The 70,283-nt window shown below is 52.3% G+C and overlaps 1 protein-coding gene and 2 long non-coding RNA genes across 3 annotated transcripts; 2 read left to right on the forward strand and 1 right to left on the reverse strand.

Annotated features, from left to right (window-relative positions):
• Positions 1-5,183: 5,183 nt before the first annotated feature.
• LOC116573724 lies at positions 5,184-16,610 on the reverse strand. Its single transcript, XM_032314014.1, has 3 exons — positions 15,695-16,610; positions 14,391-14,563; positions 5,184-5,386 (listed from the first exon to the last, which is right to left on the reverse strand). Exons 1-3 carry the CDS (start codon positions 16,608-16,610, stop codon positions 5,297-5,299), a joined length of 1,179 nt encoding a protein of 392 aa, XP_032169905.1. The 3' UTR covers positions 5,184-5,296.
• Positions 16,611-16,775: 165 nt separating this feature from the next.
• On the forward strand, positions 16,776-26,426 carry LOC116573725. The gene is made up of 4 exons (XR_004278957.1): positions 16,776-17,108; positions 19,318-19,594; positions 25,569-25,700; positions 26,173-26,426. It is a non-coding gene; the product is annotated as an uncharacterized LOC116573725 (long non-coding RNA).
• A 31,095-nt stretch (positions 26,427-57,521) lies between these two features.
• On the forward strand, positions 57,522-59,858 carry LOC116573584. The gene is made up of 3 exons (XR_004278885.1): positions 57,522-57,666; positions 58,408-58,687; positions 59,516-59,858. It is a non-coding gene; the product is annotated as an uncharacterized LOC116573584 (long non-coding RNA).
• Positions 59,859-70,283: the final 10,425 nt, after the last annotated feature.

Consider the following 70,283-nt stretch of genomic DNA (forward strand, 5'->3'; position numbering starts at 1 on the left):
ATTTTCTCTCCGCCCAGCCTGCAGATTCGTGAGCCGTCCCCACACCCCCACGGGTGAGGTTCGTAAGTGTGCTTACCAGCAACTCAGGGAAACTTGCACAAATAAGACCTTGACCTTGACGCTCAGAACTTGACATTTCTCAGCCCTGTTCTGTCTTTCAGAATCTGAGCCCCAAAATGATGGCTTTCTTTGGGGGATACCAACACGCCTGAATTCACCAATCCCAAAGCCTTGACATGCATCTTCCTTGTGGCCAGAGAGAAGTTCCAAGAGTCGCACGTTGGAATGGGGAGGGCAGGGATTTCAGAATTCTCTTAGGAGCCATCCCAGGAAACTCAAGGGGAGTTGTACTGCAGAGTTGATGTTTGCATTAGAATTCAGATTTCTATTTCTCTTGAAACCATAGTCTCAAGAGATTTTTGTTCCATAGAAAAGGGGGATGCGGACAGCTGGAGGGAAGAAGTAAGTGCTTCTGTTGAGAAGACGAACGAGCCGGCTCCAGGTGAAAGCCTTTCCCGGGTTGCCGCCCCGTGTCAGCGTGTCTATCTCGGGAACTATTTTTCTGACCCATTTTCGTGCCTAAGAATAGACGCTTTCCCACGATCCTATGCATTGCCAGGTCTGGAGAACTCGAACTGTTGAGGCACGTAGCTTTAGACAGATGGAAGGGTGCGTTCTAAATGCTTGTCCTCTTAGCAGAGATGCATGCTGAGTGGCTGCGTAACGTTCATCTTTTTAGTGACATCAAAGCCAAGTGCAGAGAAAATGCACTATTAAAGCAGAAAAGGTCAAAGGGTGCAGGTGTACAATTTTAATATTAGGAGAACCAGCAATTTTCTTTTCTTTTCTTTTTCTTTCTGATGCGAGGAAATGGAGGACTATTCTAGGCAGGAGTCCTGAACTCTCTGCGTAAGACAGTCACTTTCGAACCAAGGATGTGTAGTTGACTCAGGTCTATGTGTTGGGGCCTGACACCCTCTGGTCTGCTGGGCAGTGTGTCTGCAGAGGAGGGTCTGACGGCAGCAGCTCTAGAAATGGACCCGGGACCCAGGTCTGAATGCCTGGTCATCCGCTTTTCACATGGCCTTGGGTGAGCTGCTGATATTCTTAGCCTCAGTGTCCACATCTCTGTAATGGGTAGAGTAATAGGAGCTTTACGGCAACATCACACAGTGTGTGCGAAAGCACAGGATAGAAGCTGAGGAAATGTCAGGCTCCTTCTCATCTTTTTCCTTTTTTCCCCATACCTCCTCCCTCCTTCCCTCCCTCTTTTGAAGTGCTTTTTTGAGTATGGGGGCATGGAGGCAGAAGTGGAGATTTCCGGAAAGTCTGGGGTCAGGGCGCTCGGGTACCCTCTCAGACTCCGCACACTGTTGCTCAGGTGAGGTCTGAGAACACCCTCATCCGAGGCACCTGACGGGCTATGTCAAATGCAGGGCTCTGAACCACGGCAGACCTGCCCGATCAGGAACTCCGAGGTGGGCCCTAGGATTCTGGGTGTTCGGCCCTGGGTGTACCTAGTGCCGCTGAGGCCCTGCGCGTGGTCACTGCCCTCCCATTTCCTGACGGAGCCCAATTTTGTTCAGGTATCCTTCCTGCCTTCACAAAATGGAGGGGCAGATCCTGACTGGTCTGGACAGACCCAGAAGCCCTCGGCCCCCTGCCAGTGATGGGCTTAGTGGAGGGCAGGGGCCTCTGTGCTGACCACGGAGATGACAAGGGTTGATGCGGGGGTCAGACTGCCTTGTTCTTTGTAAAACTCTTGTCTCCTTCCACCAGATGCTGGAAGCAGGGGGGCCATCTTGCAACCCAGGCACCAGCCAAGGACGAAGCCAGACGGTCCTCACTGATGGGTCAGGCAGGTGGGACATCTGTGTCCATTTAAAAGATTGAGACATAATTAATAGAACATTAAATTTACTGTATTAAAGTTACATTCCACCGATCATATATATATATATATATATACACACACACACACACACACACACACACACACACACACATATATATGGTTGTTTGTGCATATCTATCTATCTATCTATCTATTTTTTGCTTCAGTATGTTCACAATGTTGGGCAACCATCACCATTAATTCCAGAACATTTCCATCATCCTGGAGAGACACCAGTACCCACCACCAGTCACTCCCAGTTCTCCCCTTTTCCCAGTTCCTGGCAGCTACTAACTTACCTCCGTCTCTGGGGGGTTGCCTATTCTGGACATTTCACGGAAATGGAATTTCTCAATACGTGGTCTGCTGGGCCCATCTTCTTTCCTTTGGTGTAATGTTTTCAAGGTTCGTCTACGCCATAGTGTGTGTTAACCCTCTGTCCTTTGCCATGGGCCAACAATGCTCTGCCGTATGGACGTCCACTGTTTTGTTCACCCGTTTGTAAGTCGATGGACATTTGGGCCGTTCCCACTCTTTGGCTGCTGTGAGTAACGCTGCTATGAACATTTGTGTACGAGTTCCACGAGGAAGTGTGTTTCCCAGTCGTCTGGGGCTGTGCATCAGCCGGTTCTTGTCCTTCCTAAAATCCAGATAATATGGCAGAAGGCTCAGAGGTAGACTCCAGAGTTTGGCCACCTGGGCACAATTCCTGGCGCTAGCGCTGACTAGTGAGGGGACATTGGGCAGGTGACAGGATGTCCTGTGCATCAATCCTTCTTCTGTCAGGTGGTGGTGGTGACTATGTTGTCTCCACAGGACTGCAGCAAGGACTCAACGAATTAATCCAGTAATATGCCTTAGAACGCTATGTGACACATAATTCATGCCCAGACAATGTTGTCATGTTTTTAATAAAGATTTTGATTTATTTATTTGAGAGAGACACAGAGAGAGAACATGATCTGGGTGGGGGGGGGGTGTTGGGAAAGCAGACCCCTTACCGAGCAGGGAGCCTGATGTGGGGCTCGATCCCGGGCCTCCAGGCTCATGACCTGAGCCAAAGGCAGACGCCCAACCGACTGAGCCACCCAGGCACCCCAGCTGTTGTCATTAATGTCATACCCACACACCAGAAAGAATTCACTGGAGAGCTTTCTGCTGAATTTATTCTTACCTGTCTCCAGGGAGCTAGGTGAGGTAAACAGCAACCATCGTCACGTCCACCGGCCGTCCTGATGACCCAGACAGAGTGCACGCTGGCTGCATGAGTGAAAACAACTCAAAGACTGGCCAGAGTGGTCGGGGGTACCACCTTCTATTTCCTCTGCTTGTCTGTCGCTAATTATTGAAAATACGGGCTCTGTTTTTCTGTGCGAGACACAAGCCCACTCCACTTCCCTGTTCTGTGTCTACAATTCTTGCAAGGTTTTGATTCTTCTTTGGTCGTTACCTTTTATCAGGATGCTCATTTCCCTGGGCTCTTTGTTCCCTACCTCTATACATCTTGTTAGCGTCTCATGTTCAAAGGTCAGCATGTTAGTCAGACTGGTAATGGCCTGCTTCTCCCACCCCACCCCAGTTCCAGCCAGCAGGAGGGCTGATCTGCCCTTAATACCGTACCTTCGCCACGGCTTCGAGTGAGAAATATGAGACAAGATGTGGCCTTGGGAGAGGTCCACGGTCCTCCATTTCGAGCATTCCCCCGAATGTTATAATTAATGTGTTATAATTAATAACTAGCCCTGCCCCAGCCTGAGCTGAAATTCATATCCCGGTCCCAGGGGGCACATGCATCTTGGCAGAGCTGCGGGTCTGGGCCTGTGGTTCAGACTTCTCTAGCATTACGGGGCGCCTCCTTGCCAGGCCTGGAACCCTGAGGCAGGCTGAGGATTTGATTCAGTTGCACTGGGGCTGTGGACCTGAGAGGCCTCCTATCCGGAACTGACCATTGCAAAGGTCCTGCTCGGGGAGGCCTGATCACACCCCAACCGAAGGACCCCACAGCTCAGCGGCCAGCTCTAGGTCTGCATCTGTGAGTTTTTATCGGCTGTGTGGGCCAGTAGCTGAGCAGCCGGGCTCTGGAATCAGACGGTACAGATGCAATTCCTGCCCACATTCTCCTAGCTGTGTGATCTCAGGCAAATTCCTTCCCTCTCTGAGCCCTATGATGTCATCTGCCAAAGAGCAGAGAAGATGACATCCACCTTACCCTGTCATTCTTTGGGTCAAACAGGATGACATGAGTGCTTCACAGAGTATCAGGTTGAATTCTCACCAGAGATTAGCTGCTGTCACCATTACCTTGGTCACACTCACTGTGTCCCCATCCCTCCTTGTTGCTCACCACACATGGAGAAACCCTGCACTACTACAAGTACCCGTGGGCCTCCGGCCCTCAGTGCCCCTCCTGCCCCAAAGACCTGGCCTCAGGGCGGCTCTGGACCTTTCCCTGCAGACCTCCTGCCAGGCAAGTGCTTCCCAGCCCATGGGCCCCCCCGCTCCCCAGCTGTCTCTGCTGTCTGGAGGTCTCTAACGGAGGTCGGGCCTACAGCCCCCACGCCGAGGGCTGAGGCCTCGACTGCCATGCCAAGTCCCAACCCCTACCCAATGCTCCAGGCCGAGCCACTTGGCCCTATCTGTTTGGTGTATGAGGGTCCCACCTATGATTCATGAAAAGGAAGAAGACAGAAGCCGTGTTCTCTGTGCACAAAGCCATTCTAGGAACCACAGCGAGGAGCCACCCGTCACTGGAGAGCCAGGACGGAGCCAGGCCGCTAGGAGGTATTCCACTAGTAGGAACAGAAGTGCCCGCGGCTTTCTCCGTGGAAACCCCACACACGTGTGTTTTCTACCACTAGGAGGAGGGCAGAGGGGTCAGGGGGAGAAGGCGGCCTGGCTCCGGCGGACGGACAAGGTGGACCAGAGCAGGAGGAGGCAGAGGGCACTGAAGGGCGCGGCAGGTGAGGGTCCGACCTCCGTCAGGGTCCGGGCTTCAGCCTCGCCAGGGCCTCGCGTTTGGGAGGCTGATTAGCCGGAGCCTGTAGCTGGGACGGAAGAACAAAGCTGGGTCGGCTCGGCGTGCCCGGGCTGCGGGATCCCGAGCTCATTACACACCTGTTTGCACGTCCAGGCCTGGAATGAAATGTCGAGCTGCCGACGGCTTCCTACAAATTCCTCGGTGTTTTGTTTAAGGGGAAGAAATGCACCCAGATCTTACTCCGGGCCCTCCTTGCTCCGTCAGCCACAAAATAAATTAGACAGGTCAAACGTTGTAGATTTAATCTCACTGTGAACTGAAAACATAGTAGCTCTCCTTGCCATCGGAGAATCTGCGAGCGCGCGGTGACCCCCGGGTGAACCGGGGCGGCCGGCAGGTGCAGCTGTGGGGACTCAATGTGACATTCACGGCAGTTCTTTGTGCCCTTCTGAGAACTGCTGGGGAGCGCTTGGAACCGAATACTCCAGGGCTTTCCCTCCCCGGCTCACAAAGACCTGTGCAAGGCAGAGAAAAGGAGAAATTGAGAGAGGCAGGAGGAGGAGGAGAGAGAGCCGCGGGGGGAGAAGGAGCAGATTCTCCGGGGGTGGGGGAGGCCAGGGCGGTTCCAGTTAGGGGCAGACATCGGCCCAGGAGCCAACGGGGTAGAAAGAAGCGGCTGAAACAGGGCTTGGTAAACAGATTGCTCTCAGCTTCCCGGCAACACAGAGGCGGCACCTGGTCCCCGCTGGCCTTAGAGGCGGAGGGGAGACAGAGCGCAGCTCTGGGCAGTGGCGCTGGCGCCAGCTCGGTGCACAGAGGCCTGGAGAGTCTGGTGGCTTTGGGCCCGCGACCGGCAGGTGCTCCCAGGGTGGGTTCGCTGCAGCAAGTGGGAGCCAGTCCCCCAAGCCGCTCTTTCTGGGGAGAAGGCTCCCCTCCCCACCCTGCAAGCCACTCACTCCCCTGGAAACCCCCTCAGAAGGTGCCCCGTTCGGCAGGACCGTCATCAGGGCCTGGCCTCCGGAAAGGTCGTGGGAGAGTCAGAGCGCAGTTATGAACTGCTCTATGGGGGGATTTAGTTCTGCCCAGATGAGTCTCCCTCTCCGTGGGAAGGGGAGCCAGTGAGAGGTGAAGTCCAGTTTGAATCGCAGGGAAGGCTGGGCTCTGGGGTTCAAGATTGGGGGCTGTGTTGGCTCTCAGATGTGCGGTCCATTATCTGCTATTCTGGTCACTTAGCACCTACCCAACCAGGAGCCCTAGGACCATCACCTTATGCACAGAGCACTGGCCTGGGAGCCAGGGCCCCGCGTTTGAGCCTCGGGACCCTCACTAATACCTTCACTAACCATCTGACCAAACCCCTTCTCAAGTGTGAGCCCAGTTTCTATCTCTGGGCTGTGACACAGAGCCCTTATGGGCATCTGCCCCAGCACTTGAGCTGGTCTGAACTCTGTGGCCAATGGGCCACCCCCTCAGGCCTCCCGCAAGTCCCAAAGCAATAGGAAGAATCTGTTCTGAACCTTGGGGCCAGCCCCCTCCCCAATAGGGGTGGGAGGATCTTCTGATTTCTGATTTCTGAAGAGCATCTGAGGCTCCTATTTTTCTCTTCCGTGTCACAAGAGCACTGGGGCCACTTATTTCCCAATGACCTCCGCAGTTTCCGATTCAAAATGGTGCTCGCTGGAAACACCTTCCAACCCAGGAATAAAGATGCCACCAAAGTGGGGCAGGGGAGGGACATCCAGACGGGGTGCTGAGTTATCTTTCTGTCTCTCAGGCCCAGACAGCCCTTGGCAGGACTGGGCAGCACATCCCAGAGCCTCTGTGGGTGAAGAATGAAAGTTCTGTCGCCCTTGCTCACCTCCAGGATCTCCAAGATCACACGTTTTCCTGGGCAGGGGTGGGGCCGGAGTAGGTGCTCTGAAGGCAGCAACCTTGACTGTCTCACTCACGGCTTCCCCTGTGCCTGGCACAGACCTGGTGCTGTCAGTGTTTGTTGACTGACAAAATGACCTGACACTCCGCTGCCTCCATGAAGTGATGGAGGGATGGAGGAGGTGGTGCTGGTGGGGAATGGTATGCTCCTCCTGCCCACGAGGACAGTGAGGAAGGGGACTTTTCTCCCGTGGCTGGTCATTCGTGAGGCAGAGCTCTACCTTGGCCTGGAGAAGCCACAGAGACTCCAGCTCCTTTTTGGGGCTTTTCCTCTTGACTCTGGACACTCTAGGTCCATGCCCCTTTTTCTAGGCATGGCCTGAGCCACGGGGACAGAGTCCAAGTCTGCACACTCATCAACTTTCCCTGTGAGCAGCTGATTGGAAAGATTTGCCAGGGCCATGTGGGTCAGATTCCTCAACATCTTGTCCACATCTTTCCATGCTCACCCTGTGCACATCATATCACCAAGGGTAGTGATGACCACTAATTTGTGAATACCATGGGTTCTCTGGCCATGGGTAAGTGTCAGGGAGGAGTTGATCAGTCCAAGAGATGTTTGGAAGAATTTCTTTGGAGGCCCAGCCAGGGAGAAGAGGCACTGGCCAGGAAGCATCCAGAAGGGCTTCACGATAACTGGAGAAGAGCCTCGGAGCACAGCTGAGCCCCGCAGGTGCAGAGGGAAGGAGGATTTTCGTGGAGGTGCAGCATGAGAACAGGCCGTGTTCATGGAACATCTAGTTGGAACTTGGGTGTGAAGGTGTCGAGAGATGTTGACATGACTGTCTTGATGTTGCAGTTCTGCTCGGCGATGGGCATGAAGCAGGGACAGTAGGGTAACTTACAAAAACACTGCGGAATTATGGCAGGTGAGGACAGAAGGGGGTTTGGGTGCAAATAGCGGGCAGTTTCAGTGCCAGGGTCAGAAGTTCGCCTCTCCTGACTCCCATGGGCAGTGGAAAGCCCCTGAGATTTCTGAGCCTTCTGATTTCTGATCAGCCTTCCATTTTAGGAAAATTGTCAAAAGCGGGTATTGTATCTCTTTGGGTAGATTTGAAATTCATTGGGCAGAGAACTTAGTTGAGAGATGATTCCACCTGGAAGATTGGCCCTCAGTAGGGTTTCCTCTTCAACAACGACTCCTTCAACATCTTGGAATTTAGAATGTGTTAAGACATGCCCTCTGTCCCCTGTCCCCCCGGGGCAGACCTGAGGTTAGGCAGGACTGCGAGGTCTCCTCTAAGGAATGGTGTAGACCAGAGCTCAGCCATTTTTTTTTTTCTTGTAAAGGGCAGATAGTTAATATGTTAAGCTTTATGGGCCCTGCAATTTCTGTTGTAGCTACTTAAGCCTGCTGTCCCAGATGCAGAGGCACAGTGAGAAGGTGGCTGTGTTCCAGTAAAGCCCTACACATAGTGGGTAGCCTGGATTTGGCCCCCATGTCACAGTTTGTTGATTGCTGGGGTAGAAGGCCCAAGGGCTTCAGACAAACCCTCTTTTCAAATCATGATGCTTCGCTTGTCTGGCCTGCAGGGCTGTCCCTGGAGACAAAAACCTGCCCTTGGTCTGGCTGCTCAGATTCAGAGCCAGGGCTGATGCTGGCTTCTTCGGTCCCCAGCGATGGTGTCAGACCTGATGATGTCTGTCTTGACAGCCATGCTGACTAACTGAGGAGTGACTTGTAAAGCCAAAACATGCCCAAAGATGTTGGCTTTCAGGGTGCATTTATGTGGGCCCCCGAGCTTCCAACCACACCCAGCACCTCCCTGGTTCCCACTGCCTGTCATTTCACAAAGGGCACTTGCCAGAAATTCCTCCAGTGGCCACTGTTGACATTGCTGTCACTCTCTGGGGGGCGGGGGGTGAGTCCCCACCACCAATGTAACAGTTTAAAACAAGCTTAGAAATGCTGTCAACCTTCCTTTTGAGCCAAGCCTGCCAGGACCCGATTAAGCGGGGCTTGTAGCCGAAGCCGCTCTTTCCTTGATGACGTGTAGTAAGTGGCAGGTAATCCGCGTCCTAATCTCCTCGATGCCCCCAGAGGCTTACGGTAACTGATCCCCCTGTGAATGCCACGGAGTCTGATTGAGTTACCTTGAAAGGCCAAGGCTTCTTCCTGCTCCTTTCCTAAAGGAATGTAGTCAGATAAAGGCACCTTGAAGTTGGCCACGGTCTCCTGAGATGTTGCTCTGAAGGGAAAATTGGATTTCCCCTAAGCTGCAGCGAGAGGACTTTTTGATTTTCCCTGAAGTGTTTCACCATATGCAGCCAAGGCGGCCAGTGTGCACCTGTCTGCAGGTGGGGGGCAGGGGGTGGGGAGAATCCCGGTGGCTAGCCTGCTTCCTGTTGTGGGTTCTGCCTTTGACTCCAGGGTCAGAGCAACGCTGGCCCATGAGGAGGATTTCACGATCCAAATTCTGACTTTCCCCACCGCAATCAAGACCTGCCCCAGAGCCACGCTCCCGTGGACACAAAGCGTTCATGGCGCCCTGAGACTGGCACACGGGCTGAGCGGCTCGATGCAGTCCCTGGCAAGCTTTCCCTGCATCCTGGCCCCTCTAGCTGGGGACCCAGAAGCCAGCCTTGTCGAGCAGAAAGAGTTCTGGACTTGGTCCCTGGAACCTGGCCTTGGGCTTCTGACTGAGTGCGAACGTGCCTGGTGGGTAACCCGGATCCCGTGCCTGCTCTTGACCCATCTATAAACTGATGAATTTTAGTGAAAAGATCAGTCGGGTTTACAGTTGCCAGATTTAACAAATAAAAATACCAGACACCAAGTTAAACCTGAATTTCAGATTAACAAAGAATTGCCATTTAGTGTAACTGCCCCACGTAACATTGAGGACACACTTAGACTAAGAAGTTATGTTTATCTGAAGTTCAAATTTAACTGAGTATCCTGGACTTGATCCATCAACCCTCCTCCCGTGGCTTTCACCTCACCTGGTTTCTGAATCCACACTATGAAAAACATGGTTTGGATTTTGATAGCCTATGGCTTCAGGTAACCAACCATAAGCAAAGGGTAAGAGGGAAGTGTCTAGATAATTCTGGAAAGTACCAAAGAGATGCTCAGTGAGTACTGGTTGTGTGCAGGCGTGCATGGTCTCCAGATCTTCTCCAATTCGTCACCCACTGAGCCTTTGTAACCTTTATTTGCCCTTTGTTCTGTGCACTTTCCAGTGTAAGAGGACCCCCGAACACCCCAGACATACCCCATCCTTTCAAGACCTCTCTGTCTTTGCTCAAATGGTCCTCTTCCTGGCACCCACATTCCTCACACAGAAGCAGTATCACACAGGGAGCAAAACTGTGGGCTCTGAAGGCAGAATGCTTGGGGTTGGGTCTCACGTCTACCATCGTGGATCTTTGCAAAATTTTTTTTTTTTAACTTCCTGGGCCTCGATTTTAGCATCTATGAAATGGAGGTAACAATGAAACACAGCAAGGCTGTTTTGAGGCACAGGTGAGCCAATACATGTTTGGCATTTAGAACACAAAGAAAGTTCTTCTAATCAGGGTTCTTATTCTACTCCATCTACAAATCCCTAATCCCGGCCATCCTATTAGAGCCCCTCCTGATTGGCCTCCATGAAGCCCTCCTGATTGTCCTCTTCCTACAGGTAGAAGGCAGGCTCTCCCTTTAGCTACATTCCTTGAATGTATCCTCCTACCCAGAGCTTTGGGATAAAATAAAATGTGGTCATTCCTCTCCTAAAGATCATACATTCTGGGTGGGAAGGACGACTATCTACATGCTGCCTGATCCCCAGAGAAGATCCAAGACATCTCTGTTGACTGAATGAAGTAATGAATCAATTAGAACACACAGCAGCTACAGAAAAATTTCCAGGCAAGTTAGAGGAAGGATTGCTACCCTAGGGGGTGTTTTTATCTGGTGCTCCCACCATGTAGCTGGGAGGTCTAGGGAGGTGAACCTGAAGATCCCATCTAGCGCTGATCTGATCCATCGAGAAGGGGCACAGCTTGGTGTGGTAGAGAGAGCAGGGTATAGGAGTCCAGCAGAGGCATCCAAAAACCTAGCTCTGTTCTTCCATGGCTAAAGACCTATAGAACCTTCCAGTTCTGCATATATGAAAGGCAGGTAAGAATGCTTCCTCTTGGGGATGGGATGGGGAGGGTTTGGGTACTGAAGAGATATAAATACCGACAAAGGGCTGCACAGAGAAGGGGAGGCCATGCCAATGGGTACTGTCTGGTGTCTAGTTACTGGGTTTAGCTGATGCTGGGCCTGGGGTGCCCCCAAAAGGTCCTGTTTGAGTGCTTCCCTTGTCCACACAGATGCAGACACAGAGGTGGGGTGCTGAGAGTGAAGAATCTGGTAAATTCTCTCTCCCACTGAGCTTTTCCTGTGGCTCTAAGCCTGATATATGGTGTGCACGTTCCTTACTCCCCCAGCTACTCAACCCAAGGATAAAGGTCATTCTGAGCTTCAGTGGTTTGAGCTAGTAAAGATTTTTATAAAAACTCACTGTCTTGATTTGTGTTCAAGTACTTTAAAGTTCACATATTTCTTATTTGAACTTTGCTGGCTGTAGTCATTTCATCCACAATCAGCCTGGATTGGTTCTGCTTATTCAGAGCCCATCAATTACAGAGAACCGGACCAGAGCACACACCGCCCATTCATTGGCTTCGCCCCAGGCTAGCCGATTTATCTGACATTTAATAAGGAGTTTTAGATTTTGCAGCTTATCAGGAGAGCACTGTGCGAGTGCGGGCGAGCCAGTGAATCCCAAATAAGTGGGCTGCTCAGGAATCTCTTCTTTTTAACCCGTTCTTTGTCATGAATGGGTTACCTTCTTCAGTTTTTACTGGGCCTTCTTTCTTTTCTTCAAATTGTTTCTGGGTTGTTTTATTTATTTATTTTTTTAAGATTTTATTTATTTGACACAGAGAGACACAACGAGAGAGGGAACACAAGTAGGGGGAGTGAGAGAGGGAGCAGGCTTCACACTGATCAGGGAGCCCCATGTGGGGCTTGATCCCAGGACCCTGGGATCATGACCTGAGCTGAAGGCAGAGGCTTAACAACCGAGCCACCCAGGTGCCCCTGGGTCGGTATTTTAAAATCACTTCCATGTTGAGAGACTGTGGGGAGAATTCCAAATCCAGCTTCGACATAAGCAGGGAAACTCTGGAATTGCAAACAAGGATTGGGGAGCTCTGCTGCCCAGCAAAAACTCCAGTCAACAGATAATGCTGGATGCGGATGTTACGTATGGGTGTGGCAGAGATGCGGTCCCTGCTCTCCAGCGACGCAGAGCCGGGAAAGCAAGGCCTGGATGTAAATAACATAAATCCCAGGGGGACTGAGCTGCCGCTTTAATAGGGGTATAGACAGAGCATAATGGGTGTGGTGGGGGAGGGGGAGAGATTAATAATCTCCCTGATTTGTGCTGTTCATTGGAGGCTCAGACAATGATGCACATTTACACATTTGACTATATAAGGAACTCTGTTTTATTAGGCTAACTTCCTGTTTCTTTCTTTTTCTTTTTTTTTTTTTTTTAAGATTCTCTTTATTTATTTATTTGACAGAGAGAGATCGCATGTAGGCAGAGACAGGCGGAGAGAGAGGGGGAGGCAGGCTCCCTGCTGAGCAGAGAGGCCAACAGGGTGCTCAATCCCAGGACCCCAGGATCATGACCTGAGCTGAAGTCAGATGCTTCAACCCACTGAGCCACCCAGGCATCCCTACCTTCCTGTTTCTTTTGAACATCCAGACTAACATGTTAAAACTATTTCTTCCTTATGATGGTCAGTTTGGTTCTCTTGGGCACTTTGTGTATGTTTAAGCCGCCTAGCCTGCGTTTCTATCATAAATGCTCTTGGAGACGGAGGTTTCACTCAGTGCAAGAACAGCCGGCGCGCAGGGCATTTTGGCAGGAAGAAATGGCCTTTCACTGGCTTACTCTACCTGCTTTCTAGGTTTCTTCTTCTCTGGGATTTTCACTGTCATCTTAGGTCTTTCGAGTAATAAGTTCAGTATATGTCCTGACAGACACATACAAAAGTGTCTCTTCCCCTAACCCCGCACTAATGTTGGTTCCTGTTCCTCCTCTTCCTCCTCCTCCTCTTTCTTCTCCTTTTCCCCAAGAAAGCAGAATTGTGTAGGTTCCTCTGATGTCCCTCTCTAGCACCATCAGAGTTTCTACCAGTTTGGTCCCTGACCATCACTATCCATTAAAGACTCAGGTTCTCAGCAACTATCCCTGAGATCCTAACTGACGAGGGTGAGATGGAGCCCATGAACTTTCATGTTAATGGAGGCCCATGTGGCTCTCACACGTGTCAGAGCTGGGGGACAAAGTCCTGTGCATCATCTCTCAACAGCCCCATCCAATCCGAAGCTTGGTGCGGACTCCTGCACCTCCTGGCAGAGCACCAGCTCTGGGGATGCAGCTGCTGCCCGCACAAGCTCCCAGGGATGACCCACAGACCCTCAGAGCCAGCGTGCCCAACAGTGGCTGCGTCATCTCCTCCCTCAATCTTTTTTCCTCTGTGCTCCCCACGGGAGTGGGCATTGGCCAAGACAGATACCTCCTTCTCTCTTCTTTCTCACACCCATTAGCTACTAAATTGTGAGATTCCTTGTCAAAGAAGAGAGAAGTCTTCATCCCATCTGTTCATGTAGCTCGACTGCCGCTTCGCTGGAACGAGCCATCAGCACCGCTCACCTCCGCCGGCCTTCTCGCCCCAGTGTTGGCAGCACATAATCCGTTCTCTTCCCTGAAGGCAGAGTGGATTTTTCTCCTAACTGGCCAACCTGATCTTGCTGCTTGCCAGCTCAGGTCACTCAGATCCCAGAGTGGCTCCCCACTGCTTTCAGGGTGGAGAACATCCTCTCGGCCACAGCTTCCAGGGCCCTTTGCTCCCCACTCATTGCCTGCTTGCCCATCCCCCTCTCGCACTGTGCTTCTCCTGGTCCACACGCACTAGGCTTCTTCCAGGACCTCACACCACTGCACTCACTCCTCCAGCCCTGCTGTCCCTTCCGCCTCAAACACTGCCCCCTTTGTCACCTGCACAGACTTCCTGTCCTCACTTCCGGCTTGAGTTGGCTGTCCCTCCTTCTGAGAAGTCACTCCCCACCTCTCTAAGTTAGCAGACTTTTCTTGCTCTTAACAGCACCTACCACCTTGATTTAAATTGCCCAGGTGCCTCACTCTTACCCCAGTGGACCAGACCCCAGAGAGGCAGGGTCCCACCAGCTCCTGGCACCAACCCTGGCAGGTGGGGGGGAATCATATAAAATGGCTGATTTTTGACCTTCAAAAAAATAAGCATTAAAAAAAATAATAATAAGCATTTCATATGGGCTCAACCCAATCCTCGTCATTCATAAATTTTTGTCAAAAGAAGATATGAACACTGTTCTCTCTTTGTGTTAATTAGAATGTTTGTGAACGAGGGCAAAGTCTGTAATGGGTATACGCTTTTGAACATAAATTTTAACTGGTGGCACGATGCTCACAAAAGACCCAAACTGGATTATATGAAGAACGATGCACAGCCTCACAAAGGAAAAGACCCCATTCCTTCCCCAGGCATGAGGTCTCACACCGGAGTGACATCGAAGAGGACACTGGGGGTTGGGGGCTGGGATGGTGGGAAGATCTGCTTGAACAGGACCTCAGAGAACACTTCCCTGCTTTCCTGGAGTCTACACCACCAGACGAAACATTCAGGTGACGACATTCGACAAGTTACAGTCTTCTTTGCAGGCTCCATTTTCCCTGGTAAAAATGTGATTGGTGAATACTTTAGAAACACCCTTTTTATTTTCAAGATTAAATATTCCCAATGGCCATGTTAGTCTAGGAGAGACTTATTTGACTTCTGAAGATAAATGACTAATTGGCTGGCTTCTGTTTCCTTTCTGGCCCTATTGCATTTGCTGAGAAAGTATAGATCAACAGAAGCATCTTTTCCTCAGATTTTAGTTAGCAAGAGGCTGCCATCTATAGATCTTTGACCCAACTGCACTGTGTTTTAAGAGGGTGGAAAGGCAGGGCTGTGGCTCTGATGGGCTTTTATGAGTTTCCTACCTGTCAGCTCTGAGGATTATGGTGGCAGGTTTTTAATAGGCTTTCACTTTTAAATTAAAGTTGTTTTATTTTGCAGACAAGCTCAATGTGCTTACAGTAAGACTGAAGGATCATCTAGTTCCTGTTTTGCAAAAGAAGAAACGGGTTAGCCAAGATTGAAGGACTCTGGCTGCCCAAAGTCGCCCAGGATGTGAGGACGGAGCTGGGACTTGCACCCAGGCTGAATGCTCATCCTGTCCCCAGCATCTTTGCCTTCTCAGGGCAGGAAAAACAAAGTTCTGGGCAGGCAGGGGCGCTCGCCTGGCAAATTGAGTCTGGCCTGAGGTCAGTGCCACCAAGGCTGTGTCCTCCAACCGCCCTGTGGAAATGTTTCCCATTTCAGAGTTTGTTCTTTATAGCAGTGACTCAACCCCTTTGTCTTTTAGAGAAAGTAACAATAATGACCATGGTGATACTAAGAATTGCATAAGCAGAGTTGTGCCTGGGAAATAAAATTTATAATTAGATTATTTTCATAAAATGCATCTGAGTTTAGCCACAATATTATAGAAACAGGAGTAAAGCTAGCTGCGTCTAATGAAGGGAAAGTGGAGGGACAACACGACTTTAAAAGAGCACATTCTACAGAAACAAAGGGGCCCGCCCCATCCCCCCCACCCGGGCTGCCCTCAAGTTTAAGTCTACTGTGTTCCGGCCAAAAATGAAATGCCTGCTCCCAGCTCGCTCCCAGATGCCAGGCCCGCGGACAAAGGCCCACTTGTTCCTTGGGACACGTGCCTAGCTGCCTTTTCAGGGGGAGGTTTGGAGGGCACCCGTCACCTGCAGCTCGCCGGAAGAGGACGCACGTCACCGGGACGGGCCCTCCCCGCTGCCGGTGCGCTGTGCGGGGGTTACTCGGGTTTCCTGCCCCACCGCCAGCCTGGGACGAACCCCGCTGGGATAGGAAGGGCACCGGGCACAGGGGATTGGCAGTCCCGCGATGAGTGCGCGGACGGCCCGCGCCGCCTGCGCTCAGCCCCTCAGGGCAGCTCCTGCCCTTGGGATCGGGAGGGCCCAGGGTGGGCGCACTATGACGGGCACAGGGGAGGGATCCTCGTGGAGACTGTTGTGCCCTGGCGAAGGTAGGCACAACCCGTGGGGTCAGGCCCTGCTCTCTCCCCACGCAGCGAGTTCTACTTTCCAGGGCCCTTCGCGGTGGCCAAGCTACAGCTCTTGTCATCTGCCACCTCCGCCTTGCCCGCCGGAAGCTCCCGGGCCGAACTCCCCGCTCTTCCTCCTGCCCCCGCCGGCCCTGAGCTGCCGTCTGCGCGCGCAGCGAACGGAACTGCCTGTCGGGGTGGCCCCGCCCCTTCCGGTTCCGCCTTTGATGCCTGGTCCCCTTTGTGGACTCACGTGCGCCTGCGTGCTCGCCGTCCGCTGCTTGTCGTTGGGGGTCCCGGGCCACCGTCCGTCCTCCAGAAGCCTTGCCTGGCCACCGCTCCCGGGGAGGACTGCTTGCTCGTGTCCTTCCATTCCATAACCCTGTGATGGGGTGACGGCCCCTTGCACAACCCTGTGATCTCTTGGAGGACACGGACTGTGTCTGTCTGCTTCGCTGGAGCCGGGCTGGAACCGGGATCCTGCGGCAGATCCGGCGCTTGGAAGCTTCTCGTGACTGAATGAACGAATGGGGACGGGGGCGTTCGGAGCAGAGACTGCGCCAGGGCAAGGCAGCTCGTGTCCTGGGCTTCCACATTTGATAGCTTTAGGGCAAGGGTGGGGAGCCTTTTTCTGGGGGGCCAGGTAGTAAACAGTTTAGGCTCTGTGGGCCAACGACTCTGCTGTAGCTACTGAGCCCTGACGTTGTAGAGCGAAGCGAGCCGCAGACCGCATGCTAACAAAGGGGCGCAGTTGTGGCGCAATAAAACCGTATTTACAAACACAGGCGGGAAGCTGGATTTAGCCCACTGGCTATAGTTTCCTGATCTTTGGCTGAGGATTTGGAATGGAACCCTATGCTCCAGGACAGGGGTGATGAGTGGCTTACACTGGGCTTATACTCTCCTTTTCTTTCTTACTCTCTTCCTTAGAGGGAAGGTCTCAGAACTTCCTCCAGTCTTCTAGCTAGCTTTCTGGATATATTCTGCATTTTGTTGTCCAGACACCTGCCCTGGGTTATTCTAAGAGGACCCATCCCTACCAGAGCAGAAAGAAATAGGCTCCAATCATCTGGTCTCTCCCACACATCTGCTTGGTAAGGTTCCTCTCCCCCTCCCCCAAGCCCAGTCTTCAGGGCCTTCCTGCATCTTCCATGCAGAACAATGGCAGCCCCAGCAGAGCTCCCTTGCTGATACCTAAGCCTGCATCACAAACCGTCACAAGCTGAAAAACCACAACAGCACGGTTTTTTTCTCAAGGGCAGAGCTCAGCTCTCCTCCGCTTTCCTTGACAAAAGCTGGGTTGCTAGAAGCCTGGGGACTGGAGTCTTGTAGAGGCTCATGGACTCTCCATCTGGAGCCCAGGCCAGGAGGACTCAGTCCCCAGGAGGAAGAGCAATGGGAGCCCCATCGCTATCTCTGTCTCTTATGGTGCCGCCACGCCATCTCTCCAGCATGGTGACTTCTGTCACCATATTTCTTAATAGCAGCCCAGGGATCCCAAGTTGCCCGCCCCAGAAGAGCCTGAAGAAGCCACGTCACCTTTTATGACCTAGCCTTGGAAGTTGTGCAGGGTTACTTCTGGCACATTCTATTCCTTGAGGTAGTCTTAAAGTTCCACCCAGGCTGAAGGGAGGTGAATTGGGGAAGGATAATCTTCTGTAAGAGCATGCGGGACCATTTTTAGGAACTAGAACCCCCACCCCTCTGCTTCATGGATCCCACTGTGTGCCAGGCCCTGCACTTGTCACTTTGCTATCTACTTACCTGGACAGACGTGTTATCAATGCCGGTGTATCTGTAACATCTTACAAAGTCCTTTCCTCTCCTGAGTCCTTATTACCTGCATGCAAATTTTGTTTTGAGTGTTTCCAGTTCTTTAAGAGGCTCCACGTGGTTTGGCAGGAAAACCAGCATGTGCATCCCTGTGGGTGTGAAGGACATGAGTCTTGGGGGTCTGCGCTTCCTTCCAGGGTGGGCGTCCTTCCAGGGTGGGCTGGAAGGCAGCGACGGTGGCACTGGAACAGGACAATTCTCCTGTCAAGTCACTGTGCCAGTGCCGAGCTGGTAATCACTGGGGCGCACACAGTCTCCATCCCCCTCTGGTTCCAGGTGCCCAGGGTTGGTCTCAGGAGGTCGCTGTCCACAGGGACATCTAGAAGCCAGCTGAGTGGGCATCAGTGGAGGAGAAACTTCACCGCTCACTCCGCTCCTTTCTCCAAAGTGAATTGGTCAGAGCAGGAGGACACACCATCCTGTTGTGGCTCCACCCGCATGGGACCCTCCTTGTGGGGCGGGCTGGGGGCTGTAGAGCTGAGTTCACCTCAGCTCCTATTTAGGGCTCCTGAAGGGATGGAGGCCAACTTCAATTTCCATCTTATTTTTGTATTTCCTAGGAGTTTTTATTCCTGTCTTCCTTCTTAATTATTACAGCTTTGATGAGCAGAAACCCTTCAGGCCAGCAAGATTCAGGGGAATTATTAGTTCTTCAAAAGCAAGAACAACTTTATAGGCTTAAGAGACAACTCGAAGACCCCTTGCTAAGCCCGCTTGGTTTTACAAATGAAGAAACTGAAGGTCAGAGAAGGGAACCGACTTAACCCAAGGTCACACAGGGTGCCGGGTCAGGGTTTTGCCCCTGGTGCCTGCATCTCTCATGTGGCCTCTGTCTGGAGGGGGAGTTGCTCCCTACTTCTGAGTTTTCCTGTTGGCCCTACTGTGGGTTAGTTCTCTGCAGCTTCAGATGGTGTCCAGAGTATTCCAGCACTTTCTGGGCCACCAAGGATGATGGTGGCAACTCACACACTGGCCTGTGACTTCCCTTTGCTGTCTGTCAGATTACTCTCTTCTGTGGTACCACCTGGTGTTGGGGTGTGTGGCCAAAGCAGTGGTTTGATCCAGGAGCATGGGGGTCACAGTGTGGGCCCCCAGATGCTTTCACCGCCCTGCCTCACCACCTGCCCCCGGCAGCTGTGAAGCTGAGTGTTTGAGTGACCGACGGGCCTCAGGATGGAGGCTCTTCCTGGGCTGCCTAATCCCCTTCTTGTCTCTTCCTGGGCCTCCATGTAGCTCTGCTGTTAGACATTCCCCTGGATGGGCTGACTATGGCCGCGAGCCTGCACCTCTTCCTGCCACAAGCAGGGTCCAGGATTTCCCAAGTTTCGGTGGAAAGCACAGGCTCTGTTTTACCTGCCACTGGTCCTGGCTGCACAGTCTCCTCCCCAGTTCGTTTGGTTTGGGTGGTGGTGACGTGGAAACACAAGCTGTGTTCTACACTTTACGTACAGCAGCTTCTTAAATCCTCAGACCCTGACATCCCACCAGTCTGACGTCTCATGAAGATGGTCTTATTAACTTGGTCTGCATTAGAATCGCAGGGGCTACTTTTTTGAAATGCAGAGTTCTGGGCCCCCCAGGATCTACCACCCCAGACTCTCTGGGGACAAAGCCCAGAAGATCCGCACTTTAACAAACTCCTTGGACAATGTGTAAGTAGCAGGTGTTTGAGACGCTGCACTCAAGGAAGGCTGGGGAAGTCATTTGGTCTACAGCTGTGCACCTCGCAGAACCTGGCACTAACCAGGTACTAATAAACTGTTCATTGGACGAATGAATGATGCCCTATCCCTGAACTTGACCCTGGTCTGTTTGTTTGGGGACTTCCCTCCCAACCCATCCTTCAGACTGCTCGCCAGCTACTTGCACACCTAGTGCAGACGTGACAGGTAATGCTCTCTCCTGCTCTCAAATACTATCATGTTAATGCTGCTTCAGGTATAGTCAAGTTCAGGGAGATGTAACACATAATCTCAGGTTAGAGAGGTTAGTCATCTTTAAAATTATTGTGTGTGTGTGTGTGTTGCCTATGTTAAGTGTTTAAGGGGTTCAAAAGAAGGATGTCCTATTAAATTCGGAATTGTAAAATTATTGGAGGAATTAGCTGTCCCTAGCCAATATAAAATGCACAAATGCTTCATTGTCACCGTTTCACTGGCTGGACATAGAACACACATGATTTGACAGGAAAATGTTTTTAGGAGAGCTCACTGTGCTGAGGGAAGCACAGGCTGAGGAGGGGGCAGGCTGGCCCTGCCCCATCACCGGTGGTCTCCGGGTCGGCGTGGACGCCCAGTGGTGTGTTCTTGGAAGGCCTATAGTTGCAAAGATGTGGATAATTTATACGATGTTTAACTATCTTTTAAATAGCCAGTTTTTCTTGTACAGTGGCTGGGCTTCCATAAAACGGAGACAAGGCCTAGCCATTTGGCTCAGTTCTAGGGGGCCGGGGCTGTAAAGTTAATACCCTGAGAAATCTGTGGTGCTCCGGCATTAAACCCAACACGGGACATAAAGAACCAGGGCTGCTCTAAGCCATGGCGGTGGAAAGAGATGAAGCAATCTTTGCAGAGGAAAATCATCCTGAGTGGATGGGAAAGGGCCTCCGTGCACAGCAAGACGGAGAACTCGGAGAGAGATGGGTGGGCTCTGTACCCCGGCAGTGCGGCGGGGTCTCTGAGAAGCCAGCCACGGTATTTAACCATTGCAGGACCCCAACAGTCAGGGATGTATTGAGAGAGAGAGAGGGAAGTATTCGCGGGATAGTTTGATTCATGTGTTTATCCTTTGTGTGCTCGTTCTCGTGGCCGACTTGGCTTCGGGGAGAGCAGGTGCCGGTCCTCCCTGAAGACAGGCAAGGCCCAGGAGCGCAGAGAAGAGAAAGTGTCTCGGGCCACGGGGCGCTGCAGCTCTGGGTTCCCGACTGGGCTTCCAGGCCGGGAGGGCAGGGCAGCCTGGGTGCTGCGAGATTCGGACCCCGGCTCCTGACCATCACGCTCGATGCTTTTTTATGCTTTCCCAGACCACTTTTTCCCCGGGAGTGGGGGCAGGGGGAGCTTAGACAGATACAGAGATTTATCTGACCAAGGCACCTTCTGTCCCCAACCTGAGTGGCTAAGTCAGAGACCTCCAGGTCTGCAGGTATCACCTTCTCAGGGGGCCGTAACTGAGTGCCTCGGCTGTGACAGAAGTATCTGTGAGGACACAGAAGCTCTGTTTGGGGCAGGTCATGGCCGAGAGGCTACTGAGTGACCGGACACAGTCGAAGGACCAGTCCTGAGGGGGTGGTGAGGGACTGAGCTGCTGAGGAAGGCGGCTGGGGCCTCTGGAAGCCTCTGGAAAGTCTGCAGAGAAAGAGAGGCCCGGGTGTGCTCTCTCCAGAGCTTTCAAGGCCCCTGACCCTGGCCTCTGACAGAAGTACCTGATAGTTTCTTGTGCTCCTCCGGGACCATTGGTATTTCCTCCCGTGGTGCAAAGCCCAGAGGAAAGTGGAGACTGAGGGACGGGGCGCAGGGAGGGTTTGGGCTGGGGGAGGGGGAGCAGAGAGGGCAGGCGGGGGCAGAGTGGACAATGACAGCTGAGCGGCGAGCTGCAGGAGGGGCTGGGGTTTGGAGGCCAGCGGGGCACAGAGCAGGAAAAAGTCAAGGCCAGGATCCCAGATGTTGGAGTTCTTGACGCTCCCAAAGGCCAGCAGAAAAGGTGGGAATAAAAGGCCAGCAGGGCAAGTGTGGCCGTCCCCTGGAACTCGGCACCGCTTTCTGAAAGCAACCCCCCCCAGAAGGCCCAGTTGGGGTGGGGGTTTGTGTCAGAACCGGCTCCCTGACCCCAGGGCCCCCCAGCACCCGCAGACTGGAGATGAACAGCTGGGAACATGTGCTTGGGGCTGTGTTTCTCCACGTGCTTCCTCCTTCTGCTGACTTGCCCTCTTCCGGGAAGCCTGCTGGCCACCAGAGCACAGCTCGCAAGGTCTCTCTGGGGCTTCAGACCCTGGCCTCAGTTCTAAGGGGACAAATGCAGCTGCTTGAGCTGCCACCCCTTGCAGTCAAGGTGTGGGCTTCCCACGGCTCCTTGCCATTGGCCATCGCCTGGGGCCCCCAGTCTTGTCTCACCCGAGCAGGTGGGCTCCTAGAAGGGCAGGCAAGGTCTCCGGGAGCAGCTTTGCACTGTGAGCGCTACAGGCCGGGTGCCGGGGCTGCACGGTACTGCGCTGCCCCCAAAGATGGTGGTGGGGCATTTGGGTCACTGGGGGTCCTCGGGTCCCATAGGGACCAGGCTCCTGCTGCCAAAGGGCTGAACTCAGAACCCCTTCGAGGTCTGAATCTTTGCCCTGAAAAGGGAAGAAGCGTGTTCTGCAGGGAGATCCACCTGTCAGTGGGCTTGTCTCAGTATCTCACCGGGCACGGGGACCCTTTCTTCCTTACAAAACCCACTGGACGCCACTCTACTCTGTAAATCCCGAAATCTAACCCGTAACCCACAGATTCCGGCCAGGCTGGGGGTTAACTCCGGACTCCGAGAACCTGCTCCCCCAGGGAGCGTCCGCCGAAGGGATCAGTCAGGAATTCATAAAGTATTTATTGAGTGGCCCCCGGAGCCCCACCTCCCTTTCTTAAGGTAGAATTGAGGCAAAGTTTCCAAGACAAGCCCGCGATTGCGGCTGTCACCAAACAATGCCATATTTCTTTTTTTCTCTTAAATTCTAGGGATCATTCCCCGTAAGAGGGCAATTTGTCTGTCAGGCAGGCAAAACAGGGGCCGCTCCCTGCCCTCATTAAACTGACAGCACGGTTATTAGCCGAAAACGAAGCCCGCCCGCCATGAAGCTAGCCACTGTTTTATGGTGAGCGCCAGGGAGATATTTTCAGTAATTAATTTGATAAATATATTAATTATGAATTGAGTTGACAGTACAATCAGATTGTCAGCCTTCCAGACAGCCTCTTGTGATAAAGCTCTGTGATGAAGTGCTTGGATTTCAGACCTGTCATCCCGCGGGGCAGTCCCTTATCACCGTCTGCCCATTCACTATCATTTCCTGCGCGTTGTAATTAAATGGTAGCTTTCTGATTGGGAGTGACTCCTCAAACTTAATCTCTCTTTCTTTTCCAGCCCGCTGGGGGAGGGGCACAAAAAAGCCCTTTGTTTCAAGGGATTTTTAATGTTAAGAAGCAGTTTTCTTTCCCCCCTCCTTTCAGTGCACCTATCTGGTCCCACGGGGGCCCCTCTTGGGGTGGGGGAGGAGGAGCCTGGTGGGGGGGAGGGGCTCAGGCCACAGAGGGGCCATGAAGGGCAGGGGGGTGCTTACCTGTCCTCTGGGCAGGTCACTGCTCCTCTGTGGGCCTGTTTCTTCAGCTGGAGGAAGAAGGGGTGGGCCAGAAGGGTTCCGTGGGCTTCCCCGGGCCTGAAATTCTGGGCTCCTGGGGACTGAGCAACTTTGCAGGCTCCCCTGCCCTCCAGAGCCCTGGGAAGGAGAGAGGGGGAGGGAAGGAGAAGTGAGCCAAGTGTCAGCTGTATTTCTGCAGGACAGGTCATTCAGGGAGTCCCTTGCCAGCACTTTTTTCCCCCCTTTTGATGAAATTAATTATGAACACTGCCCGGGGTCATTTGACTCCGGAGATACATGTCAAGATAAAATATTTCAGAAACACTTATATTTAATAATTTAATATGGCGGTTCGCATTTGGGTGCAACAAAGGGAATTATTGGTAATTGCATATTTTAAAGAGACAGGAGGAAGCCCAGCAAAGTGGGGGGACCACAGGACAAAATGGGGAAGGTCGTCAGAGGTTTTGTTTTAGGGGGAGGATCTGTGTTATTTGGGTACCTTGTATGGAAATCAGCTCCTGACATCTTTTGAGGGGGTAACGTCCAGGGCCCCAGGTGGCCCGAGTGGGACAGAGAGAGAGAGAGAGAGAGAGAGGACAGTGGTCTGAGGGGTAGTTGTTCTCCGCCTGGAAGTCATAGAAAATCTGTTATCTGGGACTCAGAGGCTCTGAGGGGTCACACAGCTGAGGAACAAGAACCCCGAGAAGCTTGGTGCCCCCAGGTCGGGGTTTCTACAGAAGGAAGAGCAGTTCTGCGTCCAAATCCAGCTGCTGCTTGTCTGCTGTGCCTCAGTTTCTCTGTTTGCAGCCTGAGCCACTGAACTACCTACCTCAGACTAATGCTTTTCGGAGCCCCCGAATCCCGGTGGAAGCCGAGGGGTTGTGCGCAGGGGTCCAGCGGTGCTCGGTGGACATGCACGCGTGCGCGCACAAATGCCCAGACAATGAGCACCGGGGGCCTTGGCTGCTCGGCTCTCTCAGCCCTGCCTGCCTCCCTGGCTCCCTTGTGAGGCTCTTCTCCGTCCATGGCCGAGCGAGTGGCCAGTGCCCCCTCTGCAGCGTGGCACAACGGGTTAACACCCCACAAGGGCCCAAAAATCAGACTGGTCCCGCCCCTCCCCCGACTCGTCTTGTGGCTTTGGCCGCATCACCCTTCGAGGCCTGTGGTTTTGGCCTCTCTGAACTGTGGGCAAGCAACGTGCCCGAGGGAGCTACTCAGGTAGGTGCTTGTCCAGGCCGGGTGGGCTCTGATGCTCTGGAGCCTGCCCCCTCCGGTGAGGTGAGCAGGCCAGTCCCTTGCCTGCTCTGGGCCTTTGTCCTCTCATCTTTAATGTGAAGATGCGGCACTCCGCCGTTGGCAGTATCAGGGGAGAAGCCGCCATGGCCCGAGGTCCACAGCTGGACCATACTCAAAACTCAGCTTTCTCCAGAAACCACGCGTCCTACTAGAAAATTCAGTTTTTGTCTATCACCTAGAAAACTCGGGCCCCATTTTGAACAGAGCCTAGGGCTCATGGCCATGAGGAGCCGGGCTCAGATTCCCAAGTAGAGGAGCACACATCCCCCCCCCCCCCCCCCCAATTTACGGCTCCTACCCACTAGGTTGCACGCACGGAAGTCATCCTAGTGCAAGACGAACCGAAGTTATACCCTCCTGAGACCGCGGCTGGAGGCAAAGCCCCATAAGTAGGACAGAAAGTTGTAAGATGACGTAAGAAAATGATCACTCCCCCTAGAAGGATTTCTGTTCATGTTTCTTTCATGAACAAACGCACACTTACTTTTTTTCCAAAGTTCCAGATTGTGATCCTTTTCTTTACTTTTCCAAGAAAATAAAGGTACTAGGAGCACAACCAGAGCTGAGTATTTTCGTTTGTCCGGTCATACTCGAATCTGTATTTTAACATGTTCCCATTATATTTCAAAGAGGAGACATGATTGCTATTGGGGGAAAAAAAAAAAAAAAGGTAAGACCAAAGACAGGGTATTGTCTATTATCCTACCGTCTACCCCAGAAATGCTCTCGTCGGAGCCAGCCAGGTGTCATTTATTAAATCCCGAATGAAGAATCATAAGCTTCTTTATTTTATACCAGAAGCGACCGGTAAGTGGACGCAAATTGATTCTGGAGAGGATGCTAAGTGATAATCCTTCCCAGGTTCCCAGTAAAGAAAATATACCTATTTGAGGGAATTTTCAACTTGGGTTTGAACTTGCTGATGCCTTTTTAGAGTCCAAGTGGAAACTATGGAGCTTTTGTGTGTCCATCAGATAGCTTTGCTTAATGCCGAGGGAGGAATGGTAAATATGCAGAACGCTTTGATGTTAATACCGACCGGGCCTCCGGAGGGGCGGAGGAGAAGGCGGTTGACACTGTGGTTTTCATCCCTCGGCAGGGATCGAACGGATGCTTGAAAATAAATGGCACCTGTGGAGAAAGTGCTCTGTCCCTGACTCTGTCATCGGAGCCCGCATTCCCCACCGCCAGCTCGAGGACCCTGGGCTCCGAGCTCTGCCTGCAGGAGAAGGTGAAGGCACGCAGGGGATAAAAGGCAGTGACTCACTTCGTTTTGTTCTGTTTGCCAGGGAGTCTTTCTGATGAGCTCAGGCTAATCTTCTGCAGGCGGGGATATGAAAGGGAAAAGCACTCTCTAGAAATGAATAGACAACTCCACTTGGCTCAGCTGCCTGCCTCACCGGGCCTCAGTTTCCCCATCTGTAAAATGATGGGGTTGGGCTAGTTGAGGTCTGAGATGCTGTTCTTTGCCATTGTTTAGGAAGAGGAAGCTGTCAGAGTGACCCCTGGTTGGGGATGGGCAGTGGGCAGCTTGTGCAGGAGCAGGACGGACCCCTGCGGAGGGGTCTGTCTCAGCCTCCCTCCCCCAGCCCAAGAGCCAACCTCCCTTCCCGGTGTGATGCGGTTGGAGAGGGAAAAGTAGGACACAGAGGGGGCGCCTGGCACCACCCCTGCAGAGGCTGTACTGCTGTGGGGGGCCCTAGGGCTCTCTCTCTCTCTTAGCCAGGGGATTCCTCTTCTGCTCCGGGAAGAGAAAATGGGTCTGAGAAGGAACCATCATCCTACAAGGCAGAAGACCACTCCCAAACCAGCTGACCTTGGCTGTGTGCGGGTTGGACCTTTGCTACGTGACGCCCAAGGCAGGGCCTCTACCCAGCCCCACCTGCTGTCTGGGCCACAGCATGACTTTCCGGGGCCCTGAGCTCCTTCGTCCTCCTGGACCCTTTCCTCCCTAAAAAATACAGATTTTGTTTCACAATTGCCTCAGAATGAAAGTGACTAGGGTCCGGGCTGGATTCATTATTATATATCCCTTATTCTCAGATTCATTTCTCTTTTCTGATTTTAAGAAAAAATATTTGTGTGTGTGTGTGGGTGGGTGGGTGTGTGTAGACCCTTAAAAAATGTCACAGGCCCTGTGTGTAGCGAATACGTTGACCACACTCACGGTGCTCCCTAAGAAGACATCCCTTTTCAGAAGCAGAGAGCCCTTTGGATTTACATTTCCATTAACTAAAAACCTGTCCGGGACTGAAGGAGATGGCAGCTCTGTGCTCAGCTGACTTGTCTACAGGGGACAGTTGGGGCCACCCTGGCATCAGAGGCCACCCAGCCCTGAGCAGGAGGCCTGGTGCGGTGGGACAGTGTGTGCTGCGGGCTCAGAAAGGCTCTCATTTCTCCTACTGCTCTTCCTATCTGAATGACCCTTGCAACTTATTTTTTCTTGGCCTCAATTTCCTAATCCGGAAAATGGGACTAATGCCACCTTGACCATAGGTCTCCTGAGGCGTGTGGCACTGGGTAAGTGGCATTGTTGGAATGTTCCATGTCCTGTGACCTCAGGATCCCTGTCTTTCATGAAACCACAATGTGCATTTGTTCCTAGAATCCCAAAAGGGCATCACAGTCCAGTTCGTTGCCTTGGGGATTAGTAGGCTCCATAACTGCCCAGCAGGGGTTGACAAGGGGGATTTTTGTTTTTCTTTCTTCAACAAGAGATTTTCCAAGCAAATCAACAGAAATGTTTGTATGGGAACAGAAGCTCTGGGGACTCTTCTTGAATTCCTTCTATTAGTTCACTGGCAACAAACTTCTTATAAGTTAGCCAATCTCAACCCATAAGACACTGTGCACGGTTCAGCCCTGAATCAAATCAGTGAGGGGTTCTGAAGGCTCCTGTAATTTTGTGCAGAAACCATGTCTTAAATTAATATTTTCTTTGGTTCAAAAGTCTGCCTGTGCCTTTGGCTGAGTTCTCGGGCTGCGGAGGACCAGGGAGTAACTCTGGCCAGTGGACCATGCTACGTGGGGACAAAAGCCCCACATACACATCAATAATGAGAAAATATCTCACCCGGCGGCATTAGTCCACCAAAAATGTTTTACACCAGTTGAGCACAAAAATCAATTCTGAAGTGCAATATATCACGGTCATAAATTACACGTGTCCAATCAAGAAAGTGAGGGAACTGGGCAAAGGTGAGGACAAGAGAGTGCTCACTGGAAGAGGCGGCTACTGACTGGCCCCACTGTCATGCCTGGGACTCCATCAGCATGTTCCTCTGTGTGACAAACCCGCCTGCCCCTGACTCCGTTGGGTGGGAGGCCCAGGCAGGGTGGAGCGCGGGCCTCTGCCTGCACCACTGATTTGTTCTAGAAGAGCCTTGAACTCCCCAAGCGGCCCTCGTACCTGCTCTGCCCACTCTGCCTTTGGATCTGTCTCCACTCTAGGTTAACACAAGGGAAGGCATTGTCTTGGATTGCCTAGTCCCCCCTTCCCTCCGAGTTTCTGGCTGGGGTGTCCAGCTTTTAATGGGGCTACATTTTAGGATCCGTAGTTGTTGTTGAGTGGCAGCAAAAATGGCTTGCCAATGGGAGGATATGTGTTTCCTTTTTGGAGTGGGTGGGCTTAGGAAGTCCTTGAGATGAACCCCCAAAGTGAATTTGCTTTCCCAGTAACCAGTGGGGAGCCCACGTGATGCTTTCCACAGACCAGCTACCCCCCAGATCTGTCCTGCCCCAGGTCCTTTCCAAGGACCAGCCCCCCCTGCCCGGCTGCTGCCTATCTCCCCCAGCTCCAGTCACCCTGTAACTCCACGGGACTAGTTACAGTGGGTGGTCAGTGCTTCCCCAGCAGCCTGTGCAGCGCCCCGTCTGCTCTGGACAAATCAAGAAGCAGCCCAGGCTGGGAAGCAGGGCATTTGTCTCCAGGCACAAAGTACTCTCCCGTACCTCAGTGACGTCGCCCCACAGACCCATTCCATTTTATTCTATACCGTTTTATTTTCAGATTCATTCCATTTCAGTGCCAGAATGAACCTTAGAGTTTGTCCTGTCTGGACCATTCTTTGTAGAGATGGGGAAATTGAGGCCTGCAGTAGGCAGTGACTGCTCAGGTCATAGGTTGAGGAAGGTCTAGGATTAGGGCAGCTGGAGTCCTCCCCAGAGCTATCCTGTCCTGCCCAGGGCAAAGGTAGGGGTGCTGGGGAGAGCGCCCCCTGCGGGGAGGTGGGGAATAACACCCACAACCACCTATGCCCCATCCTTCTTCTTTTCAGCCCAAGGGGGTCTTCTTTTCCAAGGGAGTGGTGATGTCCCTCAGCTCTCACTTCCTCCTTCCTGAGTGAACACCCCTCTGTTCTGTATGAATCATGATGTTAACGGAGCCCACTGAGCAATAGGATGTCTCCAAGGCTTGGGAAAACATCCCTTAGACTAAGCTTCAACCCCAAAGAGTGACCAGATCCTGTCTGGGTGGTGTCTCTGCCTCATTTGGGAGGAAAGGAATCCAGGGAACAGGTGACCCACCACCCACCTCTGCCGACAGCGAAGCCACGGAGCCTCTCAGCCTGGCCGAGCTCAGAACCACCTGTGTGGCCTTGACACTGTGAGCTGGGTGTGACCCCCTCCCAAAGGGCTCTGCTGCCAAACCAAGGGCTCTGCTGACTGCCTCTCCTCTCTGAATAGGGTCGTCCTCTGAGTCGCCTGAAGTCCCCAGACCCACCCAGGGTGGCCTTGCATGGGCAGGTGCAGAGAGATTTCCCCACTCCCCGAGTCTTCTGTGAGGCCAGGTCTGCGCTGGACCCTGAGGCTCTGTAGAGAGCAATCCCCAACCGCCTTCTCGAGGGACCAGAGTTTCACAGAGGGGGTCTGATCTGCAATCAAGATGGGGTCTCCAAGCTCACAAGTCTTCCGTGTGGGCATTATTTTCTCTCCATTTTAATTCATTTACTTCTTCAACCAGTATTTATTAGGTACCAGTATATGTATAGGGATGTTAGGTGAGATCCCAGGGTTGGAACAGTGGCTGTTACCCTAACTCTACCGCCTTCCTGGAGCCCACAATCTAGCCCCCCGCCTCCATGCCTTTACTCAAACCACACTGAATGAGTACCTTGGGCCCTGGCAAACCTTCACAGGGGCTGACTCCCTGCCTGGGCCACCTTCCTCCTCTGTCACCAACTCCATACTATCCTTCTGAGGTCAGATCAAAAATTACTTCCTGCCTTCCAGTCTGGATGCCTTGGTGGAAGGAAGACCCTTTAGAAATGGGTCAAGCCACCCAAGCTCTCATTTCAAGGCTATGGAATCTAAAGTCCAGGGAGATCCAGATACTCCCCCAAATGCACAAAACCAAGTTTATTTGTTCATTTATTCAACTAAAATATATTGAGACTCTTCCATGACCAAGCACTCTTCTACATCCTTGGGATTCATCTGTGAATAAAATGGACAAAAATCCATGCAGTTTGGAGAAAGAGACCATAAGCAGGCTGACACATGACCAAACTTACCAGGAGGTTCTGTGATTCTTTACTTAGAAGCCACCTCCCCCTCAAGCCTGGGATGGCGGGGGTACTGTATCTTGAGCCATCTTCCTGCTCCCTATCACTTGTCTGGAGCCTTGCACTGGGTAGTACTTTTTTCCACATTACTATTGGATTGAATATCTAGTACACACCAAGCAGTTCTAACCCCCACCCTCCCTGCTTTGGTATGGAACTGCATGCAGGCAATGTGTACACGAGACAGTGATCCATTTCTAGACATGTGTGTTTGCATTGTGGGTTGGACAGCGAAGATTAGGGAGTTAAGAAAGAGAACCCAGAGCCTGGTGCCCCACTAGGGTCACTTTCTCCAGACCCTGTCGCATCGTAAGGGCCTCAATTCCATGGACGTGAAACGTGCTAAGGGCCTGCTATTTCTGGGCCACCCACAGAGCCAAAGCTGACATCTGGACACTGGCAGCCCTCTGTTGCCTGTTAGGAGTTCAGAACCCCACTAAAATGGGCACCATCTCCACCTCCGTGTGGTCCTTATGTCTGCTCGAACCCCCTCTCACCAGCTCATGAATGGTGCTCAGAGCTAGAAGAGTTTGAAACTCTTAATTGATTATATGAATGAGCGGTTGATTAAGGAAGAAAGTCTAAGCTGAAACAGTTGACGAAGTGAAATTACGGCTCTGTCACGCAATCATACAGGAAGATTAATGCACTGACATCTGTGGAGCCCCCAGCATTTCAGAAATGGGTCAAGCCACCCAAGCTCTCATTTCAAGGCTATGGAATCTAAAGTCCAGGGAGATCCAGATACTCCCCCAAATGCACAAAACCAAGTTTATTTGTTCATTTATTCAACTAAGATGTATTGAGAGTCTTCCATGACTAAGTATTCTTCTACATCCTTGGGATTCATCTGTGAATAAAATGGACAAAAATCCATGCAGTTTGGAGAAAGAGACCATAAGCAGTAATAAGTTTGTAAATTACATGGTATGTTAGAAGGTGAAAAATGTAACGAAGGAAAAATAGGCAAATAAGAGGACAGGGAATGGGGCGCCTGAGTGGCTCAGTGGGTTAAAGCCTCTGCTTTCAGCTCAGGTCATGATATCAGGGTCCTGGGATTGAACCCCACATCGGGCTCTCTGTTCAGCAGGGAGACTGCTTTCCTTCCTCTCTCTCTGCCTGCGTCTCTGCCTACTTGTGATCTCTGTCTGTCAAATAAATTAAAAAAAAAAAAAAAAAGAAAAGAGGACAGGGAATATATGTGTGTTGTGGGGTTATGCGTGGGCGTGGGTGTGGATGGAATTAAATAGTGTGACTTTAACAGGGTGGGTAGGGAAGACTACATTGTGCAAGTGAGGCTGGCATAAGGATTTTCAGAGAAGCGAGGGAGTTTGTTTCTAGTAACATTACAGGTTCTTTGTGTGAGTACTCAGTGAGTGTGTACTTGGCATGCCGTAAGTGTTCCTCTAAGGGCAGCTGCTTTGGAAATTACTGCTGTCGCTACCATCAGTAATCTTCATCATGATTACTTTGAACTTTTATGCTTCCATCTGTAAGGATTTCTTTCCTCCTCTTATATCCCTTTTCCCTCAGAATAACTAGGTGGGAAAAGCATTGGAAGCAATGAGTTCACAGTTCCCCCTTCTGCAGGTTCCACCTCCCAGGGTGGATTTCATGGGATTTCCCATCCAGAGGGATTTCTGTTGCTCCAGGATGAAGGAAATTGTTGGGAACCATTTTGGGGGTGGGGTGGGTGGTTCTGAGATTTCTTCCTACTTGCAAGTTGTAGTCTCCTGCAGTTTTGTGGATGCCAGCAGGAGACACAAGACTCTGGGGCCAGAAACCAAGGACAGTTTATTACTGAAAGCAACAGCAGAAGCTAGAGTATCAGGATCCACCCCAGTTCTGTAAGACCCAGGTCCTATAGGGCAATGTGATGTGGGCCAGGTGATGCCCTGCATGGGGAATGAGTTGCATTACACCAGAGGGTCACTACGCTGAGGAACCCGGAGCTTTTATAATGGGCAACAAGCCTACTTAAACTTGGCACAAAGACAGACATCATCTTATGGTACTTGTCAGTTAACAAACATTCTGTTTGCCCTGGAGGGAGACCTTACCTATTTCCCAAGGCTGTTTGCAACACAGATGTCCTTGGCAAGACTGTCTGGGATAAAGACAGTCCGTGCTTCCATCCTCAAGACATGCAGAAACACAAGAGACTTGTGGAGCGTTGTCTCCCACTAGGCTTAAGGAATGAGCTGGTAAGATACATGTAACAGAGTCACTATTAGAGTTTAGTGTTTTTCTGTCTCTTGGCAACTCCAGTGAGAATCCAGGCTCATTACTTAGAGACTTCTGTGCTGCTGGCTCGTCAGGGAGGCAGTGTAGTTCCTGCCTCTGAGTGTAGTGCTGGCTTTGATACCCAGCTCTGTCAGTTTTCTGCCTGTATCCCTAAAATGAGAATAACAAGGGGACCCGCTTTAGAAAGCCACCAGGAGTTCCAAATGATAGGATGTTCCAGCAGTGCTTAGCGCAACACCAGGTATGTGACACCAACCCAGGCAGTGATAAAGTTGGCAAGGATGATGGTTTTCATGGGTCCTAAGAAACCAGTTGGAGCTGGGAGGTCTAGCCAGCTAGAAAACTGTGACCTGGCCCTCTGATGTCAGAGGTAGGGGAGAGAGAATGTGTTTATGCTTACCTACAGTGATTGCTTTGGGCCTTTAGGATTAAGTTCTGTTTCAGACTTTAATGTCCTGCAACTTGTTTATACATGTCTTCTGAAACTGTGTCATGCTCAAAGCCTGAACAAGGGTGCTTATTTCTAGAAGTCTCTTCAATAATCTCAGAGTTGAATCCAGGGTTTTCAACTGTCCTTAGATACAACAGGGTGATACATGGGCTACTGAAGATTAAATATGTCTGCAGATCCCTGAGTGGGCACAGATTTTCATGAACCGTATATGCTAGAAATCCCAAGGGAATGGGATTTTGTTTGAGGGGAGAGTCAATCACCTCAATATACTATCTCCTGTATGTCTGTTGTGTGCCAAGCAATGCGATGGGCAGAGTAGTTGACCCAACAGTGTGAGGGGCGCAGGCCATCTCACAGTGAACTCGTAAGCACATGGGACCCCTAATTCATACGGAATGCAGAACTTAAATGCCACAAACAGGTACAATCGAAGAGATATGCAGGTGAGAGGGAAAGAGAGAATGAGAAAAATAGCAAATAAATCATAGATGGCCTTGGGCAGGGCTGTGAAGAGCATAGTGTCTTAGAGGAAGCAAGTCTTAGGGTGGGCCTGGATTCAAATCCCACCCCTGCTTCTGTGACCTTGATCAGATGACCTAGCTTTCAGCTTCTCCGCAGCTTTCTCTCCACTTGTGAAGAGAGGATGTTAAAACCTACCTCGTAGGACTTTGCAGGGGTGATTGAAATAATTTATAGGCTTGACAGGAGATGGGTTCAATAAATGGCATTTTTATACCTTGTGGGCAAGAATCTTAGACCAGATCCTGGAAGCAGAGGGAACTTTGCTGGGAGCGCCCTTGGGAACTGCAGCACCTGGGAAGTAGGGAAGGCTGCAGGATAGGTAGTGGGGACCATCTCTGAGGAAGGGCATAACCTCGGGCCAGGCAGATCCCTTGGCAAAGGGCAAGTCCAGGAGAGGGCCTGGGCCGTGTCAGCAGACAACTTTGCCAGCTGCTGGAGGAGTGAGTGCGTTGGCCATGAAAGAGGACGTCGGTAGCATGCTGGTGTCCGCTGTGGCAAGGTAGACCAGCAGTTCTGGCTGAATCCAGTGGAGGGAAAGCATTCCTCTCGGTATTTTACCTCTTCCTCTGAGGTGAGCCAGAAAGAAATTCAGAGGATGCCTCTTGGGCTGGAAATAGGAAGCTCTGCTCTGCTTCTGAGCACCTAGCTCTGGGCTGGCTCTGGCCTCACTCTGCATTCCCTCCGAGCACCTTCCTGCCCACTGGCCCTCCTGGAGAGCCAGCCCCCTTGCCCCTGGCCTCACTTTTTCCTTACTTGTGGACTTTTATTTTCTTGAGAGGATCAGGCATGGCTGAGTATCAAAGAGCCAAGTGCTACTTCTCAAGGAGAATGAAAGCATCTCTAGATAGTTTTAGAAATCACTTCATCTCAAGCACAGACCCCATTTGCAGGGCCAGAAGGGGTCAGGGACCTCACCTCGGTCGTCAAAGCAGAGAGTGGGACACTGACCAGCAGAATTAAGGCAGTGTTGGAAGCCACCCCGCTCGGGATCTTCCAGCCCCAAACTCGGCTGGTGTCCTTGCCTATAGCTTCTGCAATTCCCCTGCTTCGTCTCAATACACAGCATTGTGCCCCATTTCTCCCTCTGCTACTGACATGGCGAAATTTGAACTCTCCTCCTGTTTACTGCTTAGGGACTCGGGCATTCTGGACTTAAGGCAAGACTGCCCATATACCGCCCTTCGGGGATCTTCATTTGCATGCCGCGGGAAGAGAAGTCCACTAAGCTAGTTAATAATTAAGCAAAGCCTCCAAATCCTTTGAGAGGCAATCCAGAGTTTCTGGCCCCTCCCAAGGCAGAGGAACTAAGAAGGACTTTTGATAAGTGAAAATGAATCCATTGTTAGCTCTGATTTTGTGGGGGGTCAAACCTTATGGTACTTGGGATTCACACTCACCCTGACCTAGGACATTTGGCATGGTTCCTCCTTTCCAGGGCCTCTGGATTAATATTTAGCCATTTTATGGAGGTAGAAACTGTCAATTAAGGGCAGTTCTCAAATAGCTAAGTAATATGGTCATTTACCCAAGAAGATCTAAACACTCCTGAGAATTTCTATCATTCATTCCTGAAATTCCCTTGGGAATAATAGCTCCCAAATCAAGAAATGATCCATTAGGACCGTCCCCTCCCCATTCTCTAACACAGATCCCCGATTGTGACGCGAACTGCGGGCAGCCATCGCTCCCCCTCTTTTCCCGTCCAGCACCCCATTTGTCAGTGATTAATGCAGTCAGCGGCTGAACTTTTGGCCTCTTCAGAAAGTGCTCGAGTGTATGCGTGAATTTAGCTTCAAGGTCGCTCCTCGTGGGGTTCTTTTCGTAAGGAATATCAGAAAGAACTTACCCCTAATAGGGTATTCATTGAACAAACTGTGGCAGAGATATTCATTGGGAGACGATGCCGTCCTGAAGAGGGCATTACAGGAGGAGTATATTCCAGGGCACGAAAATGTTTATAGGGCAAGCCACGAAGTAGCTTGTACGGCGTGATGCATTCGTGTGAGTACAGGTGCGCTCGCATAGGACAGGTCTGGAGGAAGATCAGCGCATTCCGGTGTTCTCCCTTAACGGCGAGATGACTGGTGATGCTTTTTTCTTCTGTTTTGCTCATCTCTTCCTCATTTTCCTGTACTACACGTGCATTTCTTGCAGAATCGGGAAATCAAAAGTTATAAAAAGGGGTGCAGAGGAGGGGGAGTTCTCCTTGCTGTTGAAACGTGGGCTCTCAGCATATGGAGAAGCAGTCTGTGTCCTCAGAGCCCGAATTCTCGCCATCACTAGCCTGCCTTGCATTAGGTCCACAGCCCACAATGTGGGAGGCCAAGCCCTTTTGTGATGAATATGGGAGACGTGCTGCGGCAGAGGGCAGAGGAGGTGTTAGTCTGACCGTTTCTACCTTCTGGAATGAAATCTGCAAGTGGTGTCACGCCCTCTCCGAAACCTCGCTTGCTTTGATCCCTCACCCTGGGGCTCTTCTGGACAACTCTGCGATTCTCAACAGTCGGGAAATGTCTCCAAGGACATTGCCCCACAGGCAACATTGCCACATCTTCTGCCACTGTCCTGGGGGACCTGAATGCTGGGGTCAGGACAGGCACCTGCCCACGCCTTGAGTCCTCTGCTGGGTTCCCCGGCTCTGACATTCACAAGCCCCCAGGTGCCAAGCCCCGAGCTGGCAGGTGTCCTCTGCAAGACGCACAGGTGCCCCCTGCACACAGGGCCCTGAACGGGGCGGGCGCTGGCCCCAGCGCTGGAGGCGATGACACCGCTTGCTATCTGCAGATCTTGCTGTGGCTACGGTTGCGCGGTTTGCAATTAGACGAGAGGTCCGGGGGCTTGGGAGATCATTTCCTTCAGCAGGTTATCATTTGGGCAAAATCAGGGACTTGTCAGGCTCAGCTCACTGGCTCTGCCTGCTCGCTCTGCCCCCGCCCGCCCCTGCCTGGACAGCGCTGGTACTTTGTGCAGCAGCAACGCTAGCTGCCTTCTCCCCTGGTGGACTCAGGCCTTGGTGTTGTCGGAGCAAACTGTGTTGTTCAGTGGTCCTTTCTGGGATGACTTTCCGCAGCCACCGCCCTCTCCACCCCACTAACCCAGGACCCCGTGCCTCCCCCTCCTCCACCTGAATTCCAGTGGGGAGGCTCAGAGAGGTAATGCACCCTGCCATGGTCACAGAGCTGCTCAGTGGCCGAGGCAGGACTTCTGAGGGCTTCTGCCATTCCGAAGCTTTTCCTGAAGCCACACTGCTTCTGCAATCAGTATCTCCATTCCGAGTTTATCTGGACACCAGTTTTAATGACTTACCATCATATGGTGGGAGCACTCGTGCATGCAATGTTTGATTGTCAAGTTTAGTTAATTAATTTATTTAGATTTTATTTATTTATTTGACACAGAAAGAGAGGGCCCAAGTAGGGGAGCAGCAGGCAGAGGCAGGAGCAGAGGGAGAAGCAGGTTCCCCACTGAGCAGGGAGCCTGATGTGGGGTTCCATCCCAGGGTGACCTGAGCTGAAGGCAGATGCTTAACTGACTAAGCCACCCAGGCACCCCTGATTGCCAAGTTTTAAATGCCAGGTCCTGGCTGAAGCCCAAGAATACAAAGACGAACAAGACCAGCTCCTGGTCTTGGTTTCACAGAAGCCCTGTGTTTAAGCAAAATTGTATCTCACTTAGATGTTCCCATGGTCTGATGTGGTAAGTGTTTATCTCAACTGTATTCATTTCCCCCCCCACCCCAAGCAAGTATTTACTGAGCACATACTTTGTGCTACCCAATCTGCTAGGAGGTTAAAGATAGAACCCTGGGCAAGAAATAAAGACTGAACGCTGCCTTCAATGGGACTTAGAGAGAAGAGACATTAAACAAGCATTCAGATCAGTGGGTTAATCATCACAGGAAAGGGGGACTCTATCCTCTCATTTGCTTCCACCTCTGAGGAATCAGAGGAGGCTTCCCTTCAGAGCAGACTCTGAACTAAAGTCTGGAGATTGAGTCAAATGTAACTGCACAGAGAGGGGAGGGAAGATCATTCTAGGACAGGAGAATGGGTTATGTCAATGTCCTGGGGCAGAAAGAATGCATGGGAGTTACTGCAGGACAGCCGGGGAGGCAGGAGAGGAGAGGCAGGGCAGTCAGACAAGGAAGTTTTGCCTCTACCCCCAGAAAAGTGGGCATCCATTGCAAGATTTCAAGCCAGGCAATGACACAATTAGATTTCCATTTCCAAAAGATTGCTCCCACTGCGGAGTGGGCTCCAAATTGGTGGAAGGCAGGAGAGGAGTGGGTGGACCAGTTGGAGACCATTGCAAAGGTCCTGATGAGCAGAGATGGTAGCCCAGAGTGAGGTGAGGGCAGGACATGGGTGCAAGAGGACAGTGGACATTGTAGAAGTGTTGTGGGGAGCTGGCAAAGGAACTAGAACGCAAGAGACGGAGGTGGGCGTTGATGCGTATTACACCATGAAGACGAGGCAAGAGGGGGCCAAGGAGGAAATGACAGGGGCATTGGCTGTGGCAGAGAGGAGAGATGATGACCGAGTGATGCCTGTTGGTTCGAGTGACCCGAGGCCACGGGGCCCTTGCTGAGAACTGTTTCAGATGACAAAGCCAGGGCTCAACATGGAAGGGTGACTCAAGAAAGGGCTGAACCAAGTCTTGAACCCTGGTCTTCTGACTCCAAATCCAGTGCCCTTTCTAACATCTGAGGTGAGCATTTAGCCAGGGACCACTCTGTAGTCTACCAGGAGCTGTACGGTCAACCCTAGCTTGCCCACACTAATGCGTACCCCCAAATCTCAGTGACTCATAACAACAGCAGGGCTCTCCGCTCGCATTACCTGTAGATGGAGGGGCTGGGGGTTCTGACCCCGTGTCTGCTCGTGCAGAACCCAGGAGGAAGGGGCGGCCCTGGGTGGGACCCACCTGTTCTGGTGGCCAGGGGATGGGCGTGGTGTGCCGCCATCAGGCGTGGGAAGGCACAGAACGAGGTGAGCGTGGCTGTGTGCCTTCTCAGGCCACGTGCAGAAGCCCCTAGCTGCACGGCTGAGTGGCTCCTCCCACTCGACCCATGACTTTTAGGTAAATGAGCATGATTAGCTTGTGTGTCATCACACGAAAACACTGTTTCGTTTTTAGGTGGATCGGTAGGTTGGGGACCACCCTGCTGTCCATGGGCCACAAGCATTGAGTAACACGTGTTCCTTGTACTGCACTTGCTGGTGCTTGATGGTTGTTTGTGATTTCATATGGGTTTTCCTTTTCATTCTGAAATGCAAACCTGCTATTAACTTGGAGTTGGTTGACTCCTGCTGTGTTTGGGCTGAGAGCATGCTTGAATTCGCACAGGGCATCCGGCTGCCTGGCAGCGCGGGATCTCTTCCCACCACATGACTGCTTTCCAAGTCAAGCTTTGCGAAGCCCTGGAGGGTCAGGCCAAGACCCGTTGCTGCAGGAAAGACAGGGGTGTGGGAGCTTTTAGGGACTGTCCTCACGTCTCCATAGAAGGGGGCTTCTGACACCCTCTGCTGTGGCAGCTCAGGGTGGAGGACAGGACAGGGGTCAGCATCTCTTGGAGCAGCAGTGGCCAGTGGTATTAGTGATACCCTGGCAGCCATGAGCCGTTCCCAGAGACCCCCACACTGAAGCGTCCGGGTAGGCGCTAGCTTTTTCCGCTTCCTGTTCTTTCGGTCTCTTTTGTCTGCGTGGGCATGCAGGGCTCTAGGGTCTGCTGAAGAGGCCTCTCCTCCCCAGCTTCTGCCCCGCAATCTGCTTGAAGAGGTCAGGCTTACCAGTCGCTCATATCTAGAATGTGGGACAGGAGGTGGGGGGCCCTGCTGCGTTCTCCAGTCCAGCTCGGGGAGCACCTGGGGAGCTGTGGGGTGAGCTCTTGGATGCCACTTGGTCACTGGGGTCTGTATCTTCTACCAGTCAGAGGAGGGGGCAATGAATTTGTACCCCAAACCTCCAACACACTGCAGCAGGAGACAGCTACACTCTTCCTGTTTCTCTTTTGTGCTTCTGTTTGAAGGACTCTCTCTGTGAGAAGTTTACTTTGAAAGCCGCAGCACACTGGGCATTTGAGGTACGAGTATATCAGCTCTTGGAGTGGAGAGCTCTATGGGACAGATGGAGGACTTTCTGGCCTTTTGAAACCTAAATACCCGGTGTTCTTCCAGGCTCTTAGCGTGGGAAGAAATAAGCCATCCTTCTAGAACCTCAGAAAGATTTATTTCAACATCTGTGGACATATTTTAATTTCTTCCTTCAGTAGGTTCAGCTTGGCCAACTGAAACAGTGTTTAGAGTACTTTAATCATGTTAATAGGAAAGGCCGCCTGCCAGGAGACCAGGAGGAATGCCTCTCGTCTTCGTGCCGCACAAAAGGAGCTGCCTCCGTCTCCCCTCTGCTTGTGGGTTGCGTGAGCCACAGGAATTCACTGACTTAGTCCTCCAAGCAAATAGACAGGCGGGTATAACTGTCTCATTTTATACCTGAAGACATCTAGGCTCCAGGAGCTTGGCAAGCTACGTGGCTCAGTGGGGCTGGGGGAAGGAAGCACACACATCTTAGAAGGTATGACCTGCCCTCAAAGAACCGACCATACGGTAAAGAGATCCTCAACTAGCAATCAGTTGGTATAGCTTATTCATTTTATAATGAGGAAAGGTGAGGCCCAGGGAAGGGGAGGGGTTACCTGAGGTAGAGTGCAGCAGTAGGTATCCACCAGCAGAAGGTTCCAGCATCCTTTCTAGTGTGGCCATGCAAAGAATTCTGGCCAAGAAGACCTAAGATTTCCAGAAGTACAACAAGGGAGAGGGCGTGCCTGGTTTGCTTTCTCCACCCTCCGGCTTCCTGCTACCTGTGTGTAGAGTTTCAGAAGCCATCTGGGGCCAAAAGGACTGGGCTATACCCTGGGAATCCAGGAGGGGAGAGCCAGCAGGACCCTGGGCTCCTGCTGACTTTACTGAGCTACCCTTGACTGGGGCCCTGGACTCTCACTCTGGATTGACTTCATATGAGACAAACAAACTCATTCTGGGCTTTTCGGTTCCATGCAGTTAAGCCTGAAGAGTTAACAGGGGACCTTGAATTCTTGAAGGAACCTTGACTATTTGGTGAGGTCTTGGGGAGCAAACCACCATTCTCACGCCAGTGACCTTGCTTCCCTGTCCAACGTCCCTTTCGTCCTTATGCTATTTTTTTAATCACTGTTTTTCTCTGAACATCGCTGAAGCTTTCTCCTGCAAATGAAAATGCCAAATGAAAAGGCCTGTTAACAAAATTTAAGATGCTCAAGCAAGTAGCTTTGATCTAGAGCCCATCCTGTGTCTCCCGTTCAGTTTGGGTTGGGTGAGCAGCCGGCTGGGCCTCACGTAACCTTCTGCAGCTCAGCTTCCGTTCCTGCTGTTCCGCCGTGGCCTGCTTCCCCTCACCTTCCCCAGACATCACCTGAGGAAAGGACTCTTTTTCTTTAGGAATTATGCGGAAATAATTCTTGGGCAATCGATTCAGGGAAATCACAGTGTGAAATCTGGAATCACTCTATGCCCACATGCATCCCACAGGGATTAAAAAGAGTTAAAATGACTTGTTCCAGCTACATCATGAAAAGCAACAAGAGTTACAGAAAAACATCTATCAAAAATTTTAAGTAGCAATGAAACATTAATTGAAATGAATGAAGGATTAAAAGAGAAAAGATAAAGTTAATAACACAAAGTAAAATTTCTGTACGGCAAACCCCAATAAAACAGACCAAACCCCCTCCAAACAAACCCCAAACCCAAACTATGTAAGCAAACTGTTTGCAAAGTAAGACTTGAGGTGGATAGATTTAATATATTGTAAATTCATTCAGATTGGTAAAGAATCACCATAATATTGATGAACAATTGGCTTTTTTTGAAAAAAAAAAAAAGATATATCCACACCTCCAATTACAGATGAATAGCATACATCGAAAAAGATATTTAAATTTACTTTAAAAATCAAATAAATATTATAACATCAGAGAAATAAATTTTAACATGTCAAGTTGCATTTTGGAATGAGAATTCTGAACTTAGCAAGGGCACCGAGACATGAAAACTCTTATTCTGGTACAAATTGGCCCAACTTTTTCATTGGAGACACAATTGAGCAACATATCAAGCGTTCACATCCATTAAATGAGTAGGGCTGCCTCTGGGAATGTATCCCAAGGACGTAACACGAACGCATAAGGAAAGCTCTGTGGTCAGAGATGCGTACCGCGGTGTTATTTGTCAGAGAAAAAGACAACTGCAAAGACATCCAATTGCTGATAACTACCTTAAAATTTTTTATAGAACAAGGTAGAGCATAATGGTCAGTAAAAAAATGAACAATTATTGCACATCCAGACCAAACACCATTGTACAATAGTCCCCCCTTATCCGCGGTTTCTTGTGCACTAGTTCCTCGTTATCTGCGGTTTCCCTGTCCATGACTTCAGTCACCTGTGGCCAACCTCACGGTCGGAAGGTCACTAGTAGCCCTCCCTGCGCCCCGTTACCGCGCCCACATCATGCACGTCCCTTTGTCTCACCACGGAGGCCTTTTGCCCTCCCCCACGGCTACACAAAGTAGGGTGAGTGCAGGACAGGAAGTTATTCTGAGATAGAGACCACGTTCATAGAACTTCTATCACAGTTTATGTTAACATTATTCTAGTCTGTCGTTAGTCATTGCTGTTTATCTCTTCCTGCGCCTACTTTGCGAATTAAACTTTATCAGAGATGTGTATACACCTAGGAAGAAACATAGAGTTTGATAATATTCCCGGTTTCAAGCATCCCCTGAAGGGCGCGAAGTTATCCCCCAGACATAAGGGTGGCTCCTGTATCATTCTTTCTTGCAAATCCTTTGCAGAGTTTTTCTTAAAGTCTTTATTGAAGAAAAATTGACATACCCAAAGCACACGCATTTAATATGTACAACTTGAAAAGCTGTGATATGTGTGTGTCTGTGAAACCTGTACCACAGTCAAGATACCCAGTGGATTGCCCAGCCCCAAGAACTTACCTTGGGCTCTCTTCCAATATCTCCCTCCCACCCCTTCCGAACCCTCTTCATCGATCTGCTTTCTGTCACTGTAGATTCATTTTCATTTTCTAGAATTTAATTTGGAAACATACAGTATGAATTCCTATTTGTCTGGTCTCTGACTTATTTGTCTAGTGTGATTATTTTGGCAACCAGCCATGTCGTGTCATATTAATCCTATTAAGTGCTTAGTAGTTTTCCTTTCTCTAGCTGAATCCCCATTTGTGCGTCCATCCTGTATACATGCACATTTGGGTAGTTTCCAGTTTTGAAAACAGCTACCAATAAAGTCACTATTAATAGTCACGTCTAAATAGTCTCTTGCTGTTCCTCTTTTCCAAACTTAATTCATTTATTTTTTGCCCATTAGTTTGTTCAGTCTCGTGGTGAAGGGAGACTCACCTGTGTTTTCTTCCGTCTTCACTCCGTACCAGTTTCAGCCCTGGCTCTGTTACTAACATGGTGTGTGATCCTTGGGCAAGTTTATGTGTGCATCTAGGCCTTTCTTGTCCTATGAAAGCTTCAGCCCTGGACCAGAGCTTCTCAACGTCCAGACTGCATCACAGTCCCCTGCAGGAGACTTCCCCGGTTCTGCCCTTGGACTTTCTGATTCAGCTGTCTGGGATGGGCTTAAGATATTGCACTTTGACACGTCTCCTGGGGACAAACATTCATGCTGCCCGTGCAGAGAGCGCTCTTTGCAAACCCCGGACTTAGGCCTTTGAGATAACCACGAGCTGTGTAATAATAAACTTAAGACACAGAGAACGCTTGTTTTTAATATGTGCTTTTGATAAGGGGAGCGTGAAAGGATGCATTTTGCAAGTTGGCTTTATGCAAAATTCAAACATTTCTAAAACAAAGAAGGGAGAAACATTACCTCTGAAAAATTCTCAGGATTTACATATATAGGCAAATCCACCTAAGAATAACTCATTGTATTCAAATGGTGATGTTTACATATTTTTAAGAGCTCCGTTAGAGACAGATGGCTCTTTCAAATCTAATCAAACTGAAGGTAATCACTTCTCTGCTTGTTCTAAATGACCCCCTCATCAACACTAGTTACATGGCAAGAAGTACTCAGTCTTGACATTGGATTATTCTTCACGATTTATGTGGTTTGTCCTGAAATGTAACTCTTTGCAATTGGCTTTTACTGGGCAGGGACACGATCATCTTTTAAACCAGATAATTTTTATTTATTTTTTTTAAACCTGTGTGACACAGCGTGCCCGATAAAGAAACCATTTCTTTCATGCCTTTAATCTCCTCCGAGGGCAAAAGTAGTATTTGCTGAAATAAAAGTACACCCCAGCAGAAACGCGATGCTAATCCTCTTAGTTTTAATGGTTTGGAAATGGTTGGAGTAAGAAGGTAAACATTGTAGTTGATTAATAGGAAGGAAGTCAATTGTCCATGCAGCCACTGCTCTGTGCCGTACTGTACAATGGCGCTTTCTTTTTATAAAACCCCCAAACAGGGTCCTTCTCCATTTTAACGTTCTTACTTGAAAAGTGATCTACTAGCGCCGTGCGGTTCTAAGTGTTTGATTCCATTACCCCCAAAAGCAAGCAGTGCACATTTCAAATCGACGTCAAACAAGTCCCACTGATAACTGGTGTCATATCAATGGCTTATCAGGTCTTTTTTATTGAAAATAGTCGGATATAATGAGTTGCTTCACATTTAAAAGTCTTAAGTCTCTGAAAGCTCCAGGCCTAGATGGTTTTGATACTGGCTTATTAAACTTGCACCGGGAGAGAAGGCAGAACTGGGGGCGGGTGGGAACAGGCGGGAGAAAGAAAACCGGAGAGAGACAGAGGTGGGAGCTTTCCTTAGCCTATGGTTTAACCCCGCGCTGGCCACAGAGAAAAGACTGTGTTTGCCGATCGCTGTTTCTGGGAGTCCGTCCAGGTTGTAGCCTCGCAGGAGCTCACCTGCCATTTTTGCAGGATCACATAGTTTTCTTTACGTAGTGATGAGTCCAGGGTTCGGGACCGTGTAGTCATGTCCTAGCCACTAAAACTGGGCTTTGGACAAAGAAGACGTTTGACCCACTTTACAACTCAAGTAGTGGGAAGAGAGCCCTCAGGACCGAGGAGGGAGGGACCTTCAGCAAGGCTGAGACTCTACCAAGTACCACATGTGAGAGGTGCCCTTGTCCTCTGTGTAACCCCTCCCATGTTCACGCTGGGTCGGTGTTGACACCTGTTCCCAGCTGAGGAGAGTGAGGTCCCCAAGACGGGAGGGAATGTCTTATGGATTGACCAGATGCGTGAGTCTCAAAGTGTGGTTCCCCGATCAGCCCAGCAGCACCCCCTGGGGACTTGGCCCCCACCCAGACCTGCTCATTCAGGAACCCTGGTGGTGGGTCCTGGTGGTCTGTGTCGTGAACCCTCCTGGAGGTGTTGATGTGTGGTCAGTGCGGGTGCCCATGTGTGCCCAACTTTGCAGGTGCCCTGCTGCCTAGGGCCCAAAGTGCTGAAACCTCCTTAGGGTCGCAGCAAGTAGGAAGCAGCAAGTTTAATTGGGGGGGATGGAAGGGGATGGAAGGGGGGTGTGCCCCTCCAGAGCTTTGCCCCTTCACATGGTGGGTTTGGCAGGTAACCAGGAAACTGAAAGCAACAAGATAGGATTTTTTTTTTAATTTTTTATATTTTATAAACATATATTTTTATCCCCAGGGGTACAGGTCCGTGAATCGCCAGGTCCACACACCCCACAGCACTCACCAAAGCACACCCCCCCCAATGTCCATAACCCCACTCCCCTTCTCCCCCTCCCCCCAGCAACCCTCAGTTTGTTTTGTGAGATTAAGAGTCACTTATGGTTTATCTCCCTCCCAATCCCAACAAGATAGGATTTTAACGTCCATCTGTCATATGATGGGCAGTCGAGGGTCCCATCCTGCCCGTCACGTCCGAGTTGAGAGGTATGTGCTGCTTTATGGGAGCAGAGGAGGGAACTGAAGGCTTGGTGTGATTCCCTCTCTCCCTGCCCGCATCATCAGTGCCTTGCTCATGGACATGCTTCTCATGCGGGTCCCAGAGGAGCCACTTGCTCTAAGGATGATTCCGAGAGCTGTGGGTCTAAGGGCGCCCCGGAAATAACTGTATCATCTAGCAAATTCCTAAGTATGATTTCTACAATATCTGCCATTGCCTGGAGCAAGGTGTGGGTCATGACAGTGAATCAAGGGGAGGAGAAGGGCCCCGAGGAGGCCAGGCTCCCGCCAGGCACATCGAGCAACTCATTTCTGTTTATTTCCTTTCTTAAAAAAAGGTTATTTGTTTGAGAGAGAGAGAGAGAGAGAGAGAGGGAGAGAGCGAGAGAAAAAAGGGAGAAGCCAACTCCCTGCTGAGCAGGGACCCTGACTTGGGGCTCGATCCCAGGACCCTGAGATCATGACGTGAGCTGAAGGCAGAGGCTTAACCGACTGAGCCACCCAGGCGCCCCTCTGTTTATTTCCTTTGCTGCCGTTCCGCCAACCCCCCCCCCTCCCCCCAGCAGCCCACCCTCCAGCTCTCTATCTCACTGGCTCCCTCGCAGGCCAGTTGAGTGCTGAGTGAGCACCTCGCGGGGAACCTGGACGTCAGCACCACACCCACACCCAAATAGAAGCTTGCGTTTCTGATGGAGTTCACACCGCCAAAGACAGAGCAAGGACAAGTGGGCAAAAGTGTAGACTCCGGGTGCCCATCCTGCCCATCCCAGCGCTGTGACCTTGGCAGGTTATGGCTTCTTCCTTGTCCCAGAATCACCGCGATGGCCTTGCCTCTCCTTGCCCACCCAGTGCAGATGTGAGGGTCAGGTGAACTGTGTGCGGGTGGGTCTCTGAGGCTCCATGAGGACAGTAGGTGTGCCTTGGAGCAGCCTGAAGAACCCCTAAGAGAGCCCACGAGAAGGGCCTCGAGCCACCAGTTGGAGAGTAGGCTTCAGGCCAAGGTTGCAGTGAGAAGACCAGAAATGCAGGCATAGCTCTGAGCAGGGTGAGCGACTTGACCTGGTCTGCCTGGAGCTTTCTTGGTTTTGATACTGAAAGTCCCAGGCAAGGTGGGATTGTTGGTCACCCGAGCTCAAAGCTCCCTCCTTCCTTTAATTGTCATGTAACCTGGCCTCTCAGAGACATGGTTCCATCTCCCGAAAACGCAGCGGTAATAATCATACTAACACCAACTTAATAGCGGGCACTCGACACGCTCTGCTTATTCCTGCCCGGGGAACCTCACGTGGCTGCCGTCCCCTGCTTCCTGCAGTGCCCCGGATCCCGACTTGCTTTGTCAGGGCATCAGCCTGCTTTATGGCAATGATGGGCTTCGCACCTGTGACCCCAAGTCATGTAGGAGCTCCTTGAGAGCGGGGACCAAATCTTGTTGGACTTTGTTCCTCGGTGCCTAGCTCGGCACCTGCTGCCTGGAAAGTGCTCAATAAACGTTAGTTAAAATGTCCATTCTTGACCTCTCACACCACGAGGACAGCCGGCGTAAAGCTATAACCTGGAAAATTCTGGGTTTCAAAGAGTCAGCGGCAACAGCTGCATTTCCTCAGTGACACCGAGTGTCCAGCAATCTGTTCAGCCCTTTACTTGGTTGGATTCACTTAACCCCTCCCCACCCTCGAGGAGATAAGCAAAGATTTAGGATCACCTTTATTTTATGTCCCAGAAGCCCTGGACTTAGGTGAAGCGACTCACCCAAGGGCTCACAGCTGGCAAGTACAGGAGTCGGGATTCAAACCCAGGTGGGTTGTCTTTGCCAAACAACCTAGAACGACCCATGGCTCTGCGCAGAGTGGCCCAAAGCACTTTGTAGGGCGCTTACAGATGCCTGGAAAAGCCCCCTGGTGTCCATGCTGTCCCCCCCAGCTCTTTTCTAGTAAAACCCCACTAACGAGGGCCGCCACCCTCCCCAGCTGTGCCGCTGTGGCCCCGTGGCCCTGAGTCCTCAGTCAGCCCTCCTAAAGGACAGCCTGGCAGGTCGCCCCGACTCGAGAGCACCAGAGACCATTTTCACCACCTAATCAATAACCCTGTTATTGACTTGGTGTTCCCGGAGGACAGGTTTATAACTTTATCGAGCACTATATGCGGGGGCAATTATAAGGATAATGGGAAATCATCGACAAGAGGAGCCTTCTGCATTGCAAATTAACATCTGCTCCAGGTAAGAGAAGAGCCATGTTTTAGTTTTGGAATCGGGAAAAATGGAAATGCCTGTAAGACAGAGTGTGTGATTCATGGTGGGTACCCAGCAGGGCACCACAGTCTGGGTCTTCCGCTCTGGCCTTGTCCTGAGCTCCCTGTGACCGTGACACTCCCCACGTGATGAGCTCGTTGGGAGTGTCCGACCCCTTGTCCACAACCAACTGCTGTCATCCTGATTTCCTGGGTCCTGAAACAACTGCACCCAAAGTCCTCCTGTCTCGATAGTGGGCAAGCCTGCAAAGACCTTGGCCTCGTCCCCTGGAGGGCACGTGTGGCTCAAGTCGCCACCTAGTGCTCCTCGCACAGCTGGGACGTACTGGGAAGGGGGACTGGACCCAGACTAGGGGACCGTGATCCAGTCTTGGTTCCACTGGCTGTGTGGCTCCAGGCAGGCCGTTTCAGCTCCTTGCTCACTGTGTCCATCTGTAGAGTGGGGTTATGACACTGTCTGCCCTGGAGGGTCCTTATGAGGTTAGAGGAGCTCATACCTTTGCAACTCACAGCCTTATATTACAGACTCTGTGTCCAGCCCCCGGCCTCCGGCCCGCTCGGCATGATCGTCAGCATCTAGAACAAGAGAACAGGATGACAGATAAAACCCTTGCCTTTGTTAGGTCATTCCAGCTGCAGAAGAGTTGATCCGGGGGCAAGCACAGAAACAAGACTTACGAAATACCCCCCAGGGGCGTCTGGGTGGCTCTGTTGGTTAAGCGTCTGACTGTTGATTTCGGCTTAGGTCACGATCTCAGGGTCGTGAGATCGAGCCCTGCTTTGGGCTCTACACTGTATGTGGGGCCCTGATGCAGATTCTCTCCCTCTCCCTCTGCCCTTTCTCCATCCCCCATGCCCTGCTCACTCTCTTAAAAAGAAAGAAAGAAAAAAAAAAGACCCCCCAAAGAGCAGGTCTACAAAGAACACTGAGCTCTTCCCAGGGCAGACAGGCCCGGCTGGGTTTCTCCTGCGTCTGTTTGTTTGGCACCAGTGTTGTCTAGCATCCTGAGGCACTTCCTCTGTGCCTGGTGCCGTGCCCAGGGCTGTGGGCTCATTCTGTCCGTGGGTCCTCCTGCCAGCTCGAAGAGGCAGGTGTACGCTCCTCATTTTCAGGTGTGAATCCCAGAGAGGGAAGCTGGCCTGTGTGTGTCCCACAGCACGTGAGTGGTGGCTGAGGCTGGATTCTGGGGCTCTCCTGACTCTTAGACAAGGACTCAGGAGGCCCCCAGCGCTGCAGGTGCCTTCATGCCATGGCAAGGCAGAGCTCCAGCCAGCACCCCCATGCCCTGCCCCGCAGCCCTCATCCTCCTACAGTTGCTCTGCGTGGTTGGCCCCATTTTGATCCCTTCAGGTCCTCCAGGACCCACGTGAGCCAGCCAGCCTGGTTTCAGAAAGTCTCTGGTTTGGTTATGTCAGGGGACAAAGGCTGGTGGGTACACAAGGAGGCTCTGGGGTGTTGCTTACTGTCCCTTTGAAAGAGTGCCACCGTTGTTGATGAATGACCAGAAAGAAGCAGGCTCTCCAGCTGGAGGAGGGGGGAGCTGACAGACAGGGAGAGTCAGACTCTTGGCCCTTCGCATGAGGCTGTAGTGAGGGCCCTGGAGAGACGATGGAGGCCCAGAGAGAGAAAGGACTCGGGGCTATTTGGTGTGACTACAGTCAGGTACCTGCAGCCCCCTCCTCCCGTCTTGGGGCTACTGACTTATCCCCGTGTCTCCTTGGCCTGCACCCAGCTCTCTGGTTCAGCCATAGTTATGACCCCGTGCAGCTGGGGTCCTGTGGGCGGCCCCAGCAGCATCCAGGAAAAGCCAGCATCCAGAAAACCCCAGAGCCCCAGGAAAGGCCCCCAATGGGGGAGCGGAGGCTGGTAGTCCCCAGGCCTACCCCGTGATCCCTTTACGACTGATCCTGCAAGACCGAGTTTTCCTAGGGCATCCTCTTGGTTTTTTTTTACTGCCACCCACAAACCTTCGGTGACAAGCTGGCCATATAGGTGGCCTCAATTCTTCGTGCCTTTCCGTGACCACAGTTGCTTGGTGACGTGGCAGTTTCTCCCACTAAGGAGGTGGCGTCAGGTCTCTCTGCCCCTTGGATCTGGGGCTTGCTCTGCTCCATAGTCTGTGGCAGATACTACGGAAAACCGGTCCTAAACCTGGTTCTGAGGGACTCGCGTGTTTCTGCTTGCTCTCGCTTGCACAGCTGGGGTCTCCCAGGAGCCCTAGAGAGGCCAGTCTGCACCAACCAGCAGCCAGCGACTCTCAGATTTGTGACCAAACTCCGCCAACATCAGCTAAGCCCAGCTGAGATCAACCAATCCCCAGCCTTGATTCATGAGCTCTACATAATGAAAGATTGTCATTTTAAGCCACTGAGTTTTGGGGCTGGTTGTTACTTCGAATTAGCTAGTCAGTAAACCCTTCTGAATGTACCTACCGCCCATTGGGCACTTACCGCTGGTTCAATGGACAGAAAAATGTGGAGTTGCTACTGACCACGTTCTGAGCATCCTATGACCGTTGTCGTCATCATCTTGGTATGGCCACATACTGAACATCACTGGTCCAGGCTCGTGCCCCAGACTGTGTGTGTACTCGATGCTCTGATCTTCTCTACATGCTCCGAGGCAGGGATGATCGCTCCATATTTGATCCATAACGAAGCGGGAATGCAGAGATGCTCACTGGTTTCCCCGAGGTTCATACATCAAGTAGCAGCATTAGGATCGGTCCTGTCTGACTCAGGAGAAGAGAACATTCTCTCGACCTGAGTCCGACAGGACCGATCCTAATGTTGCTACTTGGTGTATGAACCTGGGGGACTAGACAGCAGGGTTGGAAATGGCCTCTGCACAATTAGAACCAGAATCCCTATGTTAAAAAGTGTGAATACGATTTTTACTTTTTTCGGGGACAAATTTATCAAAAGACCTGCCTGGTCGCTCTCCCTGGAGCCCGTGTGAACCCCGTCCTTCCCCAGGGGCTGCCTGATTTCAAAATCCAGGCAGGAGCCTGCTGCGGTTCCCCTCGAGTGACTCGGAGTCTCTGAGAGAGGCTGTGCTCAGGTCTGGTTAACCTAATGTGCACAATAAAAATTTTTATTAAAAAGAGAAGAAGAAAGCAGGGAAATGGCAATTGGCCATGGAAGGACATTATTTTTTATTGGAATTAGAATTCCTTGATTTAAAAATATATAAACTCTCAATCTTCTTTCTATCCCTTGGCTCAGCAGCCCGTGGCAAGCTTCCGAGGGCAGTTCAGTATTGGCGGAGGGAACAGCCCTGCACTGGCTTGCTTTTCCTAAGCTGTTAGGGGATGGAAGCCATGGCCCCGTGGGGCGCCGGAGCGCAGGACCCCCCAGTGAATGCCACAGAGCCCGGCCTCGAGTGGCCGGCCGTGTCCTCAAGCCTGGGCCCAAGAATCCATCCAAAGTCGCCCCTGCGTTCTCACAGACGTGCTCAGGGTTTATTTTGCTGAGACTTGCTGGATTTTAACAAATACATCTCCAGAGGTCTTTATGGAAAGGTAGAATTCCTGTGCTTTGCAAAAAGGCAGCAGAAGGGGTGGCTGTGCTCACCTGAGAATTCCAGGTCCCCGGGAGCCACGGGCTCATCCGGCGTGACCTGCCCACGCACCCCACGTCCGTTCCCCGGGTGGCCTTTCCCAGGCTGCGTGCTAGGCGCTCGCTAGTCCCACATCTCACCTCATGCCCGCAGCTGCCCCTTGGAGGCACGTTCTGTTATGAGTCCCCTTTGCGGCGGCAGAAACTGAGACTCCACAATGTTACGTCACATACGTTCAACTGACAAACGCGTATGAGCACCTCACACGTCAGCTGCTGTCCTGGGCGCGAGGGACATGGTGGGGACGGAACTGACCCGGCAAACGGGTCCCGCGACCGTGGAGCCGGCAGCGGTGGCGCAGGATACCAAGTCTGTGGGGCTCCAGGACACAAGGCTGTCCCTGCTGTACAGAACCCCTGACTGAGGCCAGGTCAAGGACTTGGGCTAAAAACCAGCATGGCGCGCGGGCGCATCGGGAACGGGCAGCACACATCTGGATTGACACCCCATCGGTTCCTCAGCTTTCCAGCTGTTTGAACACGATTTCAAAGGGAGTAACGCGACAGAGACAGCGTCGGATGTTTGCTGAACACTGATCAGTGGTCAGGTAGACGGGGTGGAGAGCATGTGAGGGGGCTCTCCTCCCGGAGACTTTCGGCCGTCCCGGGGATAGATGCCATTCGCCACGTGCTTTTTGCAGATGGCAGAACTGGACGTGGGGAGGCACGTACTCCATTTGGAGATGCTTGGCGGGCAAGTGCAGAAGCGGGGTTTGGACGGAGCCCGTAGGCAGCCTCACCCTGGGGCAGCTCACCCCCCTGAGGATTTCCCCTGAGGGCAGAGTCCCCACACGCCGGGTCTTGAGTCTGGGGTAGTCACCCGGGGTATAACCCTCTGCTCCCCAATAAGACCCTCGGCTGGGGAGGAAGAAGGGGGTGGGGGAGAAGCGTGACCAGCAGGGGGAGGGGGAAGGCAAAGTTGGGGAGGGGAAGGGGGGAGGGAGAGGGGAGGGGGGGAGGGAGAGGGGAGGGGGGGAGGGGGGGGGAGGGAGAGGGGAGGGGGGGAGGGAGAGGGGAAGGGGGAGGAGCGGGAAAGCTCTGCTCCTTCGTCACACTCCACCCTGCGCCAATTCAGGCGGCCTCGGCCTCGCTGACACCCCATCTTCTCATCCTCCAAGGCACGGGCCCCCAGGTGTAGTGTGAGGGTCCCCGTCCAAGCCGCCATCCCGATGCTTGCTGCCTCAGTGGCTTGTTCCGTCCCAGTTTCCGCCAGTGCTCACCAGGCTGCCTGTCCCGGGCTGGGGACCAAGAGGGTTTTGCAGCGAGTCATTCGTGCTCAGTGACTGGGTGCGAGGGACCCGGGGAGGCAGGAGATCCACAGGAAAGGGGGCCGAAGGGGAGGAGGCAGGGGCTGGCCTCGGGCTGGGCCTTGGGGGTTTAGAAGCAGAGGAGGGAAGTGCCGCAGGCCTGAGCTGGTTCCAGGTTCAAAGGCACAGCCCACAAGATTCACCCCGAAAAGGGCTTCTTTGAGGGAGGAGGGAAAGAAAGGGAGAAGAATGGATTTTGTCTTTGTGGCTGAAAAGATGTGCGGCCTCGGAGGCAGCAGCCCAGCTCCTGTGGGAGAGCGTGGAGCGGGTCCGCGGAGCACACCCTCCCCTTGGACGGTCCTCTGAGAACCAGCAGGCCCCAGTGCCCTGGGAAGCTCCCTCGGAGACAGGCCCAGCGCGTGGCCCACCTTCTGCTCTGCAGCGATCACACGGCACGTTCTCTGGGAGGCACGTGGGACCTGCAGACGGACGTGGCTTCCCCAGACTGTGGCTACACAGGGGTCGGCCCTGCACCCTGCAGCCAGGGCCACGTCTCAGGAATCTGGACAGGATCCTCTCCTGCTGCCCTGCCAGGCTCACGAGGACCTTCAGGAGGGCCGAGCCCCCAGGCCCTGGGGCCCGTGGACGCCGGCATTTGGGTGCCTGCTGCCTGGCCGCCCACGTTGCCAGCCAGGAATCTGTCTCCCCGTTGGTGTTTACCTGCTCATCTCCATGGCTGGCCTCAGCCAAGGGGTGGGACTGTGGGCCACACAGAAACGTCTGTCGGCAGCGATTACCCACGAAAGGAGTGTGGGTGGAGCGGAGTCATCCCTGACGGGCCCCAGAGGGGACCCCGGGAGTCTCAGCCCCCTGCTCCCAGTGTCCTTCTGATGTTCGTCTTAAGCTGCTACCAAGAATCCTACCTGAAACAGAACTTTAGGGGGAATGGTCTTCCCCGTGGGCTCTTCCACATCGTGGTGGGGCCAAGGAAGGCGCCTGGAGGCCAGGGCTAGGGGCTGAGCTCTAGGGCACAAAGGGACTTGGGAGTAGGGACTGGGACAGGGGATGCTGCCCTCAGGCAGGATTGTGGGGCCTGGCAGCAGTTGCTGACGCTCTATTAAATGTCTCTGAACTCCAGCCAGAAGGAGGGGCTGAGGAGCCCTCAGGAGCCGGGGGTCTGTGCTCCGTCTATCCCCTGGATCCTGAAGCCCCTAGGAGGTGGGGAGACATGTCGCTGTGTCTGCCATGGACTGGAAAGGAGCCGCCTTCCACTGAGCCTGCATTACACGCTAGTTCTGTGGCTTCTTGGTGAGCAGGTGTGCAGCCTGAGGGTGGCGATCTGACACCCCACTGCACAGCACAAGGACCCTCTTGTCCTCCCCACCCCCCCCCCACGCCTCCTGGAGTGCCGGGGTACGGGGAGCCCAGAAAGTTCCAGTGAGACCCCAGCCCGAGACCGCTGTGGCTGGGAGAGGGGGTGGGGTGACCGCCTTGCAGCCTGGCCCAGCCCAGCAAGCCGTGGCCGTGGGCTTCAGTGTCCTTGAATAGCGTCTGCTCTCCACCTTCGTCACAAAAGGGATGAACAAATTAGATAAATAAACAAACAAGTAAAAAATGCAATCTCGGCACCAAGCACCGTCTTCTCGGGGATATTATTATAAGATCGAATTACAGAGGTTGCTGCAAATCACAGCTGGAGAGAAGAGAGACCTCCTCAAGGCAAGGGAGACTCAGGACGGTGAGCAGAGCGACCTGTAGGTTAGCAGACGCGGGGACGGCCGCCTCGGGTAAGGGCCAGAGCCCCATGGTCTGGGACTGAGGGGGACAGCCCTGCTCTGACCAGGAGGTCTGCCCTGGGCCTCCAGCCTCAGCCTTGGTCCTCCCTGGGAGCACCAGGAACAGACCCACCCCACCAGCCAGCCGGCACTTTCTGCCGGTGGAAAAACAGGCTCAGCTTCAGGTTCAGGAACACAGGGAAACTCCCCCCTGCTGTTGCCTCTGTCAATCCCATCAAGGCTGCTCATCATCCCAGAGGAGGGGGTTCTTTTTGTATTTTTATTTTTTAAAGGTTTTATTTATTTAGCGAGAGCATGCCTACCACGCGGGGTGTGCAGGGGGTGGGAGAGAGAGCGCATCTCCAGCAGATTCCCCACTGAGGGAGGAGATGATCAGGGGCTCAATCCCAGGACCTGAGCCGAAACTGGGAGCCGGTCACTTAACCAAATGAAGCTCCCAGTGCCCCCATGTTTGTATTTTTAAACCCCAGCATGAACTATCTTAGCAGTCGAGCCTTGTCCCTCAGCACAGAGTGTGCTTTCGTTTTTATGGGAGCAATAGTCCTGGAGAGTCGAACCTTCCATGCCCCTGTACGAACTGTCTCTTCTCCTGCAGAAAGGCAGACTAAGACACCGCCAGGTGACATTCCTCACCCTCCTCCCATGCTACACTCCTGTTAGCAAAATACACAGCCCCTTAGGACACCCCAGCGGAGCACGTCAGTCCTGCGTGGAGCTCTGGCTGCAACCCTTTCCTGAAGGATGGGCTTCTTTCTGTCCTCACCTAAAAGCGGAGGAGGCTGAGAGCCAGAGGCAACTCGAGGGCAGGGCCCGCTGGGATTTAAATCTGGGTCTGTCCAAACCAAAGTCGTGCTCAGAGCACTGGGGCCGTAACTGCTCCCACTGGGAGGTCGGGGTGGGCTCAGTCGGGGTGAGGTAAAGTGGAAGACAGCAGGCAGAAGCCGTCCCCTCTTCAACCTTTGGTGGATCACATTGAGATCTTGCGCTGGGGCTGAGGCTTTTCAGGACAAAGACCCTCAGCGCCCAGGAGACAGGAAACGAAGGATACTGAGAAAAGACAACCACTGGCTTCCCGCTCCAGGGTTTTCCAAAAGTGCTGGAGGCTCAGATCCACCACTTTCCTCAAAGAGGAAATGCAGTGATTCGCTGTTATGGTGCCTGTGGGGCCCCAGGTGCAAGGAACCAGGTAAGGCCCATACAGCGGGCTTGGGACCCGGGCGCCCTGTTCATGAGACTCTCGGGGCAGGCAGGGATGAAAGAGCAGCTCAGACTCCTGGCTGCCCCGAGCCACAAGAGCCAGTGCCCCAGGTCACCTTGCTGGCCTGTCCTTCAGCAGAGATGGCCGCCCAGGCCTGGAATGCAGATGCTATCACCTCCAGCGTCACAGATGGTAAACTGAGTCCCAGCAGACTTGCCCACGCCCACACTGCTAGAATCTTTGATTTGCCTTCAAGTGTGTGCCCGTGCATCAGACTCTGGTGCTGCCACTCGAGGCCTGTGGGTGGGCTTTGCTACAAGGCAGATAACGCTTGACTGGGGCCTCGGAGCCTAATTTCTTTCAGGCTCAGACTTATTTCCTGACCTGGGCCCAAGGCTGATGCTCGAGATGGAGCCCTACTTGGGTGGACTGCACACTCTTCCACCTGGAACGGAGTCTCCGGGCTCAGGTCAGCAGTGTCTGCCGCTGGAGGCCAGCTGGGTGGGGGGGCGGGGTTCACAGCTGGAGGAGCTGCTGTGCTTTCTTGAGTGGAACCAAACCCACCTTCACAAGCCAGGACAAATGGCTTCTATCCGTAGACAGTGCCAGGGTCTAGGCCCAGCCTGGGGGCTTCCGACAGAGTCCTGGGGGGCAGGGAAGACAGATGGGGTCTGGTAGGAGGGATACAGCAGGAGCCTAAAAGGCAAGTTGGTGGACAGCGCTGGGGAGAGGGAGCAGCAGGTGCAAAGGCCCTCAGGTGGAGAGTAGCCAGGGAGTTGGGAGGGTGGAGAGAGGCCCATGGGCTACAGTGAGTCAGGGGAGTGGAGGTGAGGTTGCCATAGGGACTGGCGTGGCTGATTCCACATGAACAGAAGTCCCAAAGCCTGCGCTCACCAAGAATATGTCCCTGAGCCCTGTCCCTCCACTGCAGTGGATGAGAAAAGGAGATGGAGCCAAAATTCCAGCTAAAACCCCAGCTCACAGCACTCGCTCACCAAGTCCGGCTGGATTAAATGAGACTAGAAGAAGGAAACTCCAGGTGGGGGCAGGCTGGCCTGGCTGCGGGAGCAAGACAGAGTCAAGGGCACAGGTGAGAAGCACCCCCTGTCAAAGATGGTGGGGGTGGCAAAGGCGGGGAGAGGAGAGAGGGCCCCGCAGGGGTCCTTCCGCGCCAGCACCCCCCAGGGATGACCAGCAGAGAACCATCCGGCCTCCAGCCCAATCCCAGTTTCCCTGGGCCACGGCTGGAACAAAAGGCCTCAGTACAGACAATGAGCTCTTTATGTGGATGCCTGCCCCAGGCTGGGCACAAACACTGATTCATTAGCGTTTCAGGGCCCCCAGGACCAGGTAGGGTTCAGCTAAGAAGGATGTGCTGTTGGAGAGAATTACAGCCTCTGGCCTCTTCGATGGGGAAAGGCTGCCCCCTGGTGTTCTACAGGGGAACTGCGCATGACCAGGCCTCCAGGACCCTTGGGACACAAGGATGGGAACATCATACAGAGGGGGAAACTGAGGCCTGGGACAATCCAGGAACTCATCTGAGGGCATTTTCTTGAATATGAAGTGGGATTCGGGCTGGGGGGGGCGTACAGCAGAAATTCTTTCCCCTGCCGTATTAAACAGTCTAGCACAGGAAGGCACAGCAGGGAGATACCAGCTCTTTTCCAAAGCCCGTGGGACACATGTCTTCCCAACTCAGCATTCAGCGCCGTGCCCATAACTCGAAATCAGCGACGGCAGAAGTACTTACACAGTAGAAACCAGGAAATGCAACCAGGACCTGCCCAAAGCCTTGTCCCTGCCGGAGAGCTAGGTCTTCATTGGCTTGCTCACCATGGCCCAGGGACCAGTCTCAGGTCCAGAGCTGGGGGTTAGCAGCAGAGCCCATGGTCTTCTTGAACCTCAGTTTCTATACCTGTTTTTCTAGGTAACCAAGTGCCTCACCTGTGCTAGGCCTCATCTTCTGTGTTAAGGATATAAGAACAACAGGAACAAACTAAAAGTCCCCACCTCTGTGAGGCTTGTATTCTGATGGGGGGACAGAACATAACCAAGAGAAATTCAGTATGTCACGATGCACGCAGTGATGACAATACAGCAAGGAGAGGAAAAGCACGTGATAGTGATGAAATGAGTGGTGGGGGAGGGGTGGGGTCAGGAGAGGCCTGTCTGAGGAGGGGGCATCCGAGCAGGAAGTGACTGAAGTGGAGGAGTTGGCCATGGAGGGGAGACACCCTCGTGGGAGAACGGTTCCGGCCAGAGGGAACAGCAAGGGTAAAGGCCCCAAGATGGTACGAGCTAGAGATTCAACGTGCAGAAGAAGCCAGTGTGCCCTTGGTGCTGGCACTGGGGGACCCGCCGTGGGAGACCAGGTCTCGGGAGTGGAGAGAAGGGGGCATATTGGGACTCAGCATTTCAGTCTCCAAGGACAGGAGCCCAGGGTGCGGAGCAGAGGGAGGCGATATGACCCCACCCGGCCTTTAAAGGGGGATCCTGGGCTCCTTGGGGAGAAAGGACATGGGGTGGGTAGTGGGGGTGCGGTGGGGGCTTTGAGGCCTGAGAGCGAGGCCAGGGCCTTTCTGCTGGTGAGCAGCTTACAACAGTGCCAGGGGGCTCCGGGGCATTTTGGGGGAGACCTTCAAGGTCAGAGGGGGCCTCGCATCTCCAGGCATCCCCAGAAGCCCCCTGCCCTCCCCTTGGGTGTACAATAGTCTTTACCCTCTACCAGGTATCCTTCCGTGTGCATTTTGCCATGTTTCTTCATGCGTGTCATTTTCCCCATTTGCTGGCTGAGGACCTGGGCAGAGAGACCGGCCTGCTCAGAGGACACGGTCGGCCAGTAGAACCTTGATCTGCCAGGTCCCCAGCCAGGGGGCAGTAAGCCTGCAGGGGGTGGCCTCAGAGGGCCAGGTTCCTCGCTGTCGCCAGTCAGGACCCCAGCTCGGGGGCCCTCTCCCCCGGTGCTCCCCTCGCCCCACATGGCTTTCTCCAGCTCCCGGGACCGCCCCCACTCTCTCCCCCTTTCCTCCTAGGGTCCTTCCAATCTCCTCAATCCCCAACAAAGAGCAAGAACTAGGAGGTGTGCCTTGGTCTCCCCATGGGGGCATCTCACGCTGTGATCTCCCTGGACCATAAAGTCCCGCAGGATAGGCGCTAGGCACGCTTTCCTCTCTGGCCCAGGGAGGCCCCGAGCGGGACGTACGTGCTGGGAGCCAGTGGTGACACCGGCGTTCGTGAAGCACGTGCTCTGTGTTGGGCGTAAGAACTCGGTGAAGAAGTCGAGGTTATCTCTGCTGGGGACCTGCTATGTTGGTGAGTGGAGTGAAGTACAAAATGAAACTGTGGGGCCTCATGCTAAAAAATTCTGAATTTCAAGTTGATGAGCCAAACATGGAACCCTTCTAAGTATGCCTGCACAGGTTTTGTGTTTTTTGTTTTTTTAAGTCTTTGTTTACTTGAGAGACAGAGTGAGAGAGAGCACGAGAGGGGAGAGGGTCAGAGGGAGAAGCCGACTCCCTGATGAGCGGGGAGCCCGATGCAGGACTCCATCCCGGGACTCCAGGATCATGACCTGAGCTGGACGCAGTCAACTTAGCCAACTGAGGCACCCCAGGCGTCCCTGTCAGCACGCTTTAAACACCTGCGGAGCTGACCCCGTTCTTCCGAACACGGTGGGACTCACCCAATTAGGGGAAGGCCTGAATAAAACAAAAAGCTAGGCCCGTCTGCTTGCCCAAGTAGGAGGGAGCTCCGCTTGCCTTCCTGCAAAGGAAGAGCAGAAACACGGGCTCCCCCTGGGGCTCGAGGCTCAGGCACTCGGACTGCAGCTGTGTGCATCGGCTCTTGTGGGGCTCCAGCTTGCTCTGACTCACCCTGTAGATCTTAGGAGCTGTTGGCCTCTATAATTATGTGAGCTGATTCTTTAAAACAAGTCTCTTTTTTACACACACACACACACACACACACACACATTGGTTTAGTTTCTCTGGAGAACCCAAATACAGCCCCATCCAAAGCTATATCATACTGACTGGGGTTGAATCAGTATAAATCAAATTAGCAAAAAAATTAGGTTAAATCAAATTAGCAAAAAATACAATGGCCATGTCTACTCATAACCTGGGATTTTCACGTTCACAGTTATCTGTCCATAGTGGCTGCATGACTCCAGGGAGACACCAGGCCCCATGCAAACTCCAGACTATGGCCATCAGAGCTCTCCGCCCGCAGCTCTCAAGCTCATTCCCGCATTTCCAACCACGCCAGCCTCCTCAATATTCCTCGAACAGGCCAGGCAAGCTCCTGCCTCTGGGCCTTTGCACTTGCTGTGCCCACTGCCTGCTCTTCCCCCACAGGTCTGCAGGACCCCTCCCCCCTTTACACCTTTACTCTAATGCCCCCTTGTCCCTGAGGCTGTTCTGGCCTCTCCTTCTGACAGTGCCCCTCCTCTCTGTGGGTCTCACCCCTTCCCTACTTTGTTTTTCTCCTTGAGTTGACCTATTTTACTGCTTTTTCTTGTTATTCAGAAGCTTCTGGTAAACAAGGATCTATGTCTTTTTTGTTGTTGTTGTTCATTGCTCCACTCCAGAACCTGGAACAGTGGCCAACAGGGTAAATAATTATTTGCTGAATAAGGAAGGAGTTGGAGGCAAGACTTGGGCCCAGACTGAGGCTACTGCTTCAAGTCTGTGCTCTTCCGCTGCCCAGCACCTGCCTCACACCATGAAGCTGCCTGAGGTGAGGGAGTGGTGGGAACAGCTGCCCACCATGCCCTCCTTGGGCATTCCCATCAGGTGGGGAAAGTGCCAGGTCCGGCCCCCAGGTCTGGGCCCCTCCAAGAGCCCAGTACTGGCAGGCAAGGGTGTCTTTGGCCCCTGGGAGCCTCAGACCTCTGAGAAATCAAGAACCAGCCCTACTCTAGGGAAGGGTCTTGGACCCTTATGCTGGAGATGCTGTGAGGTCTTTCTGCCCACAAGATAACATCCCAGATGTCCCCTCCTGAAGGGCCGTGAGACTTTGGGTCTGGGTCTTTACCTCCCTGGGCTGGCACTGCCCCAGCCAGGGACCTGGATCCTGCCTCCCTGGAAACACTGGACCAGTTCATTTCAGCGGATCCAGGCGGTTATTCACTGTTCTGTGCTGGGAGGTGGCTCTGCAGACCCTTTGATGCCACAAGTCCCTGGGAAGCCTGGTATCGCCCCGCCTATCAGTCCCTGCCTGTCAAAGGGCACGTGGTTGGGGATTGTTTGCAGGGCCCCGAGCCCTCGATGGCTCACTTTGCTCCCAGGGCACCGGCCTCCGAGTCCGGGTTGGGTTGTTCCCCTAGCCCACACCCTGTGTTCCTGGCTTCCTCACTGCCCCCTTCTGTCTTATCCTGCCTGGATCTGAGATCCCTGAAGAGGAGAGGAAACTCCGAGGTACACCAGCACTGCAGGAGCCGTGAGTCTGGTCCACGGGATGCCAGGCCCCAAGAAGCGCAGGGACTGGCCTGAAGCTACGGTGTCCCCGGATGGGGTGGGGTGGGGCCTGTGTGAGTCATGACACACCCCTAGTTTTTACACCTTCTTTCGTCCTTGAGAGGATGGACAAGGTCAGGATTTTCCAAACATTTTGTTTAAGCACGAGAACGTTTTTGTTCAAAGTGAAACTCACATGAAAGCTAATCTCTAATCAGATGTGGTCAAAGTGGTCATAGAGGAGCCCACACGAACTGGCTGGGCTCCTGGCTGGGCACTGTGCTCGGCTCTCCGGGGACCAGCTTGCAGTGTCCTCCCTGAGCCCCATCGGAGGAGACGCTTCATCTTTGTGAGAAAGAGAGAGAGTGACAGGTGTCAAACCAGCCCAAAGGCACAGTGGCAGAGCTGGAGGCAGAAACAGAGCCAGGGGAGTCCCTGCGAACAGAGGGGCCACCATGCCTAAAACTGCTGATGAGGGGACCGGCACCCTGGCCCCGAGAGCATCCTCCCAACAAGCCCTGAGGCACCTCCTAACACAGTTTAAAAACCCACTGGTCCATCTGGACCTACTTCCCTTTGCAAAGGGACGCACTGTCTGCTTCGGGTTCAAATCTGGTATCAGCGCTGTCGTACAGTGTGCGTTCTTCTGCAAGAAGGGTTTTCAGGCAGTGCTGGGTACGGAATTGATCTGAGCTGATGCATGTACTGCTGATTCAATCATTTTTACTGCGGTGTAATATTCCATTATATGACATTTCTACAATTTATCCATTCTCTTGAGTAAAGGTTGACATTCTAAAAGCCTGGCATTTAAAACATTCCCGGTGGCACTTTTCAGCTCCTTATAGGATGTCTCTTCCTATCAGCCAGCTCTGCCATTGTCTTCTGTGTCCTGATCGCTCCCAGGGACCACCGCATCTCCCCCCACCCCTGCTGTCCTCTCATCCCTGTTGTGGGAAGTGGACTCTGAGTAGAGGCAAACGCTTTCCCACCTGTCCAGAGCCTGGACTAAGGCGTGTAGGGCTGGGGGCCTCTGTGCACCATCTGCCCACAGACGGAACCAAGGACGACTGTAGGAGCCAGGGTGAGTGCATCCTCGGGGGCCTGAAAGAGGTGAGGCGCAAGAGGTCTTCCTATGGGCTGCTGCTGGCATCTCTGGGGTGCTGAAGAGCTGAGCTCCTCCTGACCGGCAGCAGGTCATTCTGTGTCCCTCTGAGATGCTCGGCAGGGTGAGCTGGTGGGGCCGGGGGGGGGGGGTTGCAAGCATTGGGGGGAGGGGGTTGGAGAGACAAGTTCACAATCATGGTTTTCAATACCATGTACGTGTATGTACACACACACACACACACATACACAGTTCCGCAGGAGAATGGGTAAATGGTGAAAACTTCATAGAATAGAATATTTACAGTGATTAAAAGGATTAAAACAGAACTACATGTATCCACCCATATAATTCCCACTAACAATGTTGAAAGAAACACTGTAGCCGTGAAAGAATGTGTTGTGCACACTATACAAATGACATCATTTATATGAACCTTAAACCGTATAAAGTCATACTAACTGTTGTTTAAGCTGCAAAAAATGCATGGGAATGAGCAACACCTGATACCGGGGTCCCCTGGCAGGGCGACAGGACCCCGGGGGCGGGGTGGGGACACGGGTGATTTTAGGGTACCTGCAATGTTTTATTTCTTAAGCTGGGTCACGGGTTCCTAATCATGCATAGTCCAGGTTCCTAATTTAAAGAGGGTACAGCTTTTTTTTTTTAAATAAAAGTGAAGAAGGAAGGGCGAGAAAAGAGAAAAAAAGAGAAAGAGAAAAGAAACGGGGAATTGTTAGGACCAGAAGCAGAACCACCTTCTCTAACTTGAAAGTGTTCAATCCAGAGCGCGGGAATGTTCTCTGAAATAGACACGTCTCCACGTCCACCTCTGGGACAACAGCCCGTGCACTTGGGCATCTGGGCCAATCCGAAATTCCCCGGCAGCGAGTGGGGCCGGCCAGCGACACCCAGCAGACGTGGGCCTGTCCCCACGGGGCGATGGGCCATAAACAGAGCTCGCTCCGAAGCGGTCGGATCTGGTGGAGCCGCAGAAGCCGGACAACGCGTCCCCTGCCCCCTCTCGCCCACCGTCGTCGACACCCTCGGCCCAGGGATTCTCAGGACCACTGGACGCTGATGTACAGCACGAGCCCGTTTTCCTCGAGTCTGTTCGGGCCAGAAGCTGCCATGTACCTCGCCACAGCATTTACCCGTTACTGTGTGAGAAAGGATTTTAATGTCGAAGACTGACACCTGAATTCTATCCATTTTCCCGTTTTATTTCTGTGCCGACCACATCCAATGGGCTCGTGCACGTGGTCGACGGGGGATGCAGTCACCCCCCAGCTTCTCCGGCCGCTGCTCCCCAGTTGTCTCCAGCCTGTGAGCTCTGTGGCGAGATCTGTTTTTGGGGTGTCTTTCAGCGGGCGGCCTGAGCCGCGAAATCAGTCACACAAATGACCCACCACGTATAAAAAAGCCTCCCATACATCAGCAGGCCTTAAACCAAGCAACAGTTAAAACAACTACTAGATCAGCAGCGGTGCACGCGCCAGGCAGACACAGCGGAAAAGGCCGGTCCGGGGCGCTTTGCTCCTGATTTATGCCCCCACTTCATTCTCTATTCAAGGTATGAGATATTCTGAACAGCAGATGCTAAACAACAGGGAAAGATTGCCATAACAAGATGAAGGGTGGCTGCCGGGCCATCAAGAGGGAAATATTTATGTCCCCGAAGAGATAATTCTCACGACACCTGGCCCATGTGTCTTCCACCGGGGCGTGGAGGGTGGGGGAGGTCAGGGGAAGTGGCGGCCTCGCCTCCACGGGCGCATCGATGCGAACCCGTGCTGCTCTGGCCCTTTGAGTTATGCCCGGCCCCACCAGGGAGCGGGGGTCCTCCATGTGATGTCACAGAGGCAGCGAGTCAACGTACTCCCGGACTTGGTGTCTGAAGAACAGCTATGCCATTCATAAGCGCCGTGACACTGGGCAAGTCATTTGCCTCTCTGAGCCTCAGTTTCCCCATCTGTACAATGGAGTCGATGATCCCCATCTCACAGTGAGACGGGGTCCTGCACAGGAACCTTCTCTGAAGCCTGAGAAGTTCCACAGGGAGCAATATGGTGACCACACAGGGACTGGCTGCCACCTCTCTTCCCCGATCAGCCCTCCTCTCTGTGCCTGGGGACCATCCAAGCACAGCTGAACGGAAGGACCTCGCCGCTGTGTGTTCTTGGGCAGGCTGTGTTCCCTCTCTGATCTGCGGCTTCCTCACATACCGTCTAGGGAAGAGGAAGTGAATTCGTGGGTAGAAAGGGACTGGGAGATAGCAAATATGCAACATATTTGTTCCTCTGAACCTCTCAGAGGCTCCTGGGCCAACTGCACCAAACATGGAGAAATCGGTGAAACTAACACACGAGCAGCAGAGACAGTCATTTGGTCCCGTCGCTCAGACGCAGGCTGTGTCGCCAGCATGGGTCATGGGCTCACGACCTGCATGACCTCATCTGTGACCCCCCAGCTAGTCATAACCCCCATTTTACAGAGAAAAGAGCTGAGGCTCGAGGGCATTTATGAAAATCCTGGCAACAGGTACACAACCCGAGCAAAGGAGCTGGGGCTGCACCAGGGGCAGGTGTTCGTCCCCTTTTAACATTTGTGCCCTGCCCACGGCGAGCTGGGGGTCCCACCTGGTGAGGTAGGAATGCCAGAGGGGACCCCTGCAGCCCTCACCTCACACTTTGCCCCTGTCCCTCAAGGGAGGAGGGCTTGTGAACCTGCTTGGCGGGAGTCTGCAGCGTTGCTGGTGGGCAAGCTTCCTGTGCCTCAAGGTCGACACCCAGGAACCATCTGAGCTCACGAGTTTTCTCCATGGGGGATCAGAGCCCCTCATCCCTTGGTCCCCTACAAAACACACCCCTACCTGCACATCCAGAGCTTGTCACCTTCTCCCAGGATCTTGTGGACATGCAGGTTCTGCCTTGGCTGTCTGAGGAGGAGCCAAGGTCTATGCTTTTCGCCTGTCTCCCAGGCGAGGCAGGATGCTGGTTGGGGAACTGCATCTAAAGGGCAAGGTTTTATGTTTTTTGGTTTTTGTTTTTTTTTAAAGATTTTATTTATTTAACAGACAGATCACAAGTAGGCAGAGAGACAGGCAGAGAGAGAAAAGGAAGCAGGCTCTCTGCTGAGCAGAGAGCCTGATGTGGGGCTCGATCCCAGGACCCTGGAATCATGACCTGATCCAAAGGCAGAGGCTTAACCCACTGAGCCAACCAGGTGCCCCTGGGCAAGGTTTTAAAGCAATATTTTACAACCTCAATGCAGCATGAGAATTGCCTGGGGAACTTTTACAAAATATTGGATCCCCAGCACCACTCAAACAAATTAAATGATAGTCTTTTAGGGGCAGAGCCTGGGAAATGGGTATTTTTTTAATGCTTCCCAGGAGAGTCTAACATGCAACCCACGTTGGGAACTACTCTTCTAGAAGCAGGCCTGGCTCTGTCCACCTGCGCCTAGGTGGGTAGCAGGCTGATTTTAGTTCGTGTGCTGGCATTCTGCTCTCTCTCTCTCTCTCTCTCTCTTTCTCCCCCTCCTCTCCCTTGTGTGCTGGCACACTTCAGAATATGGATCTCAAAAATATGAGTTGCCCTTGAGCCAAAGCTTTTCTCTCCAATGGCAGTTTTTGTGTTTTGTTTTACCAAAGCTTTTCATTGGTGATCTTGGGCATCTGACATTTTCCCAGTGACAATTAAAGAAGCCCTTTCTTTCCCACCTGGCTATTGTGTGTGTGTGTTTTGGGGGGGCTTTGTCACTCAGAACCCTGCAGGACTGATGGGTACAAACATCCAACCCCAAAACACCAGCACCCCACATCTGTGTGTTCCCTAAAGCCCCGAGTTACCCAGAATGGGAAGCTGGAGCCTTTCTTCTGCCCCAGGCAGGGGTGAGGCATGAAATAGAAGAGGTGCGGCCCCATCAGCCCCACATGTCCTTGGTGCTCCATCTGCCCCCCAGCCTGGTAGTCTCCAGGCTGGTCCACTGAGCAGCAAGTAGGTGATTGAACAGATGCATGAAAGATAGAGCAGCTGGATTGAAGGACCCCTGGTGTTAGCCGAGCATTCCCACAGGCCTTGGAGTAGGAGCTGAGCAGTTCTCATAGGTCCCAGTTTCAAAAGTGTTGAGGGACGGGGCGCCTGGGTGGCTCAGTGGGTTAAGCTGCTGCCTTCGGCTCAGGTCATGATCTCAGGGTCCTGGGATCGAGTCCCACATCGGGCTCTCTGCTCAGCGGGGAGCCTGCTTCCTCCTCTCTCTCTGCCTGCCTCTCTGCCTGCCTCTCTGCCTACTTGTGATCTCTCTCTGTCAAATAAATAAATAAAATCTTTAAAAAAAAAAAAGTGTTGAGGGACAATTCCTCCCTCCTGGAGTCAGGGCTGGACCTCCAACTCACTTTTGAGAAACAGAGTATGGGAAGGGGAAAATGGTAGCTAGTACAGGGTGGCATCAAGACATCGGATGGATTTCACTAATATATCATGTTGATTTCATACACGCTCGCTATGATGCAAAGGCAAAGGTAGTCACTTTGTGTACACTTCTCCCAAATCCATAACCACACTCTATTCATGAGAAAACATCAGACACACCCAAATCAAGGCACATTCTATAAAGCACTTGACCAGTGTTCTTTAAAACTGTCGAGGTTACGAAAAACAAGGGAAGACTGAGAAAGTGTAGCAGGTGGACTGTCATATCCTAAACTGGATGCTGGAAGAAAAAAGGGACATTAGTGGGAAAACTAGGGAACTCCAAATGAAATGTGTGTTAATAGTACCAGTGCTCACTTCCTAATCGTAGTCCATGTACTCTGGTAGAAGACGTGAATGTCTAGGGAAGCTGGGAAGGGTGTATGGGACCTCTCGGTAGTATCTTTGCAATCGATCTGTGAATCTAAAACTATTTTTGAGTTAAAAGTTGTTTTTAAAGTATTGAAAGAAAATAAAAAAGTTGAGGTATGGTCTCTCTGTCCGTCCGTCTGTCTCTTTCTCTTAAACACCGTCTGATCTACAAGGTAGAATCATGAGAGGAGAGAGCTGGACTGCTAGCTGGAGCTGAATTTACTGCCAGAAAACAGGTCTGCTTTACTCTCTTTCCTGTGATTTACAGCCCAGGACCTGGGCCCCCATCGATCCTCCCTCCGAGCCCCCAGTACAGGTGCAGGGTCCTCTGGGCAAAATCGATGCCTGGCGGCGACTCTGTGCATTTCACTGCCATCACAGGAATCCAGATTTATGTTCTGGGCAAAGATATATCCCACGGCGATGGGAAGGGGGCTGAATGAGGAGGCCTGAGTTCCAGGCTCAGATCTGCCATTTACATCTGTGTGATTTAGAGCTATTTCCTTTCCCTCTCTGGACCTTAGTTTTGGGAAATGGTCTCTATGTCCTCTTGGAGCTCATATCACCATGTTTCTTTGATTGCAAAGAACAGTATATAGCCATGGGTAGAAAATCTTGAGTACAACAGAATGTAATTGGAAGCAATCTATGGAACAGCTGGGGGCTCAGGAAGGGACACAACCAGTATTCATCAAGGCAGACTAATGGCTGAAATGAGCAGCCCAACATTCAGTGGCTTAACACCGTTCAGTGCGTCACAGCCTCATCAGGTGGTTGTTGCTGTTGGTGGTGGTAATTGTGGTAGCGGTGGTGGTAGTTGGGGCTATTTGCCCTACACAGTCATTCAGGGACCTGGGTTCCTTCCACCTTGTGGCTCCTCCCTGCTCTGTGTCCCTGGCATCGTCTCCGTTCAATCATTAGATGATGAAACACAGTGAGGACCATGAATGGCAGGTTTGTCATGGGCCACGCTGGAAAGGGCACACACTTCCATTCACATCCCACTAGCTAGACCTAGATGCAAAGCACCTTGGGAATTGTAGTCTGAGTGTGTTCCCAGGAAGACATGGAGGCGGGGACCCTACAGAACACCTGTCATTTCTGTCACAGGCAATGAAAACTACTCAAGAGATTTGCTGAGGTTTGACCAATGGGATACATAAGTTCCCACCACTGAAAAAATTCCGATCCTTACATCTCTGTGCCCAGATTTAGAGTCCAAGAAGATAGTGCAATTGACCCAGCTTGGGGCAGGACTCCTACCCAGATACTTCCCAGGTGGCACACAATGGGGGTAGGGGGAATTCCTCAAAAAGAAGCACACCCACCAAATCCCATGAGATCTGGATGAGAACGAGGGAGGACACGCGAGCCTACGCACACTCCTCTGGCCACAGGTAGGAGCTGGAGTCCCTAAGAGACAGTCGCGATCCTTCAAGACCAATCAAATGATCTGTTGATCAAAGAAGATTTAGAGATCACAGGAGAAATGAGGAAGGTCCCCACAGAGACCCACTTGGTTTCCATAGAGCAGGGCTTGGCAGACTATGGCCTGTACGTGGAACTTTGTGTGAGGGAAGTTTCCTTGGGACTCAGCCAGGTTCATTCACTCACATACTGCCTGCGGCTGCTCGCACATTTCAACACCAGATCTGAGTAGGCGTGACAGAGACTGCACAGCTCTCAAAGCTGAAGAGATTTACTCTCCACCTCTTTAAGGAAAACAGCTTGTCAACCTCTCCCACAGGGCAGGCAGTGGGACAGACCGAAGGTGGCCTCAGTTTCTTAGACACTTCTCACATTGAGAAGTGCGTCTTCTTGCCTCCCTTGGCCTGGGATGGTGGAAGCAATGCGCTGTCAGCATCAGCCTAGACTTTCAAAGACTTCCTGTGTCAGAGCCCCGAGCCATCAGGTCTGACTACCCGGCTGGAGAGAGCACGTGCAAGGAGAGAGAGCCCCAGAGAGCCCAGCCTCCTAATTGTCCCGACCAAGACACGAGGCCTGAGAAGCCATTCTGGACCCTCCAAGATCAGACTAGCCACCAACTGTCACTTGAGTGACTCCAGTCAGTGCCACCAGGAACAGAAGATGCTCCCAGCCAATCCTGCACCAAAAGTCTTGTCTGTAAAACCATGAGATGTGATGAAATGGTTGTCACTTTAAGTCACTAGTACTGCTGTTTGTTCAGCAGCATTAGAGACCCAGGGCGGACAGGCACAAGAGCAGTTGTGTTGACACGTCCTTCCTTGTGTCTATGACCAGGAAGAGGTCAAAGAGAGGTGTAGGGTGGTGGAGATCACTGAGTTACCCTGTGGGGGACCCTGGAACTTTGGAGATGAACTGTGGACCAAACCCATTTTCCAAACTTTGAAAGTAGAGGGAAGCAGACTGCTCCTTGAGAAAGCTCATGAAACACAAGGCCCCGTACCCAAGGCTGCAGACCCCCAGGTCCCCAGCGTTGGCCAGTCTCTCCTCCGACATGTTGGGAACAACAGCAGAGTCCCAGGGGAGTACGGGAGGAAATCCTACAAATCCAACAGAAAAGAACAAGGGTGTGAAGGGGATTTAGAGAAGACGGAGACAGAGAAGACAAGCAACAGCAACATCACTGGGCATAAAAGGGGACAGAACCATGTCTATTGCACCTCTCTGAGCTGGCAGGAAAAGCTCTCCATTTTGGAGGACCCTCTCAATTACACTGGGCACACCCACTCCCCAGAGAATCCAGAAGAATCTCTCCATCTCAGAGTCCTTAATCTAACCCACCTGCAAAGCCCCGTCTGCCATGGAAAGTAATGGAGTCATAGGTTCTGGGGGTTGGCATGTGGACGTCTTTGGCAGGGTCTGTATTCTGCTCAGTGATGTTTATTTCTTAGAATGAGAATTTTTCTATTCTTTCAGATTTCAAAGATTTCATAATGACTATGTACCATTTTATTGTTTGAAAGATAAACCAACTTCCTTGCCTCTCTTGGGTCTGGTTACTTCCCCCAATGAAAGCCTGCATCAAAATACCCATAACCAGCAATTTCTGTCTAGACGTCCCAGATCATTTGGGTTAGTGTTTCTCCATCCCCATCTCTCTGGATGTGTTAGTGGGACACCTGGACAGTACAGGTCCCACATGAGCAAATCTGGAGGTTGAGAAGGTCCCTGGATGTCACAGCGGTAATTGCCAGCCTCTGGAAAGAACGATGCTGGGTGGAATACTCTCCCTGCATTGTTGCACCTGAGCCTCACGACAGTTGTCATGAAGACTAGGTTCTGTCATCACCTACTGTACAGTGGCTCAGCCGCAGCCCATCTGCCAAAGGGCATGGAGAGGAAGTGGCTGCCCCCTTCTATTTCCACAGTGCAGAAAGGGACCAGTCCTCACCCGGTAGGGCTTGGGACACTGGTCACCAAATGTCTGGTGACTGATGTCTGTGCAGCTTCTCCAGGACCTCACTGATTGTCACCACCGTGTTGGACATGGTGGATAGAAGTGAGGATAGAGACAA

This window comes from Mustela erminea, chromosome 14 (genome assembly GCF_009829155.1).
Source record: "Mustela erminea isolate mMusErm1 chromosome 14, mMusErm1.Pri, whole genome shotgun sequence".
Taxonomy (NCBI): domain Eukaryota; kingdom Metazoa; phylum Chordata; class Mammalia; order Carnivora; family Mustelidae; genus Mustela; species Mustela erminea.

Coding starts and splice junctions, on each gene's coding strand:
- LOC116573724 (XM_032314014.1), bottom strand. CDS start 16,610: ATGTGGAAGCCCAGGACACGAGCTGCCTTGCCCTGGCGCAGTCTCTGC. Junction 14,564..15,694: donor CCTCTTCCGGCGAGCTGCAG/GTGACGGGTGCC, acceptor CATTTTTACCAG/GGAAAATGGAGCCTGCAAAG. Junction 5,387..14,390: donor TCCTCTTCGATGTCACTCCG/GTGTGAGACCTC, acceptor TGCCTTGCACAG/GTCTTTGTGAGCCGGGGAGG.